General features: G+C 35.6%; 3 protein-coding genes across 6 annotated transcripts; 2 read left to right on the top strand and 1 right to left on the bottom strand.

The window, feature by feature from the left end:
- Positions 1-27,640: 27,640 nt before the first annotated feature.
- LOC25493546 (transcription factor bHLH19) lies at positions 27,641-31,490 on the top strand. The gene is made up of 5 exons (XM_013602065.3): positions 27,641-28,224; positions 28,872-29,101; positions 29,390-29,926; positions 30,600-30,947; positions 31,208-31,490. Exons 2-5 carry the CDS (start codon positions 29,039-29,041, stop codon positions 31,286-31,288), a joined length of 1,029 nt encoding a protein of 342 aa, XP_013457519.1. The 5' UTR covers positions 27,641-28,224; positions 28,872-29,038; the 3' UTR covers positions 31,289-31,490.
- A 4,404-nt stretch (positions 31,491-35,894) lies between these two features.
- LOC25480725 (uncharacterized) lies at positions 35,895-39,142 on the bottom strand. Of its 4 annotated transcripts, none has more exons than XR_003008407.2 (3): positions 37,744-39,135; positions 36,530-36,954; positions 35,895-36,413 (listed from the first exon to the last, which is right to left on the bottom strand). XR_003008407.2 is itself a non-coding variant. In XM_024774410.2 (3 exons), exons 1-2 carry the CDS (start codon positions 37,947-37,949, stop codon positions 36,559-36,561), a joined length of 639 nt encoding a protein of 212 aa, XP_024630178.1. In that variant the 5' UTR covers positions 37,950-39,142; the 3' UTR covers positions 35,895-36,413; positions 36,530-36,558. The 4 variants fall into 4 exon arrangements, 1 of the variants encoding a protein (XP_024630178.1); XR_003008409.2 differs by having other exon boundaries at positions 36,530-36,991; positions 37,760-37,943; XR_003008408.2 differs by having other exon boundaries at positions 37,760-37,943.
- A 4,936-nt stretch (positions 39,143-44,078) lies between these two features.
- On the top strand, positions 44,079-46,784 carry LOC25480724 (transcription factor bHLH18). The gene is made up of 4 exons (XM_013586805.2): positions 44,079-44,240; positions 44,327-44,938; positions 45,230-45,610; positions 46,428-46,784. Exons 1-4 carry the CDS (start codon positions 44,175-44,177, stop codon positions 46,518-46,520), a joined length of 1,152 nt encoding a protein of 383 aa, XP_013442259.1. The 5' UTR covers positions 44,079-44,174; the 3' UTR covers positions 46,521-46,784.
- The last annotated feature ends 25,305 nt before the right edge of the window (positions 46,785-72,089 follow it).

Below are 72,089 nucleotides of genomic sequence, written 5' to 3'. Positions count from 1 at the left end.
ACTCGACCGGGGTCATGGAAAAGTAGATAGGTACGAGTTGTTCTTGGATTCGAACTGGTCACTCGACCGAAAGCAAAGGCAAATAAACAGGTGTGAGCTTGTTCTTGGATGCGAACCGGTTACTCCACCGGACAGAAACAGATAGACCGGTACAAGCTGCTCTTGGATTGAGCTAGCCACTTGACCGATAACATAAGCAAATTGATAGGTACAAGCTGTTCTTGGACTTGAACTGGGCACTTGACCAAACAGAAACATATTGACAGGTACAAGCTGCTCTTGGATTGAGCTGGGCACTCGACCGGGAATAAAGGCAGACAGACCGGTGCGAGTAGTTCTTGGATCTGAACTGGTTACTCGACCGATAACATTGAAAAGTAAATGGGTGCAAGTCGTTCTTGGATGCGAACTGGTAACTTGACCAAACAGAAACATATTCACTAGGGATTAGTTTTTTTTTGACAAAATATAGATTGAGATTGACTTGACGTCGATTTGATTTGACAGGAAGAAATTGACCGATATTATTGGCTCACAAGGTTTTGACAGAGAACCTGACATGAGTATTGAATTGAGACTGATGTTGATATTGGAAATGCAATATGCATGGATGATATAACAGTTTTATTAAATGCATGAGCACGTAATATGCATGATTATGCATGTATGAATGCTTGTAATGCATGACTGTTGGCAATTCGTAGGCACGACTTCACGGGGAAGACAAGACATTAGAGCATTGGGCACATAGTGGCTCGTGCTATATTACACATTCTTGGAAATCCTCTTTGGAGATGACGTCGTTGGGAGACGTGTCGGAACCAAGGCTGAGGGCAGGTAGCTATGCAACTTGCTGGGGATAGAATCTCGGGAGACTCTACTGGGAATAATGCCGGATGTATCGTGGACGTTGCATCTGTGGTCAATGCTTTTTTGCATGTTATTTTCTCAATTTTCATTCATCATTTTGCATCCCATTTTTGCCTGGATCGCCCTTTCGGGTTTTCGATCCACCGGGGAAATAAATTCTTTTCAATGCCCCATTTTTGCCTGAACTGCCCTTTCGGGTTGTCAATCCAGCGGGGTGCTCATTTTTGCCTAAGTCGCCCTCTCGGGTTTTCAACTTAGCGAGCTCGTTCATTTTCATGCATTTTCATTCTGTTTTTTCATTCTTGCCATTGACCACAGATTATCCTGGAGGAGAACCTGCTTGTAACATATATTGAAATAGACACCAACACACACTCGCTCATGTATGTTCGTTTGAATGTACCCTGTTGCACAGGTTTGCTTTTCAAAAAAACTTTTTCAATTTTCAAGATGTTTGTTTCGAGCATTATCATTATCAAAATAGAAAGAAAATGTTTTGTATATAGCTTTGAAAGTAAAAAGAAAGCAGAGTTTCAAACAAAAACACAAGCTCAAATTGATGTATAAGAGTGGTGGTCAGCCGAAGGCGTGACTCCACGGATTCACAAAGCTTGGAAAATGGTAATTTTATTGGTTGGTGGTACATTGAACACAGTAATCATTACATTTCCTAGAAACTTTGAATTTGCAAGCGTAGGAGCTTTTGATGAAGATAGTCATTAACAGCTGCAGATGCCCCAAGGGAGACGGTGGTTGGCCAGATATAGTTACTTGCCTTTTGTTTCAATCTCATTTTTGCATGAACCGCCCTTCCGGGTTTTCGGTTCATCGAGACGCTCATTCTTGCCTGAGTTGTGTACAATCTCAGCGAGCTTTTTCATATATTTTTTTTTTGTGTCCCTTATTTTTGCCTGGACCGCCCTTTCGGGTTTTCGATCCACCGGGAAGCGCATTTTTGCCTAGGCCGCCCTTTCGGGTTTTCGACCTACCACGCTGTTCTTTTCATATTTCTAGGCAAAGTATTTCTTGACTATATCAGCATTCACTGGATTTGGAAGTTCTACACCATCCATGTGTGTAAGGATTAAAGCACCACCGGAGAAGGCTTTCTTGACAACATAAGGACCTTCATAGTTAGGCGTCCACTTGCCCCTTGGGTCGGGTTGCTGGCTTACCCTCCTTTTCAATACAAGTTCCCCTACCTTGAATTCTCGAGGATGGACTTTCTTGTCAAAGGCAGTCTTCATTCTTGCTTGATATGACTGTCCACGAGCCATGGCATCCATGCGTTTTTCTTCAATCAAATTCAACTGATCATACTGGCTTTGGCACCATTCAGCCTCGGATAACTTTGCTTCCATAATCACACGGAGAGATGGGATCTCCACTTCCAAAGGAAGAACTGCTTCCATACCATATACAAGAGAGAAAGGGGTTGCCCCGGTTGAACTGCGCACGGTAGTACGGTAGCCATGCAGAGCATAGGGTAACATCTCATGCCAGTCCTTGTAAGTGGTTACCATCTTCTGGACAATTCTCTTGATATTCTTGTTGGCGGCTTCAACTGCACCATTCATCTGAGGTCTATAAGGAGAGGAGTTATGATGCTCAATTTTGAATTCTTCACAAAGAGCTTGCACCACATTGTTATTCAGGTTGGTACCATTGTCGGTAATAATTTTGCTGGGAACACCATATCGACATATGATATTGTTCTTGATGAACTTAGCTACCACTTGCTTGGTCACATTGGTATAAGATGCTGCTTCAACCCACTTAGTGAAGTAGTCAATTGCCACTAAGATGAAACGATGACCATTTGAAGCCTTCGGTTCAATTCTTCCAATCATGTCGATGCCCCACATTGAGAACGGCCATGGGGATGAAATAACATTGAGAGCGTGCGGGGGCACATGAATCTTATCAGCATAGATTTGACATTTGTGGCACTTTCTGGCGTGTTGGTAGCAATCATGCTCAATGGCCATCCAGTAGTAACCTGCTCGTAGCAACTTCCTTGACATAGTATGCCCTGTAGCATGGGTCCCGAAGGTACCGTCATGTACATCATGCATTAACTGCTCTGCTTCATGTTCATCAACACATCTTAACAATACCATGTCATAGTTTCTCTTGTACAGAATATCTCCATCTAACAGGAATCTACTGGCCAATCTTCTCAGGGTCTTCTTATCTTGTTTGGAAGCACCCGGCGGATACTCACGGCTCAGCAAGAACTGTTTGATGTCGTAGTACCAGGGTTTATAGTCAACCACATTTTCGCCAGCCTGATCGATCACATCCCCAATAGCAAACACATGTGAAGGTCTTTCAAGGCGTTGCACTTTGATTATTGGCATATTATTCCAATGGTTCACTCGAAACATGGAGGATAGAGTAGCAAGAGCATCAGCCATTTGGTTCTCATCACGAGGAATATGGTGCAGCTCAACCTTTGTAAAATATGTCAGCAAACGTCTCGCATAATCACGATAAGGAACCAACTTGGCATGGTGGGTCTCCCATTCACCCTTTATCTGATTGATGACGAGCGCAGAATCTCCATAGATGTCGAGGTGTTTGATTCTCATGTCAATTGCTTCCTCGATCCCAAAGATACATGCTTCATACTCAGCCATATTGTTTGTACATTCGAACAGAATTCTGGCGGTAAAAGGGATGTGATGCCCCTGTGGGGATACAATGACTGCCCCAATTCCTTTACCATAAGCATTGACAGCACCATCAAAGACTAAACCCCACTTGCTATTGGGATCTGGACCTTCATCAATCAACGGTTCTTCGCAGTCTTTGGATTTCAAATACATGATCTCTTCATCGGGGAAATCGAACTCAATTGGTTGATAATCATCAAGAGGTTGGTACGCAAGATGATCGGCAAGAATGCTACCTTTGATTGCCTTTTGAGTTTTGAACACAATATCGTATTCGGACAAAAGCATCTGCCAGCGTGCAATCTTCCCAGTAACAGCAGCTTTCTCAAAGATATACTTTATCGGATCCATTCTGGATATCAACCAAGTTGTATGATTCACCAAATAATGACGCAGGCGTTTAGCGGCCCAGGCCAGAGCACAACAAGTCTTCTCAAGCATTGTATACCGAGTTTCACAATCGGTGAACTTCTTGCTTAGATAGTAGATAGCATGTTCTTTCTTTCCAGTCTCATCTTGTTGACCAAGTACGCATCCCATGGATTCATCAAATACTGCCAAATACATAATCAAAGGCCTTCCTTCCACGGGTGGGACAAGGATAGGTGGTTCCAGCAGGTAATTCTTGATGCTATCAAAAGCTTCTTGGCATTCATCATTCCATACAACAGGCTGATTCTTTCTGAGTAGCTTGAAGATCGGCCCGCAGGTTGCGGTCATGTGAGATATGAATCGGAAGATGTAATTCAAACGCCCGAGGAAACCTCTGACTTGCTTCTCAGTCTGTGGAGCTGGCATTTCTCGGATGGCCCGGACTTTGTCAGGATCGACTTCAATGCCCTTTTGGCTGACAATGAAGCCTAATAACTTCCCGGATCTGACGCCGAATGTACATTTGTTAGGATTCAATCGAAGCTTGTACTTTCTCAACCTTTCGAACATCTTCGTCAGATACTCAACATGTTGCTCCTCATCTGTTGACTTCACAATCATATCATCCACATATACTTCGACTTCTTTGTGAATCATGTCATGAAACAGAGTAGTCATTCCTCTTTGATAGGTAGCGCCAGCATTTATTAGGCCGAATGGCATCACTTTATAGCAGAAAGTACCCCATGGAGTGATAAAAGACGTCTTTTCTCTATCTTCAGGAGACATTTTGATCTGATTGTAACCGGAGAAACCGTCCATGAAGGAAAACACCTTAGACTGGGCAGTATTATCAATAAGCACATCAATATGAGGTAATGGAAAGTTGTCTTTTGGACTGGCTTTGTTCAGGTCTCTGAAGTCAACACACATCCGGACTTTACCATCCTTCTTTGGCACAGGTACAATATTGGCAACCCATTCAGGGTACTCAACTGTCATGAGGAAACCCGCATCAATCTGTTTTTGAACCTCGCTCTTAATCTTGAGAGCCATATCTGGATGAGTCCTTCTCAATTTCTGCCTGACGGGAGGACATTCAGGCTTGGTGGGGATCCGATGCTCCACAATCATAGGATCTAGACCTGGCATATCTTCATACGACCATGCAAAAATATCCGGATATTCCCGGAGGAGTTGGATGATCTTCTTTTTAACCCCTTCCTCTAGAGCAGCACCAATCTTGATTTCTCGCTTGTTCTCCTCGGTACCTATGTTGATAAGCTCAATCTCTTCCTGGTGAGGCTGAATGGCTTTCTTTTCTTGCTCAAGTAGCCGAGTGATCTCATATGGTATGTCATCACCTTCCTCATCTTCGGCTTCATACACTGGAAACTCAAAATTCGGAGGGAATGCAGGATTACTGTGCCCAACGGGTTTATTATAATTTAATCTGTGTAAAATGATTGGATGATTTTAGAAAGAGGGTTTTTATGCAGATTTTTGAAATTAATAAGAAAATACAGATGTTTTGGTTTTTTCTGGCATTACCATTATTTCCAAGAAAAAAAAAAGGTACTAAAAAAGCAGTCGTGAAAGAAACGACAATTTTTATTAATCAAACGGCAATGCCGAAACAAACATGCCCTTACAGAAAATATCACTCTCGCTTTGGGCGGAGCGAGAGGATTGTTATTTTTGAAAAAACAAGATACTTAAGCAACAAGGTATATTACTCAGAAACATGCATGATTGAGGGAATGTCAATGGCATCCCAATCTCTCGCAATGCCTCCTGGTATAACAAATACAGGCCTCGGGCCAAATCCAGTTGCTTCTTCTGTGATTGCGTTGACAAACCCAGCACTACAGAATGCCCCGGTGGAAACTCCTGAGGTTGGGGAGAAGCCAAGACCTTCCTTATGCTTGTTCTCACGAAGCTGTATTAACTTGCCCCAGCCGGCAGCTTGACCCTCTTGGACGGCTCTCTGTGCATCCTTCAAAGAAGCCATGGCAGTTCCATCCCTCTTGGGCTCCGTACCTTCGACAGTTAATCCTTGAAAAGCGGTCCCCTCTGCCGACCCCGCCTCTATGCAAGAGAAGGATGATAGCTGGCTAACCAGGTATGCCTCCTCTCCATGAATGGTAACAAGCTTTCCATTCCTTATGAACTTCAACTTCTGATGTAAGGTGGAGGTTACCGCACCCGCATCGTGTATCCACGGTCTTCCCAGCAGACAACTGTAGGATGCATTAATGTCCATCACTTGGAAGGTAATCAAGAAATTCTCAGGGCCAATGGTTATCGGTAAGTCTATCTCCCCCAGCACATTCTTTCGAGATCCGTCAAAAGCTTTGACCAAGAAAGTACTCCTCCTTAAAGAGATCCCTCGGTAGCTCAACTGATCTAGAGTTGACTTGGGCATTACATTGAGAGAGGAACCGGTATCCACCAACACATTTGATATCATGTCTGATTTGCAATTCACCGAGATGTGCAAAGCCAGATTGTGACTCTTTCCCACTTTCGGCAACTCTTCTTCACTAAACCAGAGGTTGTTACAAGCAGTAATATTTCCCACTATGCCCCCGAAACGATCTACCGTGACTTCGTGGTCAACATAAGCCTGCTCCAGCACTTTCAACAAGGTATTCCTGTGAGCCTCAGAGCTCAAGAGTAACGACAAGACAGATATCTTTGAAGGAGTTTGCAGCAATTGATCAACGATCTTGTAATCGCTCCTCTTTATTATCCTCAGAATCTCATCTAAATTCGAATCCTCTATAGATTTGCCTGGCTGGTTCACATCTGTAGCAATGGGTGAAACAACGGTTGGAGTTGCTTCTTCAACTGGTGGAGTGGTTGGCGTAGCTACCTTCTTCTGAAATAACGGCGGACGGACCTTCCCGCTTCTTAGCGCTGCAGAAGTCCCTTCGGCAATATTGCTTACTGTGGCAAAGGAGGCTAGAGGCACCTCCACTCCATTTTCTATCATAGTAGCATTGTATTTGTATGGAACAGCCTTGTCCGAAACATAAGGAATTGGTCCTGGCAACCTTATCACCAACGGCTCAACGCTCTCCCTCAAAGGCACCCTCTTAACAGGTGGATCGTGAAAGACCGGCACAATTACGCAAACATCACTGACAGTAAGGTAATTGCCGTCCATCAAGCTCTGGACATCGTTTTGGACGACATGGCAGCCCAAAGGATTGCAGGAACATTCTTGGCATTCAGCATGATCATGTTCAAACAATAAAACTTGGCACAACTTGATGTGGAGTGGCACCAGAGGAGTTGCAACATTGCGGACATCCAGCATGGGAACCTCTTCACATATCTCGATCATATTCACGGCAGCATGATTTGGGAGCGGATTATCGAGGACATGTGGCACATTGTTCTCAAAAGTTAACTTCCCTTGATCTATAAGCTTCTTGACGATGTACTTTAGAGCATAGCACCCCTCAACATCATGCCCTAAAGCGCCTTGATGGAAGTCACACTTAAGATCAGAGCGGAACCTTGGAGGTAAAGGGTCCGGTGGAGGCTTGCCCTGCCTAGTCGTGCAGTGTCCTCTCTGGAGTAAAGTTGGAAGAAGCTCTGCATACAACATTGGTATAGGAGGAAAAGTTGGTCTAGCGTATTGCTGCTGCTGCTGTTGAACTGGCGGTTGATGTTGCACCTGTTGAGCGATGGCATTGACAGGGACCTGAGGTTGGCCCGGTGGCAAAGGGTACTGATGATAAAACGGTGGGAAGAACGGATGCTGAGAGTACGGTGCATAAGGGTAGGACGGGGGAAACTGAGCAGCATTGATAGGAGCAACAGTAGCCTTGGATGGATTAGTTCCAGCTGACACCATCCCCACTTCCGTTTCTTTCTTCTTGTGGTGTCCATTACCATACCTCTTCGATGCATTCACAGAGGATTCAGCTTTCTCGAACACAATGATTCCATCCCTGACGGCTTCCTCCAGACGGGTTTCCATGGTGACCATCTCCGAAAAGTTATTCGGGGCAGCTATGATCATTCTCTCAACGTAATCCTTCTTCAAGGTCTTTAAGAATGTCTGGGTCATTTCTTCTTCATCTAAAGCAGGAGTGATACGGGCAGCTGCCCCCCTCCACCTTTGCGCATATTCACGGAAACTTTCCTCCTTCTTCTGAGATAGGGACCTGAGAAACTCCCTATTTGGCTTCAATCGAGTGTTAAACCCGTAGTGGCTCTTGAAAGCAGCGGCTAAATCATCAAAGGTATGGATGTCATTCTTGCTCAAACTAGTATACCACTCTGCGGCATCTTCCATCAAACTATCCTGAAAGCAGTGGATCATAAGGGAATCATTGTCTTTGTAATTGCCCATCTTTCAGACGTATTTGATGATGTGGTTTTGAGGACAAGTTAGCCCGTTGTACCGGTCGAAATCCGGGATTTTGAACTTTTTAGGAACATCCACTTTTGACACCAAGCAAAGATCTTGAGTTTTGAAAGAGTCCGCATTCCCTCGATTGACTTTGATCTCATGACGGAGTTCTTTAGCAAGTTCCTCCATCATCTCTTCCATAGTCTTGGTTACGGGGATGCTTCCGTGCTGTGTGTTGATGTTAACACCTTGAGGCAGGGTATGCACAAGAGGCTCAGTGACAGCTGCTGTTGTTTGTGGCAAAGTAGCATTGATGGAGACAGCATTTGTTGCGGGGATCAGAACATTGTTAGCAGTGCCCGAGGTGCCTGCTGCAGTACTGGGAGTGAAGAACGGTGGAAGCCCATACGGAAACCCAACTGGCATAGCAAAGCGAGCGTCTGCAGATGTGGTTGGGAGCACGCTTGTAGTCACCGGTGCAGCTGTGGCTGTAGGGGTAGCTGTAGCTGACTGTTCTTGAGCGGCTAGCAGAGCAGTCATGACATCATTAGCTTTAGCCAATTCTTCCCTTAGAGTGGCTAACTCGGTACGGAGCTGAGCGTTCTCTTCCTCCATAGCCTTTTTCTTTCTTCTGTATTCTCTGGTTCGATCAATTCTATCAGGTTCGTAGACCTTCTGAGCACGAGCCACTTTTCACACTGCGGCAGAGGAACCAGGAGATAGTGAGCACTTGGAAGCCTTTGTGACCAATGCATGATGCATATGATGCATGATATGCAAATGCAAATGCAAAAGACTTCTTTTTTCATCGAAGGATTTTTAAACAAATTAGAAACCTTGCAAATAATCAAAACTACATAGTATTTTCAAAAGGAAGACTTTGAAATTTCAGCAAGATAAACAAATGAAGCCCTCAAACATAGGAAGTAGTCGGAGAATCATCGGACTCGGAATCTGAATCACAGTATCTGGCAAAGAAGTCTCGTCGTCCTCTGGCTCTCTTGGAATCCCTCATAAGCAGCTCGTCTTTCTCTTCCAATTCCCTCCGGACCTTAGCTAGTTCCTTCTTCAACATCAGGTTCTCATGAGTCTTCTGCTCATCTCTACCATCCAAAGTCATGATTAGATTCTCAGCTTGATTGTACCGAGCTTTCCACACTTGCTTCTCACGACTCTCCATAGCTAGATGCTCCTGATACATATCCTGAGTCGTGGGGAGTAGAGGTAGAGGCATAGATGGAGCAGATGAAGACACGTATCTCATAGCTGGATAAGGCATACCAATCTCCTCAGCTCGGTCTATCACCCACTGAGTATAGGCCTCATGAGCGACACCGGATCTCACACCTAGATGCTTCACACTCTTCCTTCGAACCTTGGACCAAGCATCCATGAAAGCTTTCCTTTGTCCGGTAGGAGCATTCGTGTAGAAGAAGAACTCTGGAGATGTAGCAAGATTAATGGGCTTTGACTTCATAGGGAAACAAAACTGTCTCATAGCAAGCTCGGGGTTGTAGTTAATTCCTCCACGAGTACCAAGAAGAGGTACGTTGAGAAAGTCTCCACAACCCATAATAATTTCCTTGACTTGAGCGGCGGGAGTGATCCAGACCACCTCATTAGGAGTGAGAGCCATAATCCGCTGCGAGTAGGACCAGTTTTCCGAGTTGTCATGGAAGGAACTTGGAAGGTGCGAAATAAACCACCTATACAAAAGAGATATGCAGCAAAGAATATACCCACGGCCCTTGAGAGTCCTGTCATGAATGGCGTGGTAGGTATCCGCTAGCAAAGTAGGAACCGGGTTCTTGGAATGGAAGACCTCGATAGCATTCATGTCCACGAAGTTGTCGAGGTTCGGAAAGAGAATGAGCCCGTAGATAAGCAAAGCAAGAATAGCCTCGAGTGTATCCTGACAAGTAGTACTGAGATTAGCCTGCTCAAGAAGATACTTCGAAGTGAACCCCCGGATGTGAGACTTGGTAATAAGATGGTTGGAGACGTCGGAAGTCTTGAGGTAGAGATCCTTAGCAATAACCAGAGGAGTAAGAGAAGTCCCGGGACCGGCGAAAGGCGCCTTCTCGGCTATAGGTAAACCCACTAGATTGGAGTAAGCCTCGAGAGTAGGAACCAACTGGAAGTCAGGGAAAGTGAAGCAACGGAAGCTCGGATCATAAAATTGCACTAGGGTGTGCACTAGCTTCTCTTCCACATCGGTTCGGAGCAAAGTAAGCAATCCCCCATACCGGAGTCGGAACCCTGTTTGACTCTTGACCTTGAGTGCCAACTCTCTTAAACTGACCAAATCCACTTCCTTGAACTTGTAGCACTTAGTCTTCTTCATACCTGTGATTATTTACAAAAATTTCCATTTGTTTAAGCCCTTCGATGAATGCATGAAAAAAATGTTTATGCATGAATGCATGTATGCATGATTGTGTTGTTTAGTTACAAAGAACAAGGTGGGTTGAGATTCAAAGTAACAGGGCCACGGATGGACACGGCGTCCGGTGAACTAAGGCTTTGGATAGTAGTAACCAAGGTTCTAACACAGTTCCCAAACTGCAACCTCTCTCACATATATCATGGTAGTACAGGACGACACCCGTTCCATGATTATTTGTGAGAAGGTCTAGTTTGAGTGTAGTATCGCGTGACGACTAAAGTTTGAGACAACACTCAATTTAGCCACCGCACTACGTCCTAAAAAGGCTAGGATGGGTTTGGTAACTACGGTTCATAGCTTCGTCGAACAATTGAAAGTGAAGTGCCTAAGCATGACAACACACGCCGACAATATCACCTTCAAAATGCCTCAGCTATGTGAGATTGATCGCATAATCCAATACACGAGGCAACCCCCGGATCGAATTGTCGATTATATCTCTACCTAAACATAAGTTCACTCAGCCCGGGTATAGGACTTTTGATATTCTCACCCCACACGTCAAGTGAAAATAAACAAGTATTCACATATGTAAGCAATAAAACAAAGCGTAAATATAAACTAAGGAAAACTAGGCGCGACCCGCTAAAAAAAGAAAAGTCCCCAGTGAAGTCGCCATTTCTGTTATCATGGTTTTTGGGTGCCAAGCCATTAATTGGACTTGAACCTTTTGACCGTTGATATCTCTCTTTTTTCTTGGGAAGGGTAAAAGGAGAAAAACCCTTAAAAAGTTCTAGATTCGGGGGTCGTTTTCGCTACGGGAAGGTGTTAGGCACCCGGAACGATTATGGTATTCCATAAGAACCGTTCTCCTAAGTTTATTTCTACGCTTTTATTTTTTATTGCCTACTTGTAAAAAAAAAAAAAAATGAGGGTGTGATTAGTGAAGAATGGGGGTGAGAAGAAGTAGAATTTGATTTTATTTCGGCTTGGAGGGGTTAAAGTCCCTTGCCTACGTACCGTTTTACGGGATCAAAACCGGCGTAGTTCTTGCTAAAAAGACTTGTTGTTTTTTGTTTTAATTGTTTGATTTTAAATTTTAAAAATGATTTTGAAGAAAGGGATTGAGAGGCTTCATGAGCATTAGAGTATGAAAGAGTGAGGGTTTGTTTAGTGATTTTGCAAAAAGTCTAAATGATTAGGTTTATTTGAAAATTTGATTAAGAAAATAAAAGGTAAAAAAATATTGGAGTTTTGACTCCATTTTATGACAAATATTTGAAGCGAGTTTGTTTGCATATTTTTGGAAAAAGTTGGATTTTCTCTAAGTGTTTAAACCTAAGCATTCATCTAACCATGCAATCCTAGCCATACATCTACACATACAATCCTAGGCATACATCTAGGGTGAGAGTGTGCGTGCCGGTGCTCCATAGTGTCCATAGTCCATATTACAAAGATTGCCTAAATACATTCTATGGCCTCTTTGCCAAGCTACAAACCAATGATAACAAATTACATCACCGAATGAATTTAAAATTTGCAAAAATAAATGCTAAGCTAAAGAAAGTGGAGGAGATAGTGAAATGCTATGAGTGAAGTCACATAAGGAACAAAATGTTAGTGAAACAAGGAAAAATATAATGGGAATGATGAAAAATGCACCAAATGAATATGCAATAAAAAGGGGTAAAAACATGAGAACTTATCAAGCACAATGTGTAACAAATGGCCTATAATGCAAGAACAAGTATAAACCAAATGAAAACAGTGGCACAATCATTGGATTATCATCACATCTATCATGAAAATGCATTCTAATTAGCCATGCTATGCACCAAAATTCTTAGGACAAGAATCAACCTAAAAATCATGAAAAAGCTAACTAGAGAAGTAAATTGAACAAGAGGCCTATGCACATATTTTTACCAGTTATTTGCAAGCAAAATATCATTAAAAATCATCAAGAAAGTGGTAAAAACATGTAGTAATTTTTTGGAGATTTTGTAAAAAAAAGTGAGCAAGAAACAGGTTCGGATAGCAAAAAGAATGGTGCAGATAGCAAGAAAAGGAGCAGAAACGCGCAAGAAGCCTAAGCCCAACCCAAAGCCCAACACACAAAACTCAGATTGCACAGGAGACGTTGGATTGATCCAGGGTAGGAAACCCTAGATCCAACGGCCAGGAATGAAGGAGGTTGGACCGGTCCTGAACCGGTCCGGTTCACTGGCTTTATAAAGGGGGGAATCCGGTTTTTTCTCATTTTCTTCCTCTCCTTCTCTCTCTTCTCTCACTCTAGTGAGAGAAGCTCTCACTTCTCTCTTCCCTCATCCGCGCCGGTTTCTGGAAATCTGAAGATGATCTTCATCTTCTCCGGTGGAGCTTGTTCCTCCGGCGTGGTGGCCGGCCACCCAAAGGTGGCGGCGCCGCCGCCGGAGTTGAGCAAACTCCTCCGATTTTGAAAATTTTTACATTTTTAGATATCCTTTTTCATGCTATTCACGAATCCAAACTTGGTTTTTTGAGAAAAAGTCCCAATCAGAGTAGATCTGACTTCAAAGATTCGGAAATTTTTGAACTCAACAAAGGAGGAAAGAGGAAAAGAAGAGTTATTACCTATTTGTGGTGTGTCGTGGAGCAAGGGAGAGAGCTTTGCTTTCTTCCGGATCCGGAATATTCCTTCCTTATTTCTCTTCTCCTTCACGTGATTCTTTGACCGAATTTGCTTGTTGTTTGGTGATGATCTTGGTGATTTGATTCGGATTTTGTTGATTTTTGTGGTTCTTGGTGCGGATTTGTTGCTGGATTCGGTTTTGTTGCTTTCGGTTTCGTTGCTTTCGGTTTCGTTGCTTTTTCTTCTCCTCCTCTCCCTGTGATCGTGCTTGGATTCGCCGCTTCCGGTGGCGGATTCGCACTTGGATTGCGGAGCAGAGACGATTCGATGATGAAGATTCGCAAAGAATCTCTGAGAATCACACAAAAGGATGATGAATTTGATGAATTTGTGATGATTTTGGTTAGGGTTTATGTGAATGTTCTTGATGATTTCTGTTTTGATCTGTAACTGAAAAGAGAGAGATTGTGGCTTCTGTTTGTGGTGATGTGGCGTGGAATGAATGGATCTGGATTATGTGGCACTGTGAACAGTATTTATAGCTGATGTGTGAGTGATTGGACCATTAGAAAGCTGACATGTGGCATTGGACTGAAAAAGGGGCGCTGCCCTGTAATTTGACTTGAAGGACCTGTTTGCAAATTTGAAAAATATATGGACTGGACTGAAAAATGAAAGTAAGGACTGAAATGAAATTAAAAACTGTTTGGACAAAAAATGCAATTTTGGGACCTCAATTTGAGGGACCAAAATGCAATTAAAAATAAAATTGAATAAAAAACGTAATTTGACCAAACGTAAAGCGAAACAAAAAATAAAATTGACAAAACGGACTAAAACGAACCAAAGGCTTAAATGAGGTACTTCAAAGTAACCTCTCTATGCCGAAATTTTGTGTGAAATGACCAAAATGCCCCTAGGGCTAAAAATGACCTAAACGGATTCAAATTGACTTGACACTGACTCAGATGCAAGTTTGAAATGAATTTAACAAGGTTTACTGATGAAATGTTAAAAATCAATCTGAAAAGACTCAGAGACAGTCACAAGGATGAAAATGGGTCCCACTGCAGGAAATGACCAAAATACCCTTTTGTACGACTTTTTGCAAATTTTGAAATAAACTGTAGAAAAATCAATGTAATGATTCAGAGACACTTTCGAATGACTTACAAGACAAGTAAAGACATTTCGAAAGGTTTTATGCAAGAAACACATAAATAAAATGGTGATTGAAAATACTGCGAGGCAGAGACAATTTGAACTGTGCAGTTGAAATTTGATAATTGACAAAGTTTGAAATGAAATTGGGCCCAGTATTTTTAGGTCCAAAAACAGGGTATAACAATAAGCTTATAACTTATTTCACGAGCTTATAAGCTATTTTTCAGAAGTTATTCCAAGTAGCGTTTGAGCTTATAGCTTCTCATTTTTTGTCTCATTTTTACCCTTATCAATTTAACAAAAATCCATATCTACCCTTTGTAATAAATAACCACGTTAAAGAAAAACATAGCACTTTTAATCCCAGATTTCACTTTAACTAAATATATATCTCACGCTTTTATTTTTTTTTACAAAATATATGCTCATGTTTACAAAAATAAAAACTACATTTTTCCTTAAAAAAATATATGATACGTTTACCTAAATAAATCATATTACGTTATGTTTAATTTTGTTTTAAAGGGTAACAATTAATTTTTTTTAAAGGTTTTGTTTAATTTTTTTATAAAGTCTAAAAACTGAAATAAAATCAATTTTAAATAAAACATTAGCCAATTTATGAATTTAAAAATAACATATGAAAGACATATTAGATTAATATGTTTAAAATATGAAATTTTAAATATCAATTGATACAAATTTTATAATGAATTAAAAATACCTTTATATGTCATTTTACGTTTATAAGCTAGTTGAACCGCTAATTTTACCAAACATTTCAACTAGCTTATCAGTCATCATTCATCAGCTATCAGCTATCAGTCGTCAGCTATAAGCTATCAGCTAGCTTATCAGCTAACCGCTATTTTTACCAAACAGAGCCTATAAAAAAAAGTTTTGTCACTATGTATACGATTATCTACAAATTTTAGACACATTTATTACTCTTTTTTTAAATATACCATTTATTATATATATATACACCCACTAGTTTTTATTAAGGTGTGTTTTAACAAAGATATAAGTATAAAGTTGTTAAATATACGTTAAGGTGAATGTTGGTAAAACAAACCTTCTAAAAAAATAAGCGGGTGGATGTTAGCAACTCCTATAGACATTTGCTAGATACTTATTTGTTAAGAGATGTGTTTTAGCAGGTTATAACTAAAAAATAGTTGTTCCAAAAAAAATAATTAAAAAGTAGTTAAATACACCTTAAGGTGTAGCTTATTAAAACATTCTCACGTAAAAACTAGTGGGTATAAAGGGATTTGCTAGAACACCCACTAGTTTTTACGTGGGAGTGTTTTAGTAAGCTACACCTTAAGGTATATTTAACTACTTTTTAGTTATAACTTGCTAAAACACACATTCTAAAAAATAAGTGGGTGTATTCTAGCAAATGTCTATAGGAGTTGCTAACTTACACCCACTTATTTTTTTAGAAGGTGTGTTTTAGCAACATTCACCTTAAGGTATATTTAACAACTTTTTAGTTATATCTTTTCTAAAACACTCCTATATAAAAACTAGTCGGTGTTTTAGCAGGTGTCAATGGATTCGTTGACACCAAATTTTATCCGTTGATTTTATTTGATCCAAAGACTAATATTTATTCACTTAAGACTATCATGTACCATATCCTATTGTGATTTTCATTTCCTAATTTGTTCTACCAATTTCTCTCTCTAATTACTAGTGACTTCAATTCCATTAAATAATTTTGTTTCGAATGTGCACCAAACATTTCTCAAACAAAATTACTTATTGTCCCTTCTACTGCCAATGGCATTACCAACCTTCCTTAAAAAAAATAAAAATAAATGTCATTGCCAACCTTTCTATTTGTTTTTCATAAGGATCTAAGACTAGCAACTTGTTTTTTTATTACACATATGCACTTTTTTTTTTCTTCTGGTTCTTCATAATCTTATGCTATTCAAGATGGCCTCTTGTTTTTCTTAATTATATAGCAAATTAAAAACGATAGAACGAAAAACAATTTAAAAATTAATATGACACAGATCTGAGTTTTTCATTGGTTGATACTTCATATTTTCTTCATAAAATTTCGTTACGCCCTACCCCTCACACACCTGTTGCTATTACTTTGTCTTTCAAATTTTGTGATAACAATGCCAATTGGAGAAGAAGGTAGTCAATATAAAAGTATTTTGGATGTGATTGCTTTCATTTGTTAGAATTTTAGGTGTTTAATCAACATTGAAAAGTAAATTAAAATAATCTCAGGGTAGTATCATTGAAAATGAATTGGATGTAGAAACTAATTTTATGGCTTTGGTAAATGGGAAACCTTTAAATTGAATTGCTGCCAACCCTTGTATAAAATCAAGAATTATGTTGTGATTGAATACATGAGATCGGTGGAGAATACACACTTTCAATCTTGGCAGAATTAAAGACGAAAGAGCTGGGAATCAAGTGAGAAAGGAGCAGCTTAATCAATTCAACAAACAATTATGAACCTTTAGATTAAAAATATTAATGGCTGAGGTTTGGTGTCAACGAATTTGTTGACACCTGGTGTCAACGGATCCTGACTCATATATATATATATATATATATATATATATATATATATATATATATATATATATATATATATAAGATGTTCAAAATTGAACCAACCATCGTAAAACGAATCAACCCAAATTGAAACCGCAAAAATCCACATTTTGTTCGGATGTATTCAAACATTTTCTTACTCAACCACATGGTTTAAGTTGGTTTGCGGTTTTCTTTTACCAACGAAACTAAACCAAAACAAACTACAACATAAGAAAAATGCTAGTTAAAAATATGTCACTTAGACCAATACTCTTAGAACTTCAATATAACTTTTATAAAATGACAAAAATTTTATCTTGTTAAGTTACTTGTTTACTTTTTATTTCAAAAACGTATTTATATATGTTACTTGAACTTTAAGAGAATGACAAAATCTTAATTTTGTGCATTTCTTATAGAATATGATTACTTTTTAATTTGGTTTATGTTGTTGGATGAAAATAAAATTGTGATGTTGGATGAAATTTAAAATATTTTTGGAAACCTTGCTGAAAATATGTTGTGTTTTTGCTTTTAACTTGACTTTAATGTTGGAAAAAAATTGTATGGTATCGAAAAAACTGCACCAACCGATCCAACACAAACCACATTAATTTGGTTTGATATAAACTTTATTTTAAAAGTCTACTGAACCAAACCAAACCACTTATTTTTTATCTTACAGTTCATATAACTTTTAACCTCAAAACCGAACAAACCTGCACCGCGAATACCTCTAATAATCACATACAATTATGACAACTGTATTACTCCATCAACTTTATTAATATCCTTGATTTTTGTATATAAGTTTTTGCACATACCTTTTTGTATGCTTCGATTTACATACTGATGACATCTCGTCATTACGTAATTTTTATATGTATTTTGATCACAATTTGGAGTTCACAAGGCAACTTATGCAGCAAAAAGAGCAGAAAACCGAAGAAAATACAAGGAAAGAAAACGTGCCATGATTTGGTAAAAACGTGACACGATTTTAGAAGACCAAAACATGCTTCGACATTGAAGAAAACATGTCACGATGGCAAAATCGTGACACGATTTGAGGAAACCCTAATTCAGTTGTTTGCGATTCAAAGAAAAACGTGTCACGATTTTAGGCCAATTTATGTGCCTATTTAAGCTGAAGTCTATTCCAAAGACAAGGGTTACGATTTTGAGAAAGCAAAGTGCGATTTTGAGACTACAAGACGGCGAGAAAGGCGATTTCTTCACTCTTATACCAGTTCATGTATGTATTGATTCCTCTAATGATTATGTTATTTGTAAACACCATTATGAGTAGCTAATCCATTAGAGGTTAGGTCTGAGATGATTCCTTGTAACCCTAATTGAAACATGTTGCTGTGAAACTCTATTTATTGTGAATGACAATCTAGTTTTTATTCAATTCAATTGTTCTTAATGCTTTTTATATCCTGATCAAATATAAACATGATTTAGTGAGAACGAATGACTACTGACCCTAGCTTTCGACTTAGACCTAATTGAATTGTTCTAATAAACATGGTTAGTCTAGGAATGAATAATCCTTTATTAGTGATATTAGGTTAACGTGCTTAAACCTTCAACGGTTATTAGACCACCTAAGGAATTAGGGGTTGTAACCCTAGAAGAGGGTCGTAACTTCAAGGGATTGATTAGGACTATTTTTTTAACTATCGTAGAACTAGTGAATCATTCACAAGAATAGGTGTGGTATACCAATTAGGGGAACATCGATGATTCGAAAGACCTAAACTCATATCTCTCTTATTCTTAAAACCGATCTTTAATTTATGTTACTTTTATGTAAACAAACCAATCAACTGCCTAGTGGCAAATCAAAAGAACTTTTATACATCCTAACTTACAACGTAGTTGAATTATTGAGATTAAAATCAGTCATTGTAGGAACGATATTTTTACTACTTCAATAGTATTTGGTACACTTGCCAAAATTCTATCACATACATATTTCAATATTTCATTCACAAAGTTTTTAATTTTATATAGTAACAAGAACACACTTCAATTCTTCATGACCAACTTATATAAAATGATAGTAGTAGACATCATCTAACATGTTTCGAATAAATTTTAAAAAGATATTGTAAAAAATAAAAGTTTCAAATAAAAAACAAATAGTCCGTGTTTTTTTCATACGGTCTCAATCATTTATTTTTATTTTTTAGGCTAAATTAACGACGGAATTAGTACAAGAGTGAATTGGGGTTGGATAGTTCTATGAGTTAAGTGTAAAAGAAATTGAGATCTTGGGTTTAAATTTTGTCGAATGAGAAAAAAAACTAATTAACAATTAATTATTAATATTGATCATTTAAAAATAAATAAAAAGTTAATCAATATATGTATTGTGGAGGTTTAAAAGGTGACACCGAATGAGTGTTTGACTGCTAATTTACACCCACTTAAAAACATTAACGTGTAAATTAACAAGTTATATCCAACTAAAATCATTAAGGTGTAAGTTAGCGGCGAGAGAGATTTTGGGGGTGGAACACTCTAGAAGTTATGTTTTGTGTGGTTTGACGGATGAAATGGAGGTGCATCTTTTCTTACATTGTGATTGTGATGAAGTACAAAGAGTATGGAAAAAGTTTATGTGTTGGCTCCATTGTGATTTCATTGTTCCTAATAATCTTTTTGTGCATTTAGAATGTTGGTCGATAGAGGTGTCCTCTAAAAAACTTAGGCACGGATTTTGGCTAATTTGGTATGTGTCCTTGTGGGTGATTTGGAAGGTGAGGAACGACATTATATTTAATAATGGGACTTTTGATGTTGATGAGGTGGTGGAAAAGATTAAGGTGCTCGCATGGACTGAGCTTGTATAGGCTCAATATTGGTCCGAGTCTATTTTATGAATGGTGTTGGAATCCTCGCGAATGTCTTCTAAGATAGGAGTGTGGGAGGTGCGCAGGCTGGTGGCTTTTGGTTTGGATGTTTCGGTTGCCTTAGGTTTCAGTGGTGCTTGTATTTGCTGCTGTTTTTTTTTTATGCTGGTTACGGTTTTTTCTTTCCTGCTCCCTGCCTTGCGTTGTTTGTGTTTTGTGTGGGTTTTTTTTTGTTCTTTGGCTCAGCCCCTGTTATGCCTTAGCGCTGGGGGTTTGTAAGTTCTTTTTCCTCAACAATTCCCTTTTCTCAAGGGTTTGTTTGATTAATATATGTTGGTTGTTCCAAAAAAATAAAAAAAATAAGTAGGTTAGCATCCTACACTCACTTGATTATTTATACACATTTTTATAAATTTAATTAAATTGTTTACACTCACCTCATTAATTTACATCCACTTTCATCCTTTTAATTACACTAGCTTGTATTTACACTAATTCCTTAATATTGTTCCCACTATATAAATAAGCCAACATCTATTTTTTTTTATACCTCCTTTCATTATTCCAAAATAACCCACACACATGATTGATAATTGGCTTTGTATTTTTTGTTTTAATTTTGATTAGTTTACGTTAATGTTCTTTTCTTTTACTATTTTTTGTTTTAATTTTGTTTCTTGTTAATGTTCTTTTCTTTTATGTGCATGAGTCGAAAATCAAATCTTTAACGACAGAAAAAAAAAAGAGGCTTCAGTGATCAGACAAAAAATTCTACCAAAAAATTTCTATTAGATCATATCTTTTTTTTATACGCATAAGTCGAAAATCAAATCTTTACAACATATTTAAGAAATCCAAATCCCGTACAGCTTAAGCAAATTCTTTGTTGGTTGTCATTTCAATATTACATACGACTATATTGATTCTTAATTTATTTCAATAGAAGAGAAAAGGTTAAAATTATAAATTTATAAAACAAATAATATATGAAGACATGAAAGAAAAGAGGACAGACAATTAACAACCACTACCTTTGACCTGATGATTGGACATGCAAGGATATGTAGTTAGATAGGAAGATATCCACTAGAATACAACCTCGTGTAAGTATAAATTCTCTTCCTCCAATCTCAATGACATCGATAATTGTCAATGTCAACATAACATCGCACATCAAATCAAACCTACTAGTATATATCTCTTACACTCCCCTTCACATCTAAATTAACGTGTCAATTAATGAGATTTCAAAACCCTTAGCAACTTGGTTTGGTTTGGTATATGCTCTGTTTTGAAGTGTACCTACCTTTATATATGTTGCTTAACCTCTAGGTATCTGCATGCAGACCTAGCTAGCAAGTTTATGTATATCGTCGACGTAGTTATTTCAGATATTGCAGGACGAGCTTCCGGATTTCACGGTTGGCAAGAAGCGTTGCCGTGCGCCTGATCTCTTTGCATGTCAGGTTGCTTAACTGCTGCTCACAGCTCACCCTTACCCTATGTCATGTGATTCTTGAATTTCCTCTCCTCTCCTATAACACTCCTTTCAAATGATGCAGTGATTTTGGTGACGGATAAGTTATTATTGTTTTAATTCTTTTTTTTTATTTTATAAAAGATATTTATAGATAAGGTGTGAGAGAGAGGGGGAGGGACATCACAATTAGAATAACACTTATTTGTGGTCAAATTAAAATAGAAGAAAAAAAAACCTTACATATTATTGGTTAAAAAAGCTTTCACAAAAATTACACTTCTACTTATGACCTATTTGATAGCACGGTAGAATTGAGAAAAGCACGCAAATCATGGCAATGCTAAAGCTTCAACACCCAGCTTCAAAATTTTTGAGGATTGGAGTGCATTGGAAAGTGGTATTTTAACGTGGTGTGGTTTCAAAATCATATCAGTTTAGAGTTTTAAATCCACGAAAGGTGAAAAACCACAACCTTATATACTATTTAATGGTGCAGTGAGAAGCTATAAATTTTAGCTTCAATCTAGACATGCATCTAGCCTCTCCAAAAGCTACACCAAATAGATGCTTAGTTGTTATTTGTAGCAGAAAAAATTGTCACAAATAACAAATAAATTTTGTGATAGACATTTCGATTTGTGAGGGCAAAAAACGGTAACAAACCATGTGGAGGGAAAATGTATTCGAATTAGTGACCGTTAAAAACAAAGACAAATGCTTATGCCATAAAATTGACATTTTTTGTCGTTTATTCCGCCACAAAATTTAATCCTTTGTGACATTTGTGTCCTAAAATCTTAGACTTTGATTGATTTATTTAAATTGCCATGTCCGCTATGCTATCTCATATCAAATTTATGTGCAGTCATAGAGTGCATGTAGTCATGCAATCAGTAATCAATGACCATCCGATTAAGACCGAATGTATGATTCAAAATTTAAAATCGATAACTTTAGTTTTTAATAAATCAAAGTATAGTTATCTTAGGATTTTTTTTATCTCAATCAAACAGTCATAAATTGTGTGACTGCATGAGTGCATATTGTTTGTGACTCAACCGAGTCCAATTCCTTGCTACCTCTCACATGGAGAGATTGTAGGCTTAAACATGAACATCTTGATGGCATTATATTGCCGGCTGCATTCATTGTTGCATTGTGCTCTTGATTGAACACAAGGAAGTAGAATGCATGAAATGGTATTTCTAAGGTTTAATTACACGTTTGGCCCCCTATCTTTTCAAAAGTTCTGATTTTGGCCCCCTAACTAATTAAAATACAAAACAATCCCCTATATATTGGATCTTTGGCAATTTTGGCCCCCAAAACCACTTTTGACTTAGTCTTCGTTGACGTGACACCCATATCCCTTAAGTGAGGTGCTACGTGTCGACCATTGTGGGTGCCACGTCAGCGAAGACTAAGTCAAAAGTGGCATTGGGGGCCAAAACTGCCAAAGATCCAATACATAGGGGCTGTTTTGTATTTTAATTAGTTAGGGGGCCAAAATCGCAACTTTTAGAAAGATAGGGGGCTAAAAGTGCAATTAAGCATATTTCTAAACGAGCGAATAGCCATTTTATTTCCTAAATTTATAACGATTAGCTATAATAGTTCATCAATGTATTAAAATTGTAAAATAGCCTCTAATTGTGTACTCCATTATTTATTTTTTTGAACAAACAAAAATGGAATTATATTTACTTACAAAAATTCATTTTTATATTATTAACACACAAATGAGTTGTTTATATGAGTTTCACTAACGACGATTTGTTTAGAAAAATCTGAGTTTGATTGTTTACTGAAACAATTATTGTCCAGGCCTTACTCATCTTTCGATCGAAATTCGAATTTCTTGAACTGAAAACCGGAGGTTTTTGATTGTCACCCAGCGTGGGGAACACTATAATTATATACTAGAGGTTTTTGATTGTCACCCAGCGTGGTGTAATGCGTTTGGACTATATTGGAGATTAGAATAAAATAGAGATTTTAGAATAAAATGATGCTAGCAAATGTGATACATAGAAAGCAATTTCTTGTCTTGTAAACGTTTTGAGTTCATTTCCAAAAAATTAATATGGGCCGCAAATTTTTGCATCAAGAGGCTCATTAAAACTTAAGAATTTGAAACTTGCTCTTTAGGCATTCTAGTGATTGCTCAAAAGAACCTCCAAGAGACGAAAATATCTCAAATGACAATTAACCACCGTCCGCTTTGAAACAATAGTTAAAAATCAATCCTAAGAATGACAATTAACTGTCTTTGGCAGGAACTGAAGCTTTATTTTCCACTTTAGTAAACACAAATTTTTTGACTTAATTACACCACATGTCTTTAAGTTTGACGTTTGTAACAAATAGGTCCTTTAAGTTTGTTTTGTAACAAATATGTCATTTAACTTTGTAACACTGTGCAACTAAGTCCTTCCGTTAACAAAACATTTATTTTCTTAAAACAAAACACTTAACACATTACATTAATGTTACACTCAACAATGTTTGATCGTCTAACATGATTGCACGCTTAAATTAAACTAAAAAAAACAACATGTTACAAGGATTGTTCACTTTACTTGATTAAATATCAAGCTTATTGTTGCAATAACACAAGTTAAAGCCAACAACATGCAAGTTACATCAGCAATCTTCAAAAATAATCATAACATTTTCCAATTAATAACATGTTTTTGCCTTTTGCATGCCACGTCACAGACTCCACAACCACGTCAGCATTTTTTTGACGGTGAGTTAACGGAAAGACTTAGTTGTACACTGTTACAAAGTTAAAGGACCTATCTGTTACAAAACAAACTTAAAGGACCTATCTGTTACAAACGTCAAACATAAAGGACCCGTGGTGTAATTAAGCCATAATATTTTAAAGACTTTAGTAAACACAACTATCTTGCATGAATTTTGTAACATCACTTCTGCTGTAAAATAATGGCATACATACTCACTGTTCCACAAATCGAGTGTTAACTCGTAAACTCTCTGAGTTTACGTTTTTAGGTGGCAAAAACGTGTTAACTCGGAGGTAAACTCGGTTTTTGGTTGAAAAGTTTGACGAGTTTGTTCGTGTTAAACTCGTGTAAACTCGGAGTAAACTCGTCCGAGTTTACCTTTTATTTTTATTTTTTATTTTTTTTGTTATATATTTTGTCTCATTTTCTTTCAAAATCTAATTCTTTTTTCAATCCCAAGGTGCTGAAATGTTCCATTTACAGTTAACATAACTCGTTTTTTCCATGTTTGTTATGTACAGAAGCTACGTCAATGCGTGACAATGACATACATTGAATTTTAGGAATGCATTCAAAAGCTTGTTATTATTGATTGAATTGAAATCATTCAAATATATTACTTGCTCAAGTATTTAAATGAGAAAATGGAACAATTGAAGTTAAAGTTACAACTGAAGATCAAACAGAGTTTAAATGTACTGATAAATTTTGTTTTTTATTGTTAGAGTTTGTTATTTAAATGTGGTTAATTGATTATCTTTTGTTTAAATATTAGATTACATATGCTATATATATATATATTATATATATATATATATATATATATATATATATATATAATATAATAAATTTTATAAAATTTTAATTATAGATAAACTCGTACGAGTTTACGATTCGAGTTTACATAGCTAAAACGAGTTGAGGTAAACTCTCGAGTTGTAAAACCTTGTACATACCTACTCAAAAGAAAGTTAACCATTCATACAAATCAAAAGTCATAAACGTGCCAAAACAAAAATTCTATTTCGCAAAATTTTTGGGCTACTCTTACTTGATAATTTACAAATTGTGTGCACAAAATAGGTGGTCGATGCCTTATACATATCACAGTGGGTGAGTTAAAGAATACATTTTAGTGTAAAAATAAACATTTTGAGGGTAAAGCTACAAATTACCCAAACACATAAAAATTAATCGTGCGGTATGGCATGTCTCTAGAATCATTTATTTAGCCACTTTCTTTTTCACGTACCTACAATATATGAGATTACGAATAATGCTAGTAATATTTACTTTTAACATTAAAAAATAATCAAGCCTTTAAAGAGCTCAAATGAGTGTTGCTAGAACTTTTAAAGTCATGATTTCATGTCCATGATTTTCGGTAATTAGATATTCTTTTATTTCTTCAAATAAATGGAGGAAAGATTTTTTTTTTTTTTTTTTTGGTCTAGTAGCCTAGTGGCTAGAGCTCACACATTTAAATGTGAAGAAGTGGAGTGTCCGGGGTTCGAACCCCGGCCCCTGCATAAATTATGCAATATCCCTGCCAATTGAGCATAGGGGACAATGGAGGAAAGATTTACCATAGAGATAAACACGTTTTTAAACGGTTTTCAAAAGTTTAATAATAAAAATAATTTGATACTTTGCCTATGTTTGTCCTGATTGAGTAGTCCATTTCCAATCTTTGTACTCTCTTAATTGGACGAGTACTTTTAAGAAATGTTAATGAATGCTTTAATAATATCTTTTAACAATAAAAAGTTTTTTTTTTTAAAACACATGTTTAAACTATCTTTCACCTATTGTCTGAGTCAACCCTCACACTTAGTTTGGACATCTAGAGCGTCACTCAGGTGGTATGATACATTAAACCTGATAAAATGTGGCTAATCAGATCTTGAATATACCCTAATGCCATCTTAGTAAGGTGATGATTGAATTGTGTTAAGAGTTTCACATTTGATGAGAAATATCATGAACAAATGCTTTTAAGTGGTGGAAGACTTCACCTTACAAAGTAGATTTTGTAAGGTCGAATTAGGCCCAACCTAAATTCAAATTCGTTAAACTTCATGTTATTAAGTTTCCGTTATCGAGCCACGTGGGTCACACTCATGTCCAACTTTAGATGTGAGAGGTGTGTGTATTAAGATTTTCACATTGAATAAGATATGACATGCACATATGTTTACAAGTGGGAGAATTTTTCACTTTGTAATAATGAGTTAGGTCCAATCACAATTCTAGGAGTTCGTATCACAGATTCTCCTACCACAGTGATGATGGTTAACATGACAATTATAATGATCAAACAATGATGTGTAATATAATTTGTTGATGTTGAATTATCGTCAACCACAAAATTACTAAGTTTAAAAATCTATTTTTGTGATTTTAAAATGAATATATCATCATTTTTAAGTTCAAAAATCTAAATAAGAGATTAAAATAGTGTTATTTTAATATGTAGAAATCTATCTCGTGAGTGACTGCAAATAAGGGAATCAAAGTTATAGTTACACCTTAAGTTTATTGTTTAATTTGTCAATAAAGTTATGTTTCTTTTAGGTGGAAAAGCTCTCTTTTAGGTGGAAAAGCTCTCTTTTAGGCGGAACGCTCTGAAAAGTTAAACAAAACTCCAAGATCGACTTGTTCAAAAAAAAAAAAAACTCCAAGATCGAAGAAGAGGAGAACGGTTGAACTATTTTTTTCCCCTTCTTCTAAGTAAAGTAAATACTATATTCAAACTTATCAATAAGGATACTTTAACCCAAATACAAAAATATATAAACACGGTCAAATCTATATCCAGCCTTTCCACCTTCATTTGATAAATAAAAAAATCGATGAAAGATATCACTCTCATTGTTGGCAACATCTCTATCCCACGTTTTAAACTTTTCAAAAGGCCATCGGAAACAGTCTGGTAAAATATTTTAAAATGAGTGTTCAGCAAGGTAGCAGTTCTTTTATATATTTTAATACACGTTGCATTAAAAAAATTAAATTATTTTGGAAATGTCTCTGTGTGTATATATATATATATATATATATATATATATATATATATATATATATATATATATATATATATATTTTTACAACCACCCCTCAAAAATAAAAATTACAAACTTTTTGCATGTTAGGTCATAGGAATCTGAAATTGCAGCTCTTTTGTCGTTCCATTTTATGTCATTTCCGTCTGCAACTTTAACCACTTCTATTAATAACCTTTGTTATGATAATTTTTGGCATAACTTTTTCTTACTCATGTTGTATTTTTACACTCTTTCTGTCATTTGAATTTTCATGTCAATATTAATATTTTATGTAAATTAGAGAGCCATAAATAATAAGAATCTTGAATTACAAAGTTAGAATATATTCCTTAAAAAAGTTAGAATATGTGTTTTTTATTTTATAGAGTTTTTTTTCAAACTTTGCATATATTACATGATCAATTTCAATAATTAACCCTTATTATTATTATTATTATTATTATTGATAATAACATTTGTTTTCCTTGATTTGAACAAATGAAACAACAATGTACAAATGGAGGAAGTATTATTATCACCTAATAATTAGAGAAGTGTAGGCAATTACTTGATGGTGTTATTGTGCAGGCTAATATTATTGACAGGTGGCAGTGGGATCCAGATATTCATGAAGGTTACACTGTCCGAGGTGCATATCAGATTCTGACAACTCAGGTCTCTTCCACAACTGAAGCAACAAGAGACCTTGTATGGCATAAGCAGGCTCCTCTCAAGGTGTTTATTGTAGCTTGACGTCTGCTGAAAGACAGGTTACCGACCAGAATGAATCTCCTTCGACGAGGCATTCTTCAGGCCGAGGGGGTTAGGTGTGTGGCAGGGTGCAGCTTTGAGGAGTCAGCATCCCATATGTTTCTTCATTGCGAAGTGTCCGGGTCGTTATGGCAATACACCAGGACTTGGATTGGCGTGTCTGGTGTAGATCCTCTCAATATTAGTGATCATTTCCTTCAATTTATGCATTATAAAGGTCATTCAAAGTCTCGACGCTCTTTTCTCCAATTACTTTGGCTTCTGTGTGTTTGGTTGATCTGGAGAGAACGTAATAACAAGGTATTCAACAACATAGAAACTCCTATTTTACAGTTATTAGATCAAGTTAAATTTCATTCTATATGGTGGCTTAAAGTTAATAATGCCACGTTTGTGCACGGTTCTCAGAGATGGTGGTCGGACCCCTTATTGTGTTTGGGTCTTGACTGACATTATTATCTTGTAAATACTTTGTAAGACGGGTTGTCTTTTGGGGTGGCTCCGTAGTACAACTTGTACTAGAGAGTTTCATCGCCATTGTTAATATATCACATTTTGATTTCTTAAAAATAAAAAAAAAAAAATATTCTCTACAATCATTCAAGGGGTCTTTTTGACTTCAAAATAGTGAGATGGATTCTTTAACATGACATCACATGATATATATTCCACATTCCCAGCTCGAGGGAGACATATGTAAGAGTATAGATCTTGATAGATCGATACCATTGTATTTTGCTTTGTATTTTTTTGACTGGTTGTATATATTAACATACCTTTTTTAATGATAAAATTTATAAATTAATTAACTTTGTTCCCATCCAAAGCATTATTACTCCATAAAACACGCAATTTATTATGAAACCAAGATTTTCCCCACGTGCTTTATTTTAATTTATTAATTAACAAATCTTGGTTTTATGTTCTATGGGGGACTGTGTACCTAGTGGCCGTTGAGGAATTGAAAAACCTATCACTATATTATAGAGCAAGCATAGGAGTGAAGTTCTGAAGTACATAAGCTAAGACTGAAGTCTCACTCTTCCTTGTTTTAAGTAGCTACACTACACTTCAGTACACAAGTGTTACTATTTTCAGTTAAACCTTGTGACTCATGGAGCAAATCAACAACACACCAATGAACATATCAGCAGACAGCAGCTTGTTATCTGATTTGGTGAGAAATTCATACTTCCTGTCTCTCAAGTTTTTTTTTTTTTTTGTCTTAACCCATTTGTCTTATAAAGAAATTGGGTAATCTGTAGTTCAGTCGGACTGTAAAAAAAGTTTAACTAGTTGTTTCAGTCAAATTTGAACTTGGATCCTCTTGTTTGCCTGTGTCTGGTTTTCTGTTTGCAACACATAAAATCACGTTTGTACGCTACCCGTTTTGGCATTAACTAAAGTTCATTAACCACTAAAGTTGGTTCACAAATGATTTAATAATTCTTTAATCAACTTGCAGGAAAAGGTGGGTGAATACATATTTGATGAGGAATGCTACTTGAACTTGCTTGATGCTGATGTGGTAGAAGAGTTTCTCTCACGTGACATGGCTAGTGTCATTGCCTTTGAGGAACAAAGAGAGACCCTGCAACAATGCTTGACTACAGAATGCATTTCCACTACTCTGAGCGAAACATTCAATGGTGAAACAAGTTTTGAGTCTTTTGACTTTGATTTTGAGAATCCAACCAAGAAGCTGAAATTTTTTGATCGAAGTGACAACATAACCAAAAACTTTTCACAGCAACTTTCTGCATCTCCATCCACCTTTCAGTCGTCTCAGATTCCGTCTTTGCCCAATTTGGGAAACACACATTTTTCAGCCCTCCAAACCTCAAAAGAGTCTTCAAAAAATCAAAACGTGGAAACTAAAACATCACAATCTAAGAGGTCTTCGGCTCATGTAAAAGATCACATTATGGTCGAGAGAAAACGAAGAGAGAAACTCGGTCAAGCCTTCATTGCTCTTGCAACACTCATTCCTGACCTAAAGAAGGTAAGAAGTAAATGTTAGTAGATAACTCTAGATCTAGTTTCAAAACAAGTCACCTCGTTGATTGTTGCACACATGCTAATACACATATTTAACTTATATCTTTAACTATGTATTAGCAAAACTTCCTGAAATTAACTCTCTTTTTTGAAAATATTTGTCGAAACTTATAAAACTTATATGCTACAATTTGTTTTTATATAATAGTAAAAGAATATGATCAAAGTATCTTATTGTTATATGCTACCATTTGTTGAATAATAACAACGACTCGTACTTTAGATTGAAGACATACCAGTTGTCGAATATATGTTAATGTAGTTAAATTTGATCACTTTAATTTTCTTAAATTATGCAAAAAAAAAAATTGTCGTGTCACTTTTTTGTAATGTGATATACAAATGTATGGTATAAGATAAATGTTAATTCATCAAAACCTATGAAACATACATTCCTCGGATTAAGTGTGTTTCGGTGTCGGACACGTGTCGTGTCCAACACCGACATAACACTTGTAATTACACTGAATTATGTGATTTTTCAAATTATTAGTTGTATCGGCGTGTCAGTGTCAGTGTCGTGTCCGTGTTCGTATTTGTGATTCATAGATCAAAACATTACTAGCTGCTTGGTTAGTCTCACTAATTACTAATCACGTGTAAAATATGTTAATTAGAAGGACAAGGCTTCAGTATTAGCAGATACAATTAAACATATCAAAGAGCTTAAAGAGCGTTTGGCAATTTTAGAAGAAGTAGGGAAGAACACAAAGGAAGATCAATCGATGATGGTTTGTAACAAACCAGACCATTGTTGTGAAACTGAAAGTGTTGGTGATGGCACTGCTATCAAGGTAGCAGCAAAAGTGTCCGGGAAAAAGATGTTGATTCGGATCCATTGCCAAAAACATGATGGACTTCTTGTTAAAGTAATCACAGAGATACAAAGTTTTCAACTATTAGTTGTCAATAACCGTATTTTAGCTTTTGGAGATTCTTTCCACGACATTACAGTCATTGCTGAGGTAAAGGATATTCTCTTTAATAAAACACTCAGATTTTTTTCTTCATTAAGTTCTTTCTGCATCATCCTTTACTAATAAACTAAGTTGTGCCATTGAGACATAAATTAAGAAATTAAACATAGAAAAAATTTCTTAAAAATTGTGCATTTAAGATCATAAAAGTTTCGAAATTTATTTTTTAATTCTATTTTAAACTCCTTAACCTGTATCCTTAAGGTACAAATTAATATTTGATTGTTAATTATGTTATTATTGTACAGATTGGTGAAGGCTACAACTTGACCATAAAAGAACTCGTTCGTAATCTACGCATGGCAGCATTAAAGTTTATGTCATCGTAACATGAACAAGGCATGCATGAGTGTTATTGGGGTGTGTCTCTTGACATAATATGAGTCCCACACACACATTAGAGAGTGTAAATTCACATGAATATCTTTCAATAATCAAGTGTTTTGAAGAGAATTAATGTGTCTGAAGTGTAAGTGTTCGACGTATAGCATGAAGTTTATTTTTTAATTGTAGCTTAATTGGAAGCTTAAACTCTTTGTTAAGTTTGTTTATAATGAATTATGACCTATAAAGCCTGATATTTGATACGATACGAATATAACGTGGCACCAATGCATCAATACCGGAAAATTTAAACTTTAAGAAGCTGGAATACTTTAATAAAAAAATAAATTTAAATTACATATTAAAACCTAAAATATAAATTATGGACTAAAATTCAAAAACAAAAAATTAAGAAAATGACATTACAATTAACAGACGTGTCATCTCGTTAACCTTGTTTAGTAATGATCATTGACAAAATGACAAAATTGAGAAACATTTTACAACATCAATGAACATATTTATATGAGTCTTGTAAACGAGTGCCTCTGGGACACTCTTTAAGGATGCTAAAAGAAGAAATTATGTCATAAAAAAGTCAAATATTTCAATTCCCGATACATTGATTACATAAACTTTTTAAAAAACTTACTATTTAAAGACAGTTGTTAACATTTCCCTATTTATATAACCATAATCTCAAAGGTCAAAGGAGCAACGCTACGGTACACAACATAATTTAGCAACGGAATTGCACGACTATTCAAATCAAATTTTAATTAAATAAATTATAAAAAACTGAAGGGTTATGCTAGAAGTCACCCATGAAGGTGTCTTTTAGCAACTCACGCCTCAAGGTGTGATTTCCACTTTTTAGTTATAACTTTGCTAAAAAACACCTTCATAAAAATTAGTTGATGTCTTTTAACAAATGTTAATTGAGTAAATTACTAAAAAACATATTCATAAAAGGTGTCTTTTGGTAAAATCCAAAACTGAAATAGTGTGATAGTGGAATACACCGTCGTGTGTATTTGACGACAACATGTGTCGTGCTATTAAGTACTCGTCATCTCAAAGACTAAACTGAGAGTATAAATAATACCCCAATAAAATAATAACAAGATTATCAAAAGACCTAATTGTTGACTTGACTCAATTATTGAGATCGATGCCTTAACATCACATGATTCCTATTCCACATTTCCAAATCCAGGAGTATAAATTTCTTTGCATCTACCGCTTGCTATTATTAGTATTTAGGGTTAATAGGTCATTATCCTCTGTAATATAGGGTACTTTTGGTTTTGTCCTCTGTAATTTTTTTTTTTTAAATTCCGTCCTTGTAAAATGAAGATTCTTCACGATTGCCCCCTAAGCCCAATGACTCAGCATATATTAACTCATATATCGTTTTCCGTCATATCAATTGTTATTTCAATTCATTTGATAACCTTATTAGTCAATCAAATTGTAGGATTATATGATTTGTCCAAAAAAGCCATGATAATAACTTTTTTCTGTGTAACGGGATTGTTAATTACTCGTTGGTTTTTTTCCGGCCATTTACCATTTAGTGATTTATATGAATCACTAATCTTTCTTTCATGGGGTTTTTCCATTTTTCATATGGTTCCGTGTTTTAAAAAGGAGAAAAACCTTTTAAGTACAATAATCGCACCAAGTGTTATTTTTACCCAAGGCTTTGCGACTTCGGGTCTTTTAACCAAAATGCATCAATCTGTAATATTAGAATCTTTGATGTGGCACCTACATGGTTTTTTTTTTTTTTTTTTGCTTGCCACACGTAAAAAATAGTTTACACGTCATTTTTATTTAAAAAATTTAAATATAAAATAAAATTTAAAAAAACGAAAATCATTTTTTAAAAAATCTGAAAATTAATTTTCAAAAATCTGAAAAAATTCAAACTATTTTTTTAGATCGAAAAAAAAAATTAGAATTTTTTTCCAAAATTTAAAAAAAATTTAGATTTTTTTCCGAAATAGAGAATTGTGTTATCTTTTTTGAAATAAAAAGGTTTTTTTAAATTTTTTCTACAAAGAATGAAAATTCTGGAAAATATTTTAATTTTTAAAAATCTAGATATAAATTTTTTTAAATTCCAACTATATAATCAGAAAAAAATTTGATTTTATTTATATTTTTAAAATCTTAACTTCAGATTTTTTTCGAAAATTTTTAATTTAGAAAAAATTCAAATTTGTTTTTGAAATTTTTTATAAAATCTTGAAATATTGTCTTAACTTGTACAAATTTTAAAAATATGAGAATATTTTCCAGATTTTAAAAATTTAAATAAAATCAATTTTTTTTCGTCGGATTATATAGTTGGAATTTAAAAACATTTATATCCAGATTTTTAAAAATTAAAATATTTTCCAGAATTTTCATTCTTTGTAGAAAAAATAAAAAATTATTTCGAAAAAAATCTGCATGTTTTTTCATTTCGAAAATGGTAAGACAATTTTCTATTTCGGAAAAAAATCAAAATGTTTTTTAATTTTTGGAAAAAAATATCTATTTTTTTTTCGATTTAAAAAAAATAGTTTGAATTTTTTCAGATTTTTTAAAATTTGAAAAATTAATTTTCATATTTTTTAAAAAATGATTTTCGATTTTTTAAATTTTATATTATATTTTAATTTTTTTAAATAAAAACGACGTGTAAACTAGTTTTTACGCGTGGCAAGCAAAAAAAATGAAAAATAAAATGAAAAAGCCATGTAGGTGCCACATCATAGATTTTGTTGAGTCAATGGGCTTAGGGGGCAATCTCGAAGAATCTTCATTTTACAAGGACGGAATTTAATTTTTTTTTTTTTTTACAGGGGACAAAACAAAAAGTGTCATATATTACAGGGGATAAAGACCTATTAACCCTAGTATTTATTATCGTACCGAGGTTTTTAGGGAAATGACCTCTAGAAATTTATTCAAAATTCCATCGAAAGGTGTGTGGTATAATAAGATAAAGATCTGTTACTGGATGAGTAAGATTTGAATTCAGATTCTCTCCATGGATCCTTTTTTAATTGGAACTGATTGGAGAAGAACTAGCGGTTAACCAATTAGAGCTAACAACAATGAGGCATATACATGTAATACTTTTCAACATTAATTTAACACTTTTCTAAAATAAATAAAAAATCATTTAACACTTCATTTTAATTCTATATCTCTCTTTTTATTATTTTCTGATTTAAAATGAATGTTGTTTAAAAATTTTATATATAATTTAAGAAATGTAATAATGATGTAAAAAAGACATGACAATTTTATCAGACTAACCTTATTTACTACTATTAGGTTAGTATTTGGAAGTAATAAACACTCAATTAATTAGACAGTACAATTGGAAGTAAAATAATAATTCTACATCAAGGTTGTTCCTAATATTTTATGGGTCTTAGACCAAGGTTGAGAAAAGGACCTCTTACATGATACATTGTACTCTCTTCGGTCCTATTTACAAGAGAAAGTTAACTTTTTAGATACATTGAATAATGTACGTATTAGTCAAGAACCTAAACCAAATACATAAATTATTTAATGTATCTAAAAAGCAAATTGTTTATTGTAAATAGGACAGGAGAAAGTAATGTATTTTTTTTGATAAACGATGAATGTGATATGCATTAATTACGGCGGTTGAGATTCCAATATGTTAGCTCCAAGCCATTGTAAGCTACACTAGATTGATGACCCGTGTACCGCACAGGTCTTTTAGAATTAAAGACTATTAAAAAAACATACTAAGTTATATTTTCTTCTTTTTGAAAAAATTATCTAGACACTCAAATTCTACCCAATACCTTGAAATATAAAGAGAGGGAGAGTGTGATGCAGTAGATGTCTTATGTGATAGAAAAAGATTGATAAAGAGAAAATAGAATGATGAATTGGTGTGAGAAAATAACTGATGTCTAAATTTCATTGTTGTATATTTTTTTTACAATAATATATTTTCAAGATACAAATGATTTTTTTTATTTTCTGAAGAATCAAGATACAAATGATATATTTCATTTTTATTAACTTGCTACTTCGATCCCGACCAAGCATGTAAGACATTAATATACATTTGGACTTTAAAGTGTATTTTATTCTTCAAGCATTCGTATTTGGTATTTAAAGTGTCCATCTAATTAATCATCATATTTGCATTTCTTTTTCGTATTATATGCTATTAACTTCGGATAAAAAATGAGAAAAAACGGTAATCTCAACATTTTGAAGTCTTTTTTTATTGTTCCTGGTTATCAATTTTCTGAAACTGTTTATATAAAACTAAGTCTGTAAGATTTTAAGCACTTGTTTTTCATATTATTTAGTATGTTGAATTGGATAGTAACTCGCTTTCAGTTCATTATTGGTCATCAGTTGATTCTTATCATGCTAACTAAGAAGAATATGATCTATATTTTGTATCAGCTTCTCACGTTGTTATGTATTTTGAGTCCAAAGTTGCTAAGATCAAAACACATGTTAACTGCTCATCAATTGTAAGCAGATTTCTAGTGTATAATGAGCAGATTTCTAAGCAGAGGGTTGTTTAAAAGGAAATTAAGTCTAGCAGAACAAAAATAGTAGTCAAAGCAAAACAACATTAAATTAGTGTTGATTAAACATGACAATAGCCCACAAAACCGAAATCCAGTCGCAAAAGATCAACACAGCATAACATAACAGCAACAGAACAACATCATCCAAAAAGTGCATCAAAAATGTGCATTACATGTCCCAAACTAAAAACAAAAAACCAAAACATCAAGATAACATTGAACAAAAGGAAATATATGAGCAGCTTTCCAAGTTAGGTGACAGTCCATATCCACTAATTCTTCCGGAAATACTGATCAGAGGAATCCTTGAACGAAGAACCAACATCAGAGGCGGAAGTATGAAAATGATCCTATTATTTGCATCCGTCACACCAAACTTAACCATTGATCCTTTAGTGAACTTACGTGCTTTGCAAATTTGTTTCCACTGCCCATAAATGATGTACGGAAGATCCTTGCCATTACTGAACTTCATGTTACATTTCCAGCTATACCGCAAGTAATCAACTATCGGCAGTTCGGTCGCTTCAGCAGACAAAACAGACTGACAAAATCCAAGCCAAACCAGCTCATGTTTACAACCAAGATATGGAAACATTAAGATAAGGAAAAAAGTTGCATTAACAAAAAGTATACAAACTTATTCAAAACATATCTCACCAAATTTCCAGAGTCCACATCAGAAGCTGTCAACTGTTTCTGAATGGTGTGGTAAAATTTCTTTGGAAGAACAAAAAAGCAAGAGCATTAGGAATGGTAGTGTTCCCTGCAGAGCTTGGGGACATGTGTTTCAAAAGAAATCTCTTCGGAGGACTGAACCTAGGATAGAGGAATTCCCTTTCTTTCCTAGTAACTCCACGAAAGAGAAATAGGTTGCGATTTGCATATATCACAGTCATCCATGAGCAAGCAGTGATGATATAAAAATCCTTCATTGTAGCCCATCCATCAGTGAAATAGACCTTACCATTCTTCTTCTCAATCATAACCTCGAATTCATTCCTGCTTGGATCACGAAGCATAACTAAGGGAGCCACTTCCATTCCATACTCCCTTGAGAAGCAAGCGGGTAGCTTTGCCTTGCGCTGAAATAAATTAAGTCTGAATCTATAAGTAGATGGACTGAAAGTAACAAACAAATTCTAATATCAGTTGCAATAAAATTTGTCAAAGTAATAGATTTTCAGGTAGTTAACAAACACAAATACAAATATCAAGATAAAAAACACTAAACTTTTTAACATTTACATAGAACTATAAATGAATGTAAAAGACATGCAACACTACTAACATGAAATACGGTCTTTCATGCAATGATATCCTAACATGAAATAGTTTTTACAAAAATGCAACACCAAATACGGATCAGCAGCTGCAATATTTTAACTTATAATTCATAAACACTAATCTTTTAATTCTTTATAAATAAACACAGTCCCTATAACATTTAACTTCTGCACATAAGCATTTGCTGGCCAAGTTTTATAAGTCGCATAAGTAGGCAAGATATTAATCAATGAAGGACATCTAACAAGCAAATATAATAACATGAGTATCCAAATATTTAACATATGCAAGGCAAAATGACATCATCTATCTCTTTGGTGAAGTATGATACGGAAGGCAAAATACATAAATAAACAATCTGCTACTTACAATTCCGACATGTTAGTATGTTAAAAACTAATTTGTACACTTAGATGATTAGGTCGATGATTGAATTTTGTACACTTGCCATGAATAAAAGCAATTGAAAAAAAAAAAAGTATATATAGCTTACTTACAATCACAACCAAAAGAGAACCCTAGAAAAAAATTAACCAAATCTTACTAAAAACCCAAAAATCAAAAATGAAAAGCCTCTGAAATCTTACTGTAAACAACACGTACTGTGATGGGTTGAAGGGTCCCTCATTGTGTAAACCGCAGAACACCAGTCACCGAAAAAAATCTCATTTGGCGCTCCATTGAAACAAAACGAAGGCGGAGGAACTTGGATTCTGAAAGATCCCAAACAGAAGAAAGCTCCGTTTATAAACCTAGCTCCAACCGTAACCATAACTCTTCTCTCAGCATCCATCCGATCTAGTCAAAGTATTAGCCAAAATCTCTGCGGCGGCCGCAAGAACCTTATTAGCATGAAATTCAATACCACTCCGAACAATTTTGAAGTAAGAGAATTTAGGATCGGCGTAAGGAGGACAAAGGAAAGCGAAATCAGGCGTCGAAGAAGGAAGAACACGAGATCGATGAGTAATTGAAGGACAACGGATGCACATGAAGTGAAGATTAGGTATGGAAGGGTTCGTCGAAGAGTTCGAAACAAATAGGGAAAGAAGTGCCTTGTTGTTGTTTGAGAACGCAATTTGTGCAGAAACGAACATTTGATGGCTCTGTTGGTGATGGCGTGGAGGATGAGAGAGGTTATGGTGTGAGGAAATTTGAAGAACAGAAAGGCCGTGCTTAATAAAAGAGAGAAAGTTGAATTGAAAATCAAATTGCATAAATAATAGTAAGCCTAAAAATAAGGAAAGCCAAACAAAATCTGATTAAAAGCCATAAAGCCACAATTAAATGTTTTATGTATACCATGCATGGAAATTTGAAAATAACTTTGCATACAAACCATAAAGCCACAATTACCCAATTAACAATACAAACTCCACTAAGTTCCACCGAAATTCAAATTTTAAATAGGATGAGATGGGAAAAATTTAGGATTGCTCTCATTAGTAATTAATACATTAGAAATAGAGGGAAATTTTTAAGGTTAAGTGTTTGAAAACCTAATAACATTAAGGAGTAAGAGAAGAAGAGAAGATAATTTAAGTTCGTTTTCTTGCAATTAGGATGAATACACATGACTTTTCTCTCACCTCCATTTCTTTTAAGGAATCTCTCAACTCCATATTGTTAAAAATCCAACACATCATGAATTATTTAGACACTTAGAATTGCATATTATTAGTATGTATTTGAATTCAGGTCAAACGAGATCCATCATTTATACTAACATACATACGGTAGTCAATGAATTTTTATAATTTAATTATGAAATAAACTACAAAATAAAGATAAATAATGGAGATATAAAAGATGAGCACAAGATATAAAATAATGAGATGAGTTCCCGAGAGCCAAAATCCAGAAAATTCTATGCTTCAGCTTCAGGCATGGCTAAGCGACCATATTGGTGGCTAAGGCACAGTGCAGTAACATCATCCATTGTTCTGCGCGTTTCGGTCCTTAGGAGCTGTTTTCGGACATATTAGTGGCTAAGGCATATTGGTGATATTTTATTGTTGTTTTGATTAGGGATGTAAATGGATAAACATGGATGTGGATATATGTTAGATAAATATGAAATCCGTACCCTATTCATATCCACGCGGATATCCGTTTAGCGGGTAATCCATGTATTTCATGGTATTTGCGGGTTTATACAGATATCCATGTAGAGCTGTCAGCCGGCCTGTTTAGCCCGATTAATTACAGGGGCACGAGTATTATTGGAGTGCCATTAGTCAAAGATACGGTTCATTAATTCAAGGTCTTAATTAACCATAACGTAGATTCCCAGAAATGCTTAGTTTTTGTGTTAATAGCATGTGATGTGATAAGATATATGTTTATCCGTAAAAAAGGATTGATGTTAATTCTGTATGATATTATTGCTCTTGTGTTGTGCAGGGATTTGGTAGAAAAATATGTTCATCTGACACGGCTTAATTAATTAAGTGAAGCTTTAATAATTAAATAAGGATTAAGAGTTGAGATAGTGATGACATTGATAGCAATATTTGTAGAGCAATAATATCTAATCTAATTAAGAACAAATCTAACTACTTGTATGTAAACAAAATTCACAATAAAATGAAAGAACGAAATATCAGAACGTAGAGAAACAAACACACTATATTATTGTTTACCAAATTCAGTTTAGATTGACCTATATGAAATTGACTTTCAACAGTTTTTCAAAAATAGACCACAATATCTATGATGACATTTATTTCGAACTAATTAAACTTGTCCATATATAATAGTAGATCGGATTGGTTTGGTTTTACAGTCCTACTAAATATCATGATACTCCTCCAACAACTTATCACAATTCCGACGAGAGATAAACATATATTAATCTATCAATTAATTACAAACATTTTTTTTCAAAAAAACAAAAAAAAAAATTAATTATAAATATTTGTCATAAAATATAAAAATAAATAACGAGATATTGTTTTTTTTAGGGAAAATAACGAGATATTGTTAAGAAATGAATAATTATATACATTTGATCTTTTATTTATTAAAGTTATCCCGAAAGTTAACTGTTGCCCTAATTTTAACCTAAATTCTATGCTTACTTTTACTGTATTAGCCGTGTTTAATTAAACCTATTTAATTTAGTTAATTTAATCAAAATCTGATTTTCAAACGGAGAGATCTTTTATCTCTTATTTATTAAAGTTAACCCGGACGTTAACTGTAGTCCTAATTTTAACCTAAATTCTATGCTTACTTTTAATGTATTACCCCTGTTTAATTAAACCTATTTAATTTAATTACTTTTAATCAAAATCTTATTTTTAAACGGAGAGATCTCTTATATCTTATTTATTAAAGTTAACCCGGATGCTAACTGTTTCATCCTATAATCGTTGCTCCTATTTTCAACTCATCGTTGCTACTTTGTTTTTACTAAACGGAGTCCATCCTATAACAGTTTCCTCCTATTTTGTTTCCCTGCTCCTATTTTGTTTGCAAGATAAACAATAACAAATATATACTACTAAATCTTGAGGTGTGGCGGTACTTGAAATTTTTAGAAATTGGAACTTTAGAATATAATTGTTCTTGAATGTATGATTTATGGTATCTCTATCACCCCTAATTTTCCAAACGTTGTTGGCTTCTATTTGGAAATAGGAATAAAATTTAATAGACTAATCAATTCAATATGCTATATTTATTATTATAAAAAAAAAAAAATATGAGTGGATGGTAAGAAAAAAGAGAACATGAGTGGACCTTTAATTAAAATAAAATAAAATTTAGTATAAGTGAACCAAGTGGATATGAAAGCATGGGTGACGAACGGTTAATAGGCACATGAGTCCTATAGGGATCCTATATATTTCATGGATGGCGGCTGCCCCTTTTCATTAGTACCCAGCTCCGTCCCTGTACTTAACCTATAATATTATCTTACGGTATCAAGGACGATGTCATGGAAAATTATGTTATGGTACAGTACCAACGCCTATATGCTTCTTAATATTATGAAATACTATATGACAATCATGACATTCATCTAAACTATTTTGTTACCTATTACCGTCAAATATTACCTTCCATATAACCGTATGTTAGCATGGGTCGATGCTCTATAAGTGTTAAATGAAGTACTCTGAAAGGTCAATGACACAAACAAGTATTTGTGCTTCAAAAACACCCCTCTATTATTATCATCATCTAAATTTTTTATTAAAATATTGACAAAAGATTAAATATTTTTAAGATCCCGTTAAAAAATGTTTGTGGCTGCTAATGCTATTATGCACGTTTAGGTCACAACTCACATGACTTAACTCAATTAATGAGATCGATGCCTTAACATCACATGACTCATTCCATATTTCCATATTTTTTGTTTGCTGCTGCTAATGCTATTAAGCATTTTTTAAGGTGATTAGCGTCATTAGAGACAAAAACACTAATATATCTTTCTTTTCGTTTTCATTGGTAATAAATGATAAAAAATAATTAAGTAATGATAAAATCAGAAGAAAAAATGTTACACCAAAATAAAAATAAAGTTTTTGTAGGATTAGTTATTGAAATAACTTATGTAATATCTGTCTGACTTACTTATGAAACTATAGGCTTGAGTCCAACCTATTACCATTTATAGGTTCATTGTTAACATCTGACCTTTTTAAAGTTTCGATGAAATCCGAAAGTCCATTTAAAAGCTTAGTTTACATTAAGGTCTAACAAGACTTATAAATCTACTATTAAATAGGTCAGACTTTATGAAGGCCTAAAACATACAAATAGATTTGCTATTAAGTAACGAAATCTTACGAATGTCTAGTGACACCAATATACTTGCTACTAAATAACCAAATCATATTAAGTTTTGAGTTTATTAAAAAAAACTTCAACAATATCAATAATGAAAGAGCTAATATATATAAAAAACTTAATAGGTTGGTCCGATAAGCTTAATAGACTTTGTTATAATTTTAGCCTGATCTATTTAATTAAATGAACTTTATAAAAAGTTTAAGCCTAACCTTATTATTAAACGAGATGGATCGAGGTAGGCTTCAATTAGACTAGGGCTCTGTTTGGTAAAAATAGCGGATAGCTGATAAGCTAGCTGATAGATTTTAGCTGATAAGCTAACTGAAGTGTTTGGTAAAAATAGCGGTTCAACTAGCTGATAAATGTAAAATGACATAAAGGGTATTCTTAATTCATAATAAAAATTATATCATTAATTTAAGTATTTGTAATTTTGTAAACTAATTTTTCTTTTAAAAAATACTTTAAATTTATTAATTTAATATATCCTATGTATTATAAATTAAATTAAATTTTATTCACTAAAATTTTATCTTATATTTATTATCATTTAAGTGTTTCCACTTTATAAAAAAAATAACATGTACCTCAAAAATAAAAAAAAAAGGTAGCACTAATAGAGTAATACTAATAACAGAGAATAAAGAAAATAACACTTACCTCAAAAAAAAAAAAAGTAACACTAATAGAATAATAGTATTTTGTTTCGTAAAAAAAAACGAAGGTATATATTTTTTCAAAAAAAAAAAAAAAAAGACCAGCTGATATATATACAAAAATTAAAATAAAGGGATAGTAGTCTTTATTACGTAGCTTATTATAAAAATTATAATGGATAAAAATACAATTTAAATGAAATAATAAGGATAAAATTGGAAGAAATAGTGAGAAGCTATAAGCTATAAGCTCAAACACTACTTGGAATAGCTTCTAAAAAATAGCTTATAAGCTCGTGAAATAAGCTATAAGCTCATGGTAAAAAAGTGTTACCAAACAGAACTTTTTTTGTCAAACGAACTTAAAAGCTATAAGCTAAAAACTAAAAGCTCTTTTTGAGGTTAACCAAACAGACCCGTTGTAACCCTCTGTCGGACGAACTGACTTGTTATCCTTATGTCTATATATTTTTTTCTTTTTCTTTTTTCAGCCCTTCAATTAACATAAGAAAACGTAAAAGATCACGTCATATGACCTATTATTTATATGAGCCGATTATCTTTAATATTAATTCACTAAAAAAGTACACACATTTTGATGCATTTTTTGTTACTAAATTGGAACTCATAGCACATATGATAGAGTATATTTAATATCAATTTTTATTTTTCAATGATATATTTATTTATTTATTAAAGAACATGAGATAAGTGTCATAAATCTTAATTCAAATGATAAAAATATTAAAAGTGTTAATCAGACACCGTGATTAATGTTCGGATCTCGACTTTTTCATTTATATGTATATGTGAATTTTTAATAATTACCGTCTTCTCATTTATTCACCAAAAAATATAAAATGATATTGCAATATATGCTTGATTGACCACACGTGTTTTTCTTTTGTAAATGTAAATTTAAATAATTCTTTGATTTTTATGGTCTGTGTGGACCGTTGCTACTTGCTACGGACGGTGGAGGAATTGAAAATAAAGAAAGATTTAATTACCTTTTGTCCTTTAACTAATTAATTGGTATCGTATTGGTCCTCTAACTAAAAATTGATTATTTCGGTCCTCTAAGTTTCTCACCGTTACTACATTTAGTCATTTCTGTTAGTTTTATTCAAATAAACGTTAGAGTTTGTGTTATGTGGGTATCTGACATCTTGTTTCACACATCCATAAGAAACATAATAATTATCAATAATATCAGTCACTATTTAATCATAATACCTTAACAAGACATATGATCAAAATGATAATAAATAAAGTTAGAGGATCCACATAACACAAACTCTAATGTTTATTTGAATAAAACTAACAGAAATGACTAAATATAGTAACAATGAGAAACTTAGAAGACCGAAATAAATCAATTTTTAGTTAGAGGACCAAAAAGGTAATTTAGCTATAAAAAAAACTATAGTACTATTGTCCTATAAAAAAGATCAAATAATGGGGACTCCAATTCAGCACAAAGCTTGAAAGTACAAAATAGTGAATTTTATCACTCTTCCTTGTTTGAAGGAGCAACACTTCATTACACAAGTGTCATAATGGAGGAAATCAACAACACACCAATGAACGTATCAGAAGAAACCAGCAAATGGCTATCTGATTTGGTAAAAAAATTAAAAGGAAAATTAACATATCATTGATTATAAGTAAATTCTTTATCATTTGAATTTGAATTTTTTTGTTGTTGCAGGAAATGGATGAGTATAATTTATTTCCTGAAGAATGCAACCTAAACTTCCTTGATGCTGATGAGGAAGAGTTTCTTCCACAAGAACAAACCCAACAACAATGTTTGAGTTCAGAGTCCAATTCCACAACTTTCACCAACTCATTCACTGATGAAACAAATTTTGACTCTTTTGACTTTGATTTTGAAATTGAGAGACCAACCATGGAGCTGAACACAATCTTTAGTGACAACAGCATCATTGAAACCATTTCACCAAAACTTTCTCCATCATCATCTAACTCATCTTTGCACTCTCAGATTTTGTCTTTTGACAACCTCCCAAATTCACCTGCTACCAACACCCCTCAATTTTGTGGACTCACCCCTACCTTAATCTCAAAGTCAAAACAAAACAAAACAGTGTTAGTGTCTCCACCCCAAATAAGAAACATTCATGTCTCAACTCAAAATCCTATAGGGTTATCCAAAAATCAAAACTTTGCAACAAAAACCTCTCAAACCAAAAGGTCTCGAGCCAACGCTGATGATCATATCATGGCTGAGAGAAAGCGAAGAGAGAAACTTAGCCAAAGCTTCATTGCTCTTGCAGCTCTTGTTCCTAACTTGAAAAAGGTACACTAAGCTTTGAGCATTCACACTTATGTTTGAAGGCGTGTTCCATGTTTGACACGCATCATGTCCAACACGACACTAATACACATTATTACATTCAATAATGTCAATTTTACGAATAATTAGTGATATTGACATGTTGCTGTCGATGTTGTGTCTGGTGTCAGTGTTCAGACAATAAATCAATTTTGATTACCCCACTAGTTAGACAGCACTTAAATCATTGTATTTTTATTTTCTTCATGAATTGTTAACATCTTCTGATCAAATACTGTTTATAAAATTTGGTAGATGGACAAGGCTTCTGTATTAGCTGAGTCTATAATCTACGTGAAAGAGCTTAAAGAGCGTTTGGAAGTTTTGGAAGAACAAAACAAGAAAACAAAGGTAGAGTCCGTGGTTGTTCTGAAGAAACCAGACCATAGTATCGATGATGATGATGATGATGATGATAACTCATCATGTGATGAGAGTATTGAAGGTGCTACTGATTCATCCGTACAAGTGCAAGCAAGAGTGTCAGGGAAAGAGATGCTGATTCGGATTCACTGCGAGAAGCACAAGGGAATTCTGGTGAAAGTCATGGCTGAGATTCAAAGCTTTCAATTGTTTGCTGTGAATAGTAGTGTCTTACCCTTTGGGGATTCCATTGACATTACTATCATTGCTGAGGTAAAGGACAATCTTTTTGGCAAAGTTGTAATGGACAATCTCTACCTACCTTAATAATTGCCACTAAATATTTTCCTTTTTTGAAGGGAATGCCACTAAACATTTTTTTAACTGTTTTTATGCATTACTCCATCCTGTCACGTGTAAAATAAAAAATTATTTTTTAAATTTATTAAATACCTAATATATTACTCTCTCCGTTCAAATTTACGAGCAAAAATAAGTTTTTTAAATTTATTGAATAATTAATATATTCCCTCATAGTTATGAGTGGAATACATTAACTATTCAACAAATTTAAAAAATTAATTTATATTTTATAAATGTGATAAGAGTATTTTGTTTAAAACACTAATAATTATTGTTATTGTTTTGTTTTTTTTAAAGAAATTATTGTTATTGTTGTTGTTGTTATTATTATTATATTGTTTACAATTTTTTGTCTCCGGGGCCAAATGTGTCACTCAGATGACCCTCTCTTTCAAAATCAATGTTGTTTTAGTTTAAAAAATTAGACTAAGTGTTGTTTTATTTTTCTATTGAACTATTAGTCAATTTATTTTAATTTTATAAACTTATGTTGTAATACATCACTTCCAATTAATTATAATAGCCAACAATTATTGACGATACTTTTATAAAATTATTACTCGTACTGTACTCATGAAAGGGAGGGCATGTTTTATTTTAGGCTGTTTTCTATCAGTTTCTTTTTAGGAATTTTGTTTAGGAGTATCTTTTTTGTACTTTTGATTTTTGTCTTATTTCCCCACGAGTTGTTTAATTGTATTTAAATACTATTGTTATACTTTTGTAGATGGGTGAAAGGTACAACTTGAGCATAAAGGAACTTGTCAAGAACCTACACATGGCAGCATTGAAGTTTATGTCATCAAAAATCACAGACTGAAGTTGTTAATCACATTTAATACGAATCTGCAGCTACGACGTAGATCCTGCGAATGCAAACCCTTTCTATAAATAGCATGTGATAATCTGCTCATGTGCACAGTGTTCGATTCCTAGAAGATATGTTTAGAAAGAAATAAACGCAAATATATGGACGATCCTACCACCATTAAGTAGTTTACTTTTTATGAGACAACCTTGGTAAATACTTAATAAGTCTCACTGATTAGCCCTTTCAATATCAATGTTTTTTTAGTTAAAAAAAGAATTAGAATCAGTGTTTTAGTTCTCGAGTGTGATGGAGGATAGTCTTCGGTGAAGGAAAAAAAACCATATTGGCACTCCGACGCTTAAGTTGGTGAGAGAAATAAGGAAGGAAAATGTGCGAAAAGTTATAAAAATGTGATTGTGTCCTGCGTGTAGCCTGGAGCCACACTTATATAGTGGGGCATAACTATAAGTAACACTGTGAAACCTGATGAAATATATGCGGGAGATCGTTGGGGATCATATGGATGGTCCAGATTAGACAAGGTACACTCTTGTGCGATGGAGAGCATAAGATGCCCACTATATTTCCTTGCACGATGAGGATTTGTGAATTAAGAATTCTGCTCATTACCCAAATGGTTTCGCTCATTCTCAAAATAAAAGACCTTTTTACCCTTATGCAACTTAACATGCGCTAGTGCAAATTGGAAAATGACTTAAGACAGGTAGCATGACTTAAGTCACGCTAGTGCAATAAGAAACGCAACTTAAGCCACGTTACTTGACTTAAGTCACGCTAGTGCAAAATTAAACGCAACTTAAGTCAAGCTAGTTCTGCCTCTGGTACAAAGCATGCACCAAAAACTTCAATGAGTAGCGTGAGTTAAGTCACACTAGTTTTAACACGAGCGTGAGTTAACTCATGCTGGTGCTTCTGCTATGCATGCTGCAGACCAGACTGGCAGTGGCAGTAGCTGCTGCCTTTGTTCCTTCATTCCCTGTTTAGTAAACATGCAATTATTCAATAATAATTTTGGTACAACCATTCATTGATTCAACCAGAACTCATAATTTAGAGAACGAATAATTTTAGAAACACAATTTTAACGAAAAATAATGTAAATGTCATAAATAAGCCCAACCGTGCAAATGTAAAATTAGTACAACTAAAATGTCAACAAAATATTTCAAACATCCAAAAAGTCATAAAAAAAACAAGTCATAAACTAAGACCCTACTGTTGCTGCTCCTGCGGACAATGACCCCTAGACTTCCTCCTCGGAACCTGCTGATCGTCAAACACGCTATAATCGGTCCGGAGGCCCTCTAAGATGCTGAAGAAGAATGGATTAGAAACCACCCCTGGAATCTTCATCACATGCTCCACTCTGCCTCTCATGCTGTTGATGACCTGCAAAGGGTCGGGAGGATGTCTGGCCCACTCCTGGTCAACAAGAATATCCTGGTAGACAGGTCTCGGCATGACAATGTCAGGTTCTGGAGCAGGGTTGACGATGAGAGCAAGGTTTTACAACTCGGGAGTTTACCTCAACTCGTTTTAGCTATGTAAACTCGAACGAGTTTACCTAAAATTAAAATTATGTAAAATTTAATATATATATATATATATATATATATATAGCAGATGTAAGCTAATATTTAAAAAAAAAACATAACCAATTAACCACATTTAAATAATAAACTCTAACAATAAAAATAATTATCAGTACATTTAAACTCTTTTTCATCTTCAGTTGTAACTTTAACTTCAATTGTTCCATTTTCTCATTTAAATACTTGAGCAAGTAATATATTTGAATGATTTCAAATCAATCAATAAACAAGCTTCTGAATGCATTCCCTAAAATTCAATGTATCTCATTATCACGCATTGGCGTAGCTTCTGTACATAACAAGCATGGAAAAACCGAGTTATTTTAGCCGTAAAGGCAACATTTCAGCACCTTGGGATTGAAAAAAGAATTAGATTTTGAAAGAATATGAGACAATAAAAAATAACCAAAAAAAAAAATCAAAGGTAAACTCGGACGAGTTTACTCCGAGTTTACACGAGTTTAACACGTGTTAACTCGGTTAAACTCGTCAAACTTTCCGATTTCACTAAAAACCGAGTTTACCTCCAAGTTAACATGTTTTTGCCACCTAAAAACGTAAACTCGGTCGAGTTTACGAGTTAACACTCGATTTGTGAAACAGTGGATGAGAGGATGGGATACACGGTAGAACCACCTAATGTAAGTCTCTGAATGCTTCCAAGGCTCGTCCTCCGAGACCTGGCGACTCCTCTGCTGCTGGGAAACGACATGCAGAGCAAACTCCAAGAATGCAGCAACCACATCTATTTGGGCAAGAGACATAACCCTAGTAGGAGGTCGGGGAACCCTCTGAACATGTTCGTACTGCCTCAGCACCCGCTCCAGCAAGTGACGCACCATCCTTTGTCTGCCGGCCGTGATCCATCCGGAGTACCAACACACGTCCTGAAAAGGAGTCACGTCTCGTCGGTGCTCGTACGGCCTCCATGTGACGTGACAATGCTCCATCGAATCCAGTAAGCCTCTGAAGTGGTCATCATGTTTAAACCCCCTTTGTGGTCTCCATCTACCCACATACGGGTTATGCCGTTCATACTCTTCAAATTTCTTCCTCGGAACCACATGTCTGAAGTGAGCTATAACCCATCTCTGCAAAAACAAAGTGACAAATCTATATCAGTACACGGGTGTCATACAAGAAACTATACATTTAAGTTTAACTTAAAAAAGATGGAAAAATATATTACCACAAGCAAGCTCATGTAACCACCAACTGAGCCAACATTTGAGTCTGAGGTAAGATCCAACTGCTCATACAAGAAAGCAAGTCCCATCGCGCCCCATGACCACGTGCCTATGTTAGCCAAATCCTGAATCGCAAGCATCCACATCAGACTAATGCTTTTGCTGTTCTTGTTGGCAAAAAGGGTGTAGCCAATCAAGAGCAACAAGAACGCCTTGACACAGGCGGGCCTAAGACGACTCAGCTCCTGCTGTAACGTCCACTTACGTTTAATCGTTTATTTAATCGAGTTTAGGTGATTATATTATAATTATATAATATATGCATGATTTTGATATGTTTTGATGATTTATGATGATTTGATCGATGACGTGATAAGTTATGAATTTTGGAAGATTTGATAAGGATATGAGAATTATTTTATTGTTAAATAAAATAAAGATTTGAAAATAATATAAAATATTTAGTTGATGGCTGTTTTGATATTTTAAATAGTTTTAGGGGAGAAAGTGAGATAAGATAAGTAATTAAGAAAAGATATAAATAGGGAAGACCTAATTTTTAGAAAAACTGATTGTACGTGAAAACTTTTGGAAAAAGGGAGAAAAAGCTTAGAGAGGAGCAAGAGACCAAGAGGGCTGCAATTTTTCTGCAAATTTAAGGTAAGGGTGAGACTAATAACTCAGTAATATTAGTTGTTGTAATTCTGATGATTAATTAGCAAGAATTAGGATTAATTGGAGAAAACGAAAACTAGGTCAAAACCTTAGAATTGATGATCAAACGGTGAGAATTGGTTTAATTGATGTAGAAAGTGTTCCTAGACCTTAGATAATGTTTAGGACGAACTTTGGAATAAAAAACAAGCTTAGAACCATGTGGATCGACGGATTTTTGTGATTTTAGGAAACCTGGCCGTAGCGACATTCATCGCTCGCCACGGCGAGCTATGAATCTCGCCTCGCGAGCCCTTTCCTTTCGCCTCGCGAGCGTTTCTGGCATCGCTCGCCACGGCGAACAACCCTTCCTCGCCTCGCGAGCTTAGGCAGAGAGCATGTCATATTTTGTGTTTCGACCTTTTTAGTTGGACCTTGGATGCCTTAGAGTGCCTGAACATACCTAGTATTGATTAGGAATGAATGTAGGATCAGATTGAACCCAGAACAACACTAGTTTGGGAGATGAGTGGTACTCGCCATGGCGAGTAAGAACTCTCGCCTCGCGAGCACAACCAGAATTTAGATGCTTGAGTGTTTGTGCGATCTGTGTCGCACGTGTTGATCAAGAGTGAACCCCTAATTGGTAATGAAACCTAATGATGACGTTTAATGCAATTTGTAAAGCCTTTAAGACATGTTGTCGTTAATTAAGCATGATTAATGTATTGTATAATCATGTAAGATATGAAAGTTAATTATGATGCAAATGATTTGCTGTTGATATAATGATATCATCTTGTTATGTGACTTGTTTATGTTGCTTCCGTTATTTAACTAAGTGCATATGGTATATGATGAAGTTTAGCTCCAAATTATTGGATGCATGTTGATATGTTGATTACGGTGTTTTGTTGTTAAGAGTCCATGCATAGCATATCATTGAGCTTAGTCCTCACCACGTTTATTAGGAGCTTTGTCCTCCGCACGTTTTATAGGAGCTTTGTCCTCCGCACGATTAAAGTATATTAATACTTATGATGACGATTGGTACCACATGCATATAAGGAGTCTAAGAGCATTGTCACATTGTCATGATTAAGATGCCTTGTTGATAATGATTGAATATGTGATTACGTGATAAGTGTTTATCAGTTATGTTATGTTGTTGAGAATGATTGAATATGTGATTACGTGATAAGTGTTTATCAATTATGTTATGTTGTTCATGATAATTGGATATATGATTACGCGATAACTGTTTAGCAATTATGCAATGTTGTTAAAGAAATGATTATGATGTTAATTTATGATTCGCAATTACATTGATTAATGTTACTTTGTTATGAAATCTCACCCCTTCTGCTTGAAAATGTTGCCCTTCGTATGGGTAACTTGCAGGTGATCGTGCTTAGTGTGCAGTTGCTTCTGTGAGTGGCCTTGCCTCACTGTGTCGTCTAGGTCGCTCTGATACGTAACGGGATGGGGTTTATGTTTATGCATGCTTCATTCTCTTACGTGACTAATATGTTATTTTTATAATGTTATGGATTATGATATGAACTATTGATGGGGCCTGCGTGCCAAACTGATTTATGATTTCTGAACTAATACTCCGCTGCTATGTTAAGATATTATGTGAAAGTTAAATTACTATTTAACTGTTTTTTTTTTGGATTACGTTTCTATGTGATATCCCGTTTATGGTTTTTACTTTGATAAATGTTTAAGAAATTTGTATATTGGGAAAACGGGGTGTTACAATTGGTATCAGAGCAGGTCGGTCCGTCCGATCAATTAGAGAGTCGTGTCGAGTCTTAGTAATATTTATATTACTATCTTATGTTGTTGTTGCTACTTCTGTAGAATATCAGGAATGGCTGGAAGAAACGATGCTGCGTTAGCTGCTGCTCTACAAGCTGTGGGACAACAACCTAACGCAAATGCTGGTGCGAATGCTGAAGCTAGGATGTTGGAGACTTTCATGAAGAAGAACCCTCCGATTTTCAAAGGACGTTATGACCCTGATGGAGCCCAGACGTGGCTTAAGGAAATTGAGAGGATTTTCCGGGTTATGCAGTGCACTGAGGATCAGAAAGTGCGGTTTGGTACTCATCAGCTAGCCGAGGAAGCTGATGACTGGTGGGTTGCTCTTCTGCCTACCCTTGGGCAGGAGGGAGCTGTTGTGACTTGGGCTGTGTTCAGGAGAGAGTTCCTGAGAAGATACTTTCCGGAAGATGTTCGCGGGAAGAAGGAGATCGAATTCCTTGAGCTGAAGCAAGGAAACATGTCTGTGACAGAGTATGCTTCCAAGTTCGTGGAGCTGTCGAAGTTCTACCCGCACTATACTGCTGAGAATGATGAGTTCTCGAGATGCATCAAGTTCGAGAATGGTTTGAGGCCCGACATCAAGAGGGCGATTGGGTACCAACAGCTGAGAGTTTTTCAGGATTTGGTCAATAGCTGCAGGATCTATGAAGAGGATACCAAGGCTCACTACAAGATAGTGAACGAGAGGAAGGGCAAGGGACAGCGGAGTCGTCCTAAGCCGTACAGTGCCCCTGCTGATAAAGGGAAACAGAAGATGGTCGATGATAGGCGGCCTAAGAAGAAGGATGCTACTGAGATTGTGTGTTTCAATTGTGGTGGGAAAGGCCACAAAAGCAACGTCTGCCCTGAAGAAATCAAGAAGTGTGTTCAGTGTGGCAAGAAAGGTCATATTGTAGCTGAATGCAAGCGTACGGACATTGTGTGTTTTAACTGCAACGGAGAGGGTCACATTAGTTCACAGTGTACTCGGCCTAAGAGGGCGCCGACTACTGGTAGGGTCTTTGCTTTGACTGGTACGCAGACGGAGAACGAGGATCGTTTGATCAGAGGTACTTGCTATATTAATAATACTCCTTTAGTTGCTATTATTGATACTGGTGCTACGCATTGCTTTATTGCTTTCGATTGTGTTTCTGCTTTGGGTCTTGATTTGTCTGATATGAATGGAGAGATGGTGGTCGAAACTCCAGCTAAGGGTTCGGTGACTACTTCTCTCGTATGTTTGAAATGTCCTTTGTCTATGTTTGGTCGTGATTTTGAAATGGATTTAGTTTGTCTACCTTTGAGCGGTATGGATGTGATTCTGGGTATGAACTGGTTAGAGTACAACCACGTTCTTATTAATTGTTATAGCAAGTCAGTGCATTTCTCTTCCGTCGAAGAGGAAAGTGGTGCAGAGTTTGTATCTACTAAGCAGCTGAAGCAACTGGAACGCGACGGTATCTTGATGTTTTCGTTAATGACTACCTTATCTATTGATAATCAAGCAGGGATTGATAGGTTACCGGTGGTGTGTGAATTTCCTGAAGTTTTTCCAGATGAGATTCCTGATGTGCCTCCAGAGAGAGAAGTCGAGTTTTCTATTGATCTTGTCCCTGGAACGAAGCCGGTCTCGATGGCACCTTATCGTATGTCTGCTTCCGAGTTATCTGAGTTGAAGAAACTGTTGGAAGATTTGCTTGAGAAGAAGTTTGTTAGACCAAGTGTTTCACCTTGGGGAGCGCCGGTTTTGTTAGTAAAGAAGAAGGATGGTAGTATGCGGTTATGTATTGATTATCGGCAGTTGAACAAGGTAACTATCAAGAATAGGTATCCACTTCCGAGAATTGATGATTTGATGGATCAGTTAGTGGGTGCACGTGTTTTTAGCAAGATTGATTTGAGGTCAGGTTATCACCAGATTAAAGTAAAGGATGAAGATATGCATAAGACAGCTTTCAGAACCCGTTATGGTCACTATGAATATAAAGTTATGCCTTTTGGTGTTACCAATGCACCTGGAGTGTTTATGGAGTATATGAATCGCATCTTTCATGCATTTTTGGATCGGTTTGTGGTTGTGTTCATCGATGATATTTTGATTTACTCCAAGACTGAAGAAGAACATGCTGAGCATCTGAAGATTGTTTTGCAAGTGTTGAAAGAGAAGAAACTTTATGCTAAATTGTCGAAGTGTGAATTCTGGTTGAAAGAAGTGAGTTTTCTAGGCCATGTTATTTCTGGTGATGGTATTGCTGTGGATCCGTCTAAAGTTGAAGCGGTATCGCAATGGGAGACTCCTAAGTCCGTTACAGAGATTAGAAGTTTCTTGGGTTTAGCTGGTTACTATAGAAGGTTTATTGAAGGGTTTTCTAAGTTAGCTCTTCCGCTAACGCAGTTGACTTGTAAAGGTAAAACTTTTGTGTGGGACGTCCATTGTGAGAACAGTTTTAGTGAATTGAAGAAGCGTTTGACGGCTGCTCCAGTGTTAATTTTGCCGAAGACAGATGAACCTTTTGTGGTGTATTGTGATGCGTCCAAGTTGGGTTTAGGAGGTGTGCTTATGCAAGAAGGTAAAGTGGTAGCTTATGCTTCAAGATAGTTGAGAGTTCATGAGAAGAATTATCCTACGCATGATCTCGAGTTGGCGGCCGTAGTCTTTGTATTGAAGATATGGAGACATTACTTGTATGGTTCGAGGTTTGAGGTGTTTAGTGATCACAAGAGTTTGAAGTATTTGTTCGATCAGAAGGAATTGAATATGAGGCAGCGTAGATGGCTAGAGTTACTGAAAGATTATGACTTTGGTTTGAATTATCATCCAGGTAAAGCTAATGTGGTTGCAGATGCCTTAAGTAGGAAGACATTGCATATGTCCGCTATGATGGTCAAAGAGTTCGAATTGCTTGAACAGTTTAGAGATATGAGTTTGGTTTGCGAATGGTCACCTCAGAGTGTGAAACTAGGTATGCTGAAAATTGATAGTGAATTTCTGAAAAGTATCAAGGAAGCACATAAAGCTGATGTAAAGTTTGTGGACTTGTTGGTTGCTAGTAATCAGACTGAAGACAGTGATTTTAAAATCGATGATCAAGGTGTGTTGAGATTCCGAGGAAGAATTTGTATCCCAGACAATGAAGAGATTAAGAAGATGATTCTTGAAGAGAGTCATAGAAGTAGCTTGAGTATTCACCCGGGAGCTATGAAGATGTATCATGATTTAAAGAAGATTTTCTGGTGGTCTGGTTTGAAACGAGATGTGGCACAGTTTGTGTATTCCTGTTTAGTTTGTCAGAAGTCGAAAGTTGAGCATCAGAAACCTGCTGGAATGATGGTACCTTTAGATGTGCCAGAATGGAAATGGGATAGTATATCCATGGATTTTGTGACGAGTTTGCCAAATACTCCTAGAGGGAACGATGCAATTTGGGTTATTGTTGATAGATTGACGAAGTCGGCTCATTTTCTACCGATTAATATTAGTTTCCCTGTTGCCCAGTTGGCAAAGATTTATATCAAGGAGATTGTGAAGTTGCATGGTGTTCCTTCGAGCATTGTGTCAGATAGAGATCCAAGATTTACTTCTAGATTTTGGAAAAGTTTGCAAGAGGCTTTGGGTTTGAAGTTGAGATTGAGTTCGGCGTATCATCCACAAACAGATGGTCAGTCGGAGAGGACAATTCAGTCGCTAGAGGATTTGTTGAGGATTTGTGTTCTTGAGCAAGGAGGAACTTGGGATAGTCATCTTCCGTTGATTGAGTTCACATACAATAATAGTTATTATTCTAGTATTGGAATGGCACCTTTCGAGGCTTTATATGGTCGGAGATGCAGAACTCCGTTGTGCTGGTTCGAGTCAGGTGAAAGAGTGGTCTTAGGACCGGAGATTGTTCAGCAAACTACTGAGAAAGTTCAAATGATTCAAGAGAAAATGAAAGCGTCGTAGAGTCGACAAAAGAGTTATCACGATAAGCGTAGAAAAGATCTTGAGTTTCAGGAAGGAGACCACGTATTTTTGAGAGTCACTCCTATGACTGGTGTAGGACGTGCTTTGAAGTCAAAGAAGTTGACCCCGAAGTTCATTGGTCTGTATCAGATATTGGAAAGAGTTGGAACGATGGCTTACCGAGTGGGTTTACCGCCGCATCTTTCGAATTTGCACAATGTTTTCCATGTGTCGCAACTTCGAAAGTATGTTCCGGATCCATCTCATGTAATCCAAAGTGACGATGTGCAAGTTAGAGACAACCTTACGGTAGAGACTTTACCGGTGAGGATTGATGATCGTAAAGTGAAGACGTTGAGAGGCAAGGAGATACCTCTCGTGAGAGTCGTTTGGACGGGAGCGACTGGTGAAAGCTTGACGTGGGAGCTTGAGAGTAAAATGCTGGAGTCTTATCCAGAGTTGTTTGCTTGAGGTAAATTTTCGAGGACGAAAATCTTTTAAGTGGGGGAGAGTTGTAACGCCCACTTCTGTTTAATCGTTTATTTAATCGAGTTTAGGTGATTATATTATAATTATATAATATATGCATGATTTTGATATGTTTTGATGATTTATGATGATTTGATCGATGACGTGATAAGTTATGAGTTTTGGAAGATTTGATAAGGATATGAGAATTATTTTATTGTTAAATAAAATAAAGATTTGAAAATAATATAAAATATTTAGTTGAGGGCTGTTTTGATATTTTAAATAGTTTTAGGGGAGAAAGTGAGATAAGATAAGTAATTAAGAAAAGATATAAATAGGGAAGACCTAATTTTTAGAAAAACTGATTCTACGTGAAAACTTTTGGAAAAAGGGAGAAAAAGCTTAGAGAGGAGCAAGAGACCAAGAGGGCTGCGATTTTTCTGCAAATTTAAGGTAAGGGTGAGACTAATAACTCAGTAATATTAGTTGTTGTAATTCTGATGATTAATTAGCAAGAATTAGGATTAATTGGAGAAAACGAAAACTAGGTCAAAACCTTAGAATTGATGATCAAACGGTGAGAATTGGTTTAATTGATGTAGAAAGTGTTCCTAGACCTTAGATAATGTTTAGGACGAACTTTGGAATCAAAAACAAGCTTAGAACCATGTGGATCGACGGATTTTTGTGATTTTAGGAAACCTGGCCGTAGCGACATTCATCGCTCGCCACGGCGAGCTATGAATCTCGCCTCGCGAGCCCTTTCCTTTCGCCTCGCGAGCGTTTCTGGCATCGCTCGCCACGGCGAACAACCCTTCCTCGCCTCGCGAGCTTAGGCAGAGAGCATGTCATATTTTGTGTTTCGACCTTTTTAGTTGGACCTTGGATGCCTTAGAGTGCCTGAACATACCTAGTATTGATTAGGAATGAATGTAGGATCAGATTGAACCTAGAACAACACTAGTTTGGGAGATGAGTGGTACTCGCCATGGCGAGTAAGAACTCTCGCCTCGCGAGCACAACCAGAATTTAGATGCTTGAGTGTTTGTGCGATCTGTGTCGCACGTGTTGATCAAGAGTGAACCCCTAATTGGTAATGAAACCTAATGATGACGTTTAATGCAATTTGTAAAGCCTTTAAGACATGTTGTCGTTAATTAAGCATGATTAATGTATTGTATAATCATGTAAGATATGAAAGTTAATTATGATGCAAATGATTTGCTGTTGATATAATGATATCATCTTGTTATGTGACTTGTTTATGTTGCTTCCGTTATTTAACTAAGTGCATATGGTATATGATGAAGTTTAGCTCCAAATTATTGGATGCATGTTGTGAAGGTGTGAAAAAACACAAGAAGGGGGGGGGGGGGGGGGAGGGGGTTGAATTTTGTTTTCTTTTTCTCTCTTAAAAAAAAAATACTTCTTCTGATAAAACTTCAGAAGCAGTTTGTTAATGCTTCTGATGAAATGATCAGAATCAGATATGCAGCGGAAAAGAACAGAGCAGAGAAAAGAAAGACAAAGACACAAGCAGTTATCCTGGTTCCTTCCACAAATCGGAAGTAGTCCAGTCCCCCTTGCACTTCCAAGGAGATTTCACTATAATCACAAAGATTACAAATGCTCAATACTCTCTAAGTATGAGACTTCTCAAAAATGCTCAAGCACACACGCAAGAGTCTTCCAATGCTCAAGCACTAAGCAAGAGACTTCTAATGCTCAAGCACGCAGGCAAGAGACTTCTGATCAAACAAAAATACAGAGAATTAAGTTTGACTTGAACACTTGATATACAATCAGTGGTGTTCTCAATAAAAAAACAATAAAGTCTCTAGACTTTGAATTTCTAAGATGTATCAAATCAGTGCAGAAATTCAGTGTGCTTTGTAGAATCAAATTGACAGAGTTTTGGCGCTTTTTAACTTGTGTATCTCTATCTCCAATCTTCAAGTCTTCACTCCTTTATATAGAGGCGTGAAAGAGACGTTGAGATAATCAGCACGTCTAAAGAGTCGTTTGAAATCCTTTGATCATTCACCAGTAATCCTTTGCCTGATTTGGGTGTAGTCCTTTGAAGAATTAGCTTCAAATTCATTCCCATCTTGAAGGCACAAAATCTGCAGGCATAGCTGTTGTCTTGTCTTGTAGCGTGGACAAAACAGAGTAGTGGAGGTAGTGGTTGTACACTTGTACTTTGTCAACTCTGTTAACGAAGGACAAATGCTCAGTGCTATCCAAATGACCGTTGATACCTCCCTTTAAATTCTTCGTTCTTCTTAGATAAGGTTGAAATGAGAAACAGCTACTTTGGATCTTCAGTTTGAATTTACAGATTAAATGTAGCTTCTGGTGATGATTTCGCTTCTGATGAAAACCTTGCTTCTGATGACGTCATCACTCCAGATGCACTTCAGCTTCAGAAGCACTTTAGCTTCAGACGCAGTTTTCTTCAGATGCTTAGAATTTCTTTTTCTTTCCATTGTTCTTCCAAGACCTATTGAAATAACTTGACTAGCCTTTGGTCCTGTACACTTGAACAATTATTAGCAATAACCAATTGACAATTTTTAATACCTTGTTATCATCAAAACTTATTAAGGTTCATTGTGAAACACATTTTGTTCCAACAATCTCCCCCTTTTTGATGATGACAAACAATAGTATTTAAAATGTTCAATTGTTGTTGATCTAATTAATAAGTTGACCACTGGGATAGAGGTTTGTAAGCTCCCCCTGAGTCTAATAGATCTTTAAGGTGAGGTTTGTAAGCTCCCCCTGAGTTCTATTCTTATTAATTAAATTTCAATAAAATACTCATAACAAAAATATCGGAGGTATTTAAAAAAAGTTTAGAAGTGGTTATAGTGGGGCTCAGTGCCTTAAAATACTATACATTTACTCCCCCTTTTGTCATCAACAAAAAAATAAAAACAAAAGAAAGAGTAGCAGAGCAATAAATATATAAACCTTAAAATACAGACATCATTAAAGAACATCAAATATTATCAAAGTACAAGGCTTGTAAAACATATGATTCAGAAGCAATGATAACATTTATAAAGACAAGTCAAGATACAAAGGCAAAGCTACTAAAATATTTAGAACAAAAATTAAACAAGCAAAAAAAATGGGTGTGCAACTAAGGTTTGGCTTGCTTATACATTTGTTCCAAAAGGTACTTAATTTGCTCATCCTTCTTCTGAAGTAGCTCATCCTTTTCTCTCATTCTTCTTTTAAATCCAGCATGAATTCTAGCAGCCCTTGTAATGTACTCTTCTTCTAGATAGAAGGGAGTGTTGTCTAGCAGAGGCACAAAGGTCAGCTCTTTTACTCTAGCTGCTTCATGCATATCATCCAACATCCTTTTCAGCATTGCAGAGTGAGATGAGACACACTTTGTGCTTAGTTGATCCAGCAGCTCATTGAAACTCTTCTTTAAGTCCATCCACTGATCAAGATAGTGAATAGGAGGTACAGGAACTGTTCTGCGAAGAATCAGTGTCTGAATCTCATCACTAAGCCTGATTAGTTGTTCATCTATATACTCAGACTCTAGGATAGTGTCAGGTAAGGGTGAAGGTTCAGGTTGAGTTGTATGAGATGTGGAGGGTTGGTCAGAGGCTGTTTGTTGTTCTGTTGTGGTTAAGTCTATTATTGAAGGTGATTCTGGTTGTTGTTGTTCTGTTGTTGTTTGTTGTTGGTCAGAGACAAGATGTTCATGAACAGATTGTTCAGAAGCACCTAGCTCTTGGTCAGAAGCAACCTGTTCAGGAACAGTTTTCTCAGGGATGGTTTCAGTGTGGGTTTTTGTTTGGGTTTTCAAAACAATCTTTTCAGGGACTGTCTTAGAGGCCTTTTGAGGTGTAGGTTGCATTTCACCACCTAGATGTTTTTCTAGATTGTGAAGGATTGGTGATTCTTGTTGTTGGGGTATTTCAGAAGTAGTTGCATCTGAACCTACTTCAGAGGCTCTTTGTGGAGTTTGGTCATTTTGTGGGTTTGTTTGGTTAGGTTCAGGGTGTTGTACACTAACAGGTTCTGGAATTTCTGGATAAAGTGGGTGAGTAGCAGGCAAATTGAATTTCTCACAGAGTTTAATCCTATTCTTAGAAAATTCTATTTGAGTTTGCTCATAGTCAAATGTTCCAAAGTCTGTTAGTTTGGTAGGTTTGGTTTTTAGAAGTTTTTCTATGTGTTGGCTAAGGGGTTGGTCATCTGATTCAGTTGATGATGATGAGGGTGAAGAGGGTTGAGTAGGAATCTGAGTATAGATATCAGTTTTGGATGAAATACCTGAAGAGTGAGCTTCTGGATGAGCTGCTTCTGGAGCTTTTGAAGCAGGTTCTGAAGAAGTGGCTCCTGAAGCTTGCTTATTCTTCAAGGCTTGTGATAGCAGAGTTGCTCCATACTGAACAGTTTCTTGGTCTAACTCAGATGCTAAAGCAGCAAAGTTAGGAGTAGGCACATACCCTGCAGCCTTGAGACGCTCATCCCTTTGCTTCTCATACAACTCCTTCATCCGTTTCCTCTCTGCTATCTTGGATGCAGAATACTCCCTAGCAAATTGCAATTGTTCCTCAGAAGCTTCAAAACTGGGCATGACTATAGGCCCAGTATGAATAGTCTTTTTGGCTTTCTTGGGACTTGACTCTTCTTCCCAGTTTTCTTGAAGCTCTTCCATCATTTCCTCCCTGCGTCCTTCAGCTGTCTTCAGATTTCTTGAAATTGAAGATCTCTTCCTTTTAATGGTTTGAAGAGCAGCTTCTCTTTTCTTCTTAGGACTCTGAGGTTTTTCAGAAGCAGCTTGTTTAGATGCAGGCTGTTCTGCTGTTTCTTGAGCACTCCTTGTCCTTTTCCTGATCAGTGGGACTTCATCCAAGTCCTTCACTTCTTCTTGAATGGTGGAAATAGATGGTTTTTCCTTCTTAGCTTTCTGGTGCTTCTGAGCACCCTTCTCAGAAGCATCACCAGCAAGATATTCCTCCTTGGTGATCAGTTTTTTCTTGGATTTTCTGCCTTTGGCCACAGGCAATGCACCACCATACATCTCCTTAGGGACGTCTTTCAAGTCAATCTTCTTGTTGTAAGTTTTGTAGAAGTCCATGATGTAAACCCTTTGCACATCCAGGGGATCTTTCTTGCAAATAGGGATGAGATGAGTGACTAGATCAGATATGGCATCAGATTCATGCATATCAGTATCTAGTTTCTTGTAGGCTTCTGCTGGGATCAACTTCATCTTGACAAGAGTTGATCCATTGATTATTTTTCCAGTGACTGCTCCCAGCTTCTGGTTATCATAAATGCCAACATCCTTCAAGGCACTTAGAATTCCTCCTTCTTGAAAAATCACGGAGAGCAGCCTTCCATAAGGAACAAATTTCCTGTTTTCCATCTGACTCTTATTAAGTTCCTTGATCATGTACTTGAACATGTACTTAGGAACGTTCATCTTGGTTTCTTGAGTGATGGTGTGATGCAGGAAAACCTTATGTCCAAGTGAAGGTTGATCACTTCCTCCACCTTTGGGAAAGATGTTCTCATTTTGAATTTTCAGCAGCAACTTCTTTTCCATGCTTAAGGTGCTGTAAGGTTGAATAACCTTAGATCCATAGATGGTTTCTTTTACGATTTCCTTCCAGGAGCTGGTTCTTGGATTAGGAATCTCTTCTCCAAAGTATTTGCCATAGGTATCCCTTCCCATGACTTGAGCAATAATCTGTTCATTTATGATTACAGGAATACCCATGACATTTGATCTAATTTCTGTACCAGTGAAGGAGAGTAGACCCATTTCTTCTCTGGTTTTTCCCTTCAGAGTAGGGTCAACCAAAATCAACTGAGCTTCTTCTTGTCGAGCAGCAACAACATCAAAGATTGAAGCCCTAACCCAGAATTGTCTGACCAGAACTTCATACGTTGGACCATTGAGAAGACCAAAATAACCCATTAACTGCTGTTTCTCATAGAACTTTACCAGGTCGCATCCATGGTGGGTTAAAGAGGCGAAATCCACTGGGTTTTCTGCTTGAATGATTAACTTCCATTCTTCAATAGACATGGTTGTTGTACCCTGATTTTGGACCTAAAAATACTCATTCAAATTTCTTTTTTTAACAACTGATATTTGTCAATTCGCTGTTGTTTTACTCTGAATCTTTACTCTCTTTTCATCTGCATATTTTACTGTCTCTGTCTCAAAGTACATTCAAGCTCGATTTTCTTGCATAAAATTATTCAAAATGTCTTTTCTTGCATTACAAGTCATTTAAGAACTCTCGGAAACATCGCATTACTTTTTCTTGTATTTTATTTCAAAAATCATACAAAAGGGTATTTTGGTCATTTCCTGCAGTGGAACCCATTTTAGTCCCTGTGTTTGCCTCTGAGTCTATTCAACTTGTATGTACAAATCATTGTTGAGTCTTTGTTTAAAAATCATTTCAAAAATTGCATTTGAGTAAGTTTGGGTCAGTTTAGTCCCTAGGGTCATTTTGGTCTTTTCCTGTCAAAATTTCGACAGGGAGGTATTTTAAAATACCTCATGTCAGTAATTGGTTCGTTTTAGTCCTTTTGTTGATTTTATTTTTTGTTTCACTTTACGTTTTTTCAAATTACCAATTTTAATCCAATTTTATTTTAATTTGCATTTTAGTCCAAAACATTTAAAAATTTCATTTCAGTCCATTTTTTTTATTGCAGTTTAGTCCTTTTAGTTTCCTTTTTTTGCAGAAAAGCCCTAAAAGTCCAAGTCCAGATGGCAGTGTCCCATTGGGTCTCAGGTACAAGTGGCAGCCTATAAAAGGCGCATTCAATGCACAAGTCAGATCACGATTCATCAGATGCCACATCACAAACAGATTTCTCAATTTCTCTCTCTATTCTGTTAGATCAGAAAATCCAGAAATCACCAAAGAACACAAGAACAATCACATAAACCCTAAAATTTCCAGAATCAAATTCATCAAGATTTTGATCAATTCTCAGAGATTCATTGATGAATCTTCATCATTGAATTGATCCCTCTGCAATCCAAGGCACGAATTCCTCACCGGAAGTGAAGAACTCCAAGCGCCGATCACAGAGGCTGAAGGAGATTTAAGAAGAAGAGAAAAAGAAAAGATTCGAACCGGCGAAGAAGATGAAGAAAGAAAACCAGCAATAACCGATTTATTTTCGGTTCTCAAGTCAAATCAACAACAAAAACCAGATCAAATTTTCAGAAAAATCTTCATCAAGAACCTTCGAATCGAAAAACTCAGGTAAAACCTAAATCTCACTTTTCCTTTCTCAAAAAGCATCAACGCAAGTGAATCGTTACAGATCGAGAAAGATAAAAAGGATTTGATTCAAGAAAGTTTCAAACCCTAATTTTTTTTTCAAAACCGCAAACACAAAATTCAGATCTACGTTGATTCGAACCTTGCATGCAAAATCTAGTGCCATATTCGTGTTCAGGACAAAAAAGGATTTCCAAAAGTATAAAAAATTTTGAAAAACGGAGAAGTTCGTTCAACTCCGGCGGCGGCGCCGCCTCCCTTGGGCGGCCGGCCACCACGCCGGAGGAACAAGCTTCACCGGAGAAGATGAAGATCTTCCACCGTTTTTCCAGAATCCGGCGAGAGAGAAGAAGAGAGAGGTGAGAGCTTCTCTCACTAGGTTGAGAGAAGAGAGAGAAAGAACAAAGGAAAATGAAAAAAACCGGCGCCTAGGCATATATGTAGACAACTAAACCGGACTGGTTCAAGACCGGTCCAATCCCTTCAATCCTGAGCGTTGGATCTAGGGTTTCCCTCCCTGGATCAATCCAACGCTCCCTGTGCTTCCAGGCTTTTAGGTTTTGGGCTTGGGCCTTTTTCTTTGCAGTTTCTTACGTTTTTGCTTTTTTCTTGCTATTTACACCTTGTTTTCTTGCTGATTGAACCCCTGCTTGCTCAATTTTTCTCTCAAAAAAATTCTAGAAAAATTCCTATTGTTTTTTAATTCATTCTTGGTACTATTGTGATGTTTTTTGCATGTTAAAAAAATGATAAAAATATAGGTGTTATTTTCTTGATTAATTTTTTTTTTTTTACCTAATTTTTTGTGAATTTCTTGCCATATTTTTCCTCATAAATTTTGGCACATGTTATGAGCAATTAGTATGCAATTTTATGATAAATGTGATGTTGATTTTATGATTGTGCTACTGTTTTGGTATGATGTGTGTGTTTCTTGCATTTTAAGCAACTTTTCTTCTCATTATGTCTTGGTATTTCTCATCATTTCTTTACCATTCCATTTCATATTCAATTGATTACTTTTTCCTATCACTCATGTTATATTTTTCATCTTGTTTTGCTAACATTGTTGACTCATGTTTCACTCATCTCATAGCATCTCACCACATCATTCTCATTTCTATTGGATTAGGTTTTATTTCTTGCAATTTGCCCTTTTTTGCATTTCCAATGGTTATGTAATATTTTAGGCTAGTTTAAATTCATCTTTTAAATCCTTGCAAGACCATAGCATGTATTTAGGACTCGATGTAAAGGACTATGGACACTATAAGTGATGTACACCGACACAAGCACCGACACATGCACACACCCCACATGGATATTCTAGATGTATGATTAGGGAATGTATGTTTAGATGTATGCTTAGGTTTTACAACGCTTAGACAAAAATCATTTTCCCAAAAAAATGTGAATAACCTCCCTTGAAAACCTTTTTTCCAAAATAGGAGTCAAAACTCCTCATTTTCCTTTTATTTTCTTAAGTAAAATATCTCAATGAATTTTAATCATACTTAGACCTTATCTTGCAAAACAACTAATTCCACCTCACATTTTCCAAATCTCATGCCCTTGAGGCCTCTCATCTCCATTCTTCAAAATTCCTCTTTTTCTTTTTCAAACTTAAAATCAACCAACAAAAACCAAAAACAATTTTCGAGAATGAACTACGTTTGGTTTTGATCCCTTAAAAGGGTATGTAGGCAATGAGTCAAAACTCCTCCAAGCCAAGTAAAATAAAATCTCAATCATCTTCTCTCCCCCCATTCTTCGCTCAAATAAAACTTCTTTTTTCAATAAGTAGGCAATAAAAATAAAGCGTAGAAAGAAACTTAGGAGAACGATTCTTATGGAATACCATAATCGTTCCGGGTGCCTAACACCTTCCCGTAGCGAAAGCGACCCTCGAACTTAGAATCTAAGGGTTTTTTCTCAATTTTGCCCTTCCCAAGAAAAAATAGAGAATATCAAAGATTGAAAGGTTCAAGCCTAATTAATGACTTGACACCCGAAAATCGCGATAACAATGGTTATTCCTTTTATCTCATACGCAGGAGTATCTATTTCCATGTTTGAAGATGAACCCAGAGCAGAACTTGAACTTTCCATTGATTCGAAGGAGTTTTAGGGTTCTAAGGTGATTGAGAGAGGATGAATGCGTTTACTTCGCAGAGGGTTGAGAAGAAAATAGAAAGTGTTTGTTGTGAAGTGAGTAGTGTGTGTTTGTTTTAAGTGTTTTTATTAAAACGTTTGCAATTCAGAAGAGACAAACAAACATAGCATTAATGACAAATTGGGGGCGCGTGTTAGTACATTTAAAAGCAAATAAAACATCATTGCCCTTTTTGTTATACTCCAATACAAATAGACCACGTCAGAAATTTTTCAGAAAACTAACCTTTGGGTAATGGGACAGCTGTTACAAAAAGTAACTGCCAACGTTCCCACTAGCCAGCCATTCAGAAGCAAAGAATACCGCTTCTGAAGTTTTAGTCCTGACGTCATCTTCAGAAGCACATTTTCCTCAGAACCTCAATTAAGAGCTTCTGATGGACCAGATGCTTCTGAATGGACTTCAGAACCAAACTTCTTATTCAGAGGCAAGCAATTTTTCAATCAGACACAAAGTGCATGTTCAAATTTTTCTTAATAAAATCAAATCTTTCAACAGATAAAGGTTTTGTAAATATATCAGCTCATTGATGTTCAGTATCAATGAATTGTATATCCAAAATTCCTTTTTGAACATAGTCTCTGATAAAATGGTGTTTGATCTCAATATGCTTGGCTCTAGAATGTAGAATTGGATTCTTTGACAAACAAATAGCAGCAATATTATCACAAAAGATGGGAATACTGTAAGCATTAATCTGATAATCTTCCAACTGATGTTTCATCCAAAGTAGTTGTGTACAACAACTTGCAGCTGAAATGTATTCTGCTTCTGCAGTAGACATAGCAATAGTTGCTTGTCTTTTGCTAGCCCAGGATATCAGATTCTCTCCCAGAAATTGACAATTTCCACTGGTTGATTTTCTTTCAATCCTGTCACCAGCATAATCAGCATCACAGAATCCAATCAACTTATAATCTAGGGATTTCCTATACAGGAGTCCAAGATTAGTTGTTCCTTTCAGATACCTGAAGATTCTCTTAACTGCAGTTAAATGAGATTCTCTAGGATCTGATTGAAATCTTGCACACAAGCACACACTGAATAAAATATCAGGTCTAGATGCAGTGAGGTATAACAGAGAACCAATCATACCTCTGTATAACTTCTGGTCTACTACAGTTCCAGTATCTTCTTTGCTTAAGGTGCAGGTTGGATGCATTGGAGTGTTCATCACTTTACAATCTTCTAGCTTAAACTTCTTCAGAAGCTCCTTTGTATACTTTGTTTGATGAACATATGCTCCTTCTTTACTCTGGTTGATTTGAATTCCAAGAAAGAATTTCAATTCTCCCATCATGCTCATTTCAAATTCATCCTGCATTAACTTAGAAAATTCTTTGCAAAGAGATGCATTAGTAGAACCAAATATTATATCATCAACATATATTTGCACAATCAAAATGTCTTTCTTAAGAGTCCTTCTGAAGAGTGTTGTGTCAACTTGTCCTCTTTCAAAATCATTTTTAATTAAGAAATTACTTAGTCTATCATACCAAGCTCTGGGAGCTTGTTTCAAGCCATATAGTGATTTCTTAAGTTTATAAACATGGTCAGGATGCTTAAGATCCTCAAATCCAGGAGGTTGTTTAACATACACTTCTTCTTCAATGACACCATTAAGAAAAGCACTTTTTACATCCATTTGATATAATATTATGCCATGATTAATTGCGTAGGATAGAAGTAACCTGATTGCTTCCAATCTTGCAATTGGAGCAAATGTTTCAGTGTAATCAATGCCTTCTTGTTGACTGTAGCCTTGAGCAACAAGTCTGACTTTGTTTCTGGTTACCTCTCCTTGTTCATTTAGCTTGTTTCTGAATACCCATTTTGTTCCAATAATGTTCTTCTGAAAAGGTTTGGGTACCAGATCCCACACATCATTCCTCTGAAACTGATTTAGCTCTTCTTGCATAGCTAATATCCATCCATCATCTGAGAGAGCTTCTTCAACAGTTTTAGGCTCAATTATTGAAAGCAATCCTATTAAAGATTCTTCTTGTCTGAAGTGTGATCTTGTTCTTCTAGGACTATCTTTGCTTCCAATGATTAGCTTCTTAGGATGTGAAGATTTATGCTTGAATTTAGGTTGAATAACCTGCTGAGTGTTATCTTGAATATCCTCAGAAGCATTTTCATTCTGTACTTATGAACTAGGTTCTGCTTCTGAAATAGACTCAGCTTCTGGAGTGGTTTCAGCTTCTGGACTAGATTCAACTTCTGAATGCTTTTCAGAATCAGAAGGTTGATCAGATTCTGATGCATCTTCAGAATCAGTTGTACCTGCATTACTTTCACTTTGCTCTGGAGTTTTACTTCCAGGCTCTCTATCATCAAATTTAACATCCATAGATTCTTCAACACAATGTGTTTCTGAATTATACACTCTGTACGCCTTTGACCTTTCAGAGTAACCTAAAAAGATTCCTCTTTGAGGCTTGGCATCAAATTTCTTCAGATAGTCTTTAGTGTTTAGAATGTAACAAGTACATCCAAACTGATGAAAGTAAGAGATATTGGGTCTTCTTCCTTTAAAGAGTTCATATACAGTTTTCTCCAACATAGGTCTGATATAGATCCTATTTTGAATATAACATGAAGTATTAACTGCTTCTGCCCAGAAATGTTTAGCTAAATTGTTTTCATGGATCATGGTTCTGGTCATTTCTTGTAAGGTTCTGTTCTTTCTCTCTACAACCCCATTTTGTTGTGGAGTTCTAGGAGAAGAAAATTCATGGAGAATCCCATGTTTTTCACAAAAAGATTCAAATGGCTCATTTTCAAATTCTCCACCATGATCACTTCTGACTTTCAAAATTTTCAATTCTTTTTCATATTGTATTTGAGTGCAGAAGCTGCTAAACACTTCACAAGCATAATCTTTACTTTTAATGAATTTTACCCAAGTCCATCTGCTGTAATCATCAACAATGACTAATCCATATTTACTTCCATATAAGGATGCAGTGTTAACTGGTCCAAAAAGATCAATATGGAGTAATTCTAAGGGTCTGGAGGTTGATACAATGTCTTTAGATTTGAAAGAACTTTTCACAATTTTTCCTTTCTGACATGCACCACAAAGTGCATCTGAATGATAATCAATGCTAGGCAATCCTTTGACAAGTTGTAACTTACTAATTTTAGAAATTAATCTCCAATTAGCATGTCCCAGCCTTCTATGCCATACCCATTTTTTATCATTCATTGACAGAAGGCAAACTACCTTCTGATCATCCAGATCAGAGAAATTTATTTTATAGACATTCTCAACTCTCTTTCCCTTGAATGTAATGTGTAACGCCCCGGATTTTGGTCCAAGACATTACGCCTAAATCATTTTCCTTTTCTGAAAAACACTACTATTTATTTATTTCATCAATAATATATTCTAGCAAAATCTATACAAAATTCTTCAACATAATGTAATTAAACTCTTAAACTAATATCCTTCAAAATTTCTACTCAAGTTACAATTCAATCAAAAACCCAATTTCGTCCCCTGTACGCACTTCAAGCAAAAACTTCAAAGCATAGATCATCTCTTCTTTGGTACCTAAAATGTTAGTGCAAGGGTCAATTTCCTTATCCAAATTGGTTCATACTCAAAGCACAAGAACAATGCCACAAAATAGATAGTATCAAAACTTCTCAATCAAAAAGAAATAAGAAAAATACATTTAAGTCTTTAAGGTAAAGTTCATACACATTTCTTTTGTATATATAACAGTTTAATCACTTATCAACACACAGATGAATAACAGACCCAATGCAATGCAATGATGTGTAAAATGCATGCTCTTAGATACTACATGATCCGGATATAACCCGCCACACAGACACCACACAGAAATATAATTGCAATTCCCGCCACTAAGGCATCCACAGAGAATATAATTGCAAATCCCGCCACTAAGGCACCACACAGATGCATATGACATGCATGATCATGAAAATGCAACCTAAAACCCGCCACTAAGGCACAACATAGAATATAATTATAACCCGCCACTTAGGCACCACTAAGAAATATTAATCCGCCACTAAGGCAATTACATTCAAGTATTAATGCATCATCAAGCACACAAACCAAAAGTCAATCATTTCACAAACTCATATATCTTTCTCTTCTTTAATTCACCAAAGAAAATGTAACATTTCTTTTCCAACATCACAAAACATATAAAGCATAATAATATAAAATATATCAATTCACACCACATTATCATACACAACTTTCATATAAAACATAATTAAGAATAATCACTCATAATTAATAATAATCACTTTCAGAAAGGATTAATTTTACCATGAAAATACGTTTTAATTATTTTTCTTTTTAAAAGACAAGAATTGCTACCTCTACTTAATAACACAGTCTAGCACTTAGTATGGACGTATGGGGAAAAAGCCCTTACCTCGAGAGCTTTTCTTCCTAGTCAAACGACTACAAGGTCCTCTAATTTTGCAGGTTCAAAGCATGCACGATTTCTCTCGCTCTAGACTCCGTTGAAAACGAATAACCACATGTTGGGAAAAGTTGTCTAAAATTTAACTCGATTGAACGGTGAATGAATGCTCGGTCACAATTCCACAGAAACATGTTAAGGGGAAACGAAAGTAAGATCCACGAAACAATAATTTCATGATTAGAGATTGGAGAATAAAATTAAACTAGAAAGTAGGACATGGAGTACCTTAGGACATACACGAATTTTGTGAGGAATAAACTCTAGGAATTGATTGATGAGCTTGGAAAATATTTGTATACAACATGTGAACCAATGGAATGATGAAGATGTATGCTCGAAGACTATGAGAAATAATAAGAGAACATTGTGATAAGGGATATGATGGTTTTTGTGAGGTCATATGGATAGGAGGGAGTTGGTTTTCTTGATTTGGATAATTGTATTGATGTAAGAGAGTGATTTTAATGTGTAACTGACCAAACTAATGAATTCAAGGAACTAGAATACTTTGATGCTCCTAATATACTCCCTGTTCTACGTGTGAGGAAGGAACTATGCATGGTACCAGCTTCAATTTGAGCAATGACAATGGCAATATATTCAAACTAATTATTGATGGAAGGACATCATTGTCTTCTAAAAGAACGTAAAAGCAATTGTAATCTATGAAGACTCTATGATAAGAGTGTTGTTACAGTAGGCTGGGTATTAGAACTAGTAACCGTCAAACCTTCACTCCCTATATTGGTCTAATCCCTTTTCACGTGCAAATGGATTGGTTTCACATTACTATTATTTCTCTCAAGTAATGCCACTACACCCAAGTAATTAGGAGATATTTTGAAGCATTTTGATTAGGCAACCAAGAAACGTGTGGTATGGCCATATCAAAATAGAAAATCAATTAATAAAATAATTAATATAATCCAAATTATTAACTATAAAATAGATTACAAATAAAAATAAAACAATAAATGACTTGAATAAAAATAAATTATGTAAGGAATGATAGCCTATTTTTTTCAAACCAAATTGATTAATAAAAAATGAAATAGATGAAATCAGATTCAATTAATAAACCAAAGTAAAGAATGTCAAGATTTTGTAAGGTTTCTCGCACATAATATAGATTGTTGAATAATTAAGTGGCAAGCCAAGAAAATTATTTATAAAAAATACATATATAAAATATCGGGATGTTACATAATGGATTTGTCATCCTTGTTGACTAGTGTGCAGTTGGTCTTACTGAACATTACATCATACCCATTGTCACAAAATTGACTAATGCTCAATAGGTTATGCTTCAGACCATCTACAAGCCACACATTATTAATTGAGATGGAGGAATTACCAATAGTACCTGTACCAATGATTTTTCCAGTCTGGTTGCCACCAAACTTCACTTCTCCTCCATCTTTCATTGTAAGGGTAAGGAACAAAGATTTCTCTCCAGTCATGTGCCTTGAACATCCGCTGTCTAGGTACCATGACCTTTGTTTCTCTCTTGCCCTTAGGCACATCTGCAGTTTTAACCAATTCAGATTTAGGTACCCATACCTTCATGGGTCCTTTTGGGTTAGTTCTGGAGGTTTTACTTTTCCTCCCTTGTACCTTAGGGTGAATGCTGAGTGGCTTCTGATCATTCAATACTTTAGGTTTAACACCTTTGGGTATTGTTTTCTCAGAAGCAGTAGCTGCTTTGTTCTTCTGATCCTTTGGCTTTGGGATTTTAGATTCTGGTTTAATCAGATTCTGAGGAACAGGTTCTGATCTTTTCAGAATTTTAATCTTTTGAGTCTTGGGATCAGACTTTGTCATAACCTTAGACTTGAGTTTTTCTGGCTTTGATGTGATCTTAGCCTTCGAACCAGAAGCTTCAGGTTCTGACTGAACAGCAGTTACAGCATCTGTACCTTCAGACACAAAGGTGGATTTCAATCCATCCTTGATACAATCACAGT

The sequence above is a fragment of the Medicago truncatula genome, chromosome 4 (assembly GCF_003473485.1).
Source record: "Medicago truncatula cultivar Jemalong A17 chromosome 4, MtrunA17r5.0-ANR, whole genome shotgun sequence".
Classification (NCBI taxonomy): Eukaryota; Viridiplantae; Streptophyta; class Magnoliopsida; order Fabales; family Fabaceae; genus Medicago; species Medicago truncatula.
This window is presented reverse-complemented; position numbering and strand designations above follow the sequence as displayed.

Coding starts and splice junctions, on each gene's coding strand:
- LOC25493546 (XM_013602065.3), top strand. CDS start 29,039: ATGGAGCAAATCAACAACACACCAATGAACATATCAGCAGACAGCAGC. Junction 29,102..29,389: donor GCAGCTTGTTATCTGATTTG/GTGAGAAATTCA, acceptor ATCAACTTGCAG/GAAAAGGTGGGTGAATACAT. Junction 30,948..31,207: donor ACATTACAGTCATTGCTGAG/GTAAAGGATATT, acceptor ATTATTGTACAG/ATTGGTGAAGGCTACAACTT.
- LOC25480724 (XM_013586805.2), top strand. CDS start 44,175: ATGGAGGAAATCAACAACACACCAATGAACGTATCAGAAGAAACCAGC. Junction 44,241..44,326: donor GCAAATGGCTATCTGATTTG/GTAAAAAAATTA, acceptor TTGTTGTTGCAG/GAAATGGATGAGTATAATTT. Junction 44,939..45,229: donor TTGTTCCTAACTTGAAAAAG/GTACACTAAGCT, acceptor AAAATTTGGTAG/ATGGACAAGGCTTCTGTATT.
- LOC25480725 (XM_024774410.2), bottom strand. CDS start 37,949: ATGGATGCTGAGAGAAGAGTTATGGTTACGGTTGGAGCTAGGTTTATA. Junction 36,992..37,743: donor CACAGTACGTGTTGTTTACA/GTAAGATTTCAG, acceptor TGTTACTTTCAG/TCCATCTACTTATAGATTCA.